Here is a 72,089-nt window from a genome sequence, read left to right on the forward strand (position 1 = left end):
TTTCATGTACATATGTGAAAATGTGCAAAAACGTCATGAATCTAAAAGTGCACCATACCAAAAAGGATCCGTTCCTGTTTTAGTTGTCTTTCTGATCTGCTATGCAATTCTTTCTCCATTATTTCTTCAGAATTGTGTTTTCATTCTGTCGCAAAACCCACAATATAAGCTTTGTTTTATCGCTTGAAAAGGCATCTTTTCCTCTGCAAATATCCCCCAAAAAGATATTTTGAGTCAAAATGCCAAGAGACCGTAAAAAGAAATAATAATAATAAAAAAAAAACTGCTTATGATTTTTTTTTATTTTTTTTTTTAAAGATGATAATAATAGCAACATACACTTTATTATAGATGACTTTAACAACTGGTATAAAGATGGAAAAGATGAGTATTTTATTTTTATTCTTTCGGGGCTTTAAACTAATGTTCTCAGGCCGAGCCTTCTGGGTGTTTGAGCTGCTTCAGACACAAACACTTTTTCTTACATGCAGTTCTTTGTGGAGACGGACACAGAAAGCACTCAGAGGACGAGATAACCATCACGACAGGTATAGATTTATTTTGTTATAAAATATATATATGTTCCCACAACGAGGATATATATCAAAGCAGACCGGATATTGTTATTAAAACGCATACATTGTCCACTTAGTATTTTTCTGTATCAGAAAATCACTGTGTTTACATAAGTGGATCGGCTCATTTCAGATAGTCTTTAATTTCATATTTTCAACGAGGACAACGTGCGCCAGACGAGGAAGATCTAAACCACAAGCTCTCGACTTTCACTTTCTTTCCCCCTAACGTCCTTTTATCTTTTTATTCTCGCTTTGAGCGGTACGGTACGCATCTAATAATTAATCCAACGGTATTTTAAATGAAGCCACGCATCATTAACCCAAACTTAAATCACTCAAATGACAGCGTCTGCCATTAGTAATAATATATATATATTTTGCGATCATAGATCAGTCAAAAAAAACCACATTATTTTAGATTTTAAACTTACTCCCGCCCTAAAAATGTAATCGTGCTCGGCACAGCTGTCGAAGTTAAACTGTTTTGAATATATCTTTGTGTAACAAATTTAGTTGTAAAAAGAAAAAAGGCAAAAAAAAAAAGAAGTCATTTTCAAATTTGACTCTTCGCGGCTAAAAAGGAAACGAGCCGACGGCAAAGCGTGCGACTTCCTGTCGACGCCTCGCTGGACGTGAAGAGATCCGTCAGCATAGAAACATTTGACCATCTTTAGCTTTAGTGCATATTATTCCCCTCAAGCTTAAAACGAGCTACTAAAATGTTTTTATGTAGATGTATTTGACGAGGTTCCTCATCCGGCGTCGGTTCCCTCAAAGCCGCCGTCGCGGATGCTCGATCTGTCACTTATATAACATTTATTTTACTAGAAGACTTTATTTACCGCCCCAACAACTTTTTATTCTTATTGTCAAAACATATTTTCTTTTCTTTCTAGTTCTCGGACGACATGCACCATTATTTACTTTGGCCCAAGTCTGGGTTGTATGGTTATTTTAGGTCTCTCTCTCTTTCTCTCTCTCTCGCTTTCTCTTTCTTTCTTTTTTTATTTGAAGCTCATCTTTTTGTGGGTGTCCCAGACATAATGATTAGATTGAGATTTACCAGTGTTCCCCAAGTTATGCTTCAAATCTGTATTGGGCTTTGTTAAAAAGGAAATAAAACACTTCTTTTTAAGAAACCGGTCTTGTTTATGTCTAATTATTTGAAGTTCCTGCAACTATGAATGCTTTTTTTACTCGACATGCTGTTCTAGGACTCTTTTTTTATGACATACTATACAATGACGTCTACGTCAAAGTATTATACTTTTACCTTTTTTTTACTTTGGAAAGGATATACGTGTATTATACTTTGACTTTACCACTTTTTACTATGTATTTTTACATTTTTTACCACATACTACTTCATGACGAGCTATTACTTTTTCTAACATGCCATACTGTGACTTCTGTCAACATGCTATACTATGACTTTTATTACTTTTTATAACTTTTTTTACTTATACTATGACTTTTATTACTTTTTATTACTTTTATTTTACTTATACTATGACTGTTAATACTTTTTATGACTTTTTGTTTTACTTATACTATGACTTTTATTACTTTTTATTACTTTTATTTTACTTATACTATGACTTTTATTACTTTTTATTACTTTTATTTTACTTATACTATGACTGTTAATACTTTTTATGACTTTTTGTTTTACTTATACTATGACTTTTATTATTTTTTATGACTTTTCTTTAACTTATACGATGACTTTTATTACTTTTTATAACTTCTTTCAACATATACTATGACTTTTATTACTTTTGGACTTTTTTTTTACTTATACTATGACTTGTATTACTTTTTATGACTTTTTTTTTTACTTATACTATGACTTTTATTACTTTTTATGACTTTTTTTTTTTCTTATACCATGACTTTTATTACTTTTTATGACTTTTTTTTTTCTTATACCATGACTTTTATTACTTTTTATGACTTTTTTTTAACTTATACTATGACTTATATTACTTTTTATGACTTTTTTTTTACTTATACTATGACTTATATTACTTAGTATGACTTTTTTTTTCTTATACCATGACTTTTATTACTTTTCATGACTTTTTTTTTACTTCTACTATGACTTTTATTACTTTTTATGACTTATTTTAACCTATACTATGACTTTTATTACTATTTGACTTATTTTAACCTATACTATGACTTTTATTACTATTTATGACTTATTTTAACCTATACTATGACTTTTATTACTATTTATGACTTATTTTAACCTATACTATGACGTTTTACAACATACATTGTAATGACTGACTTCTTTCAACATGCTCTAGTATGACTTATGACTTATGACTTTTTACAGCATCCTACACTATGACCTCCTTCAACATGCTACACTATTCCATTCCAGTATGAAGACAACATACTCGACTGTGACTTCTTTCAACCTAAACTCTGACTTGCATTATTACTTTTTACAACATACCAAACTGTGGTTTCTTTAAACAAGCTGTGACTTTTTCTTTTGCACAAACTAACAAACGCCTGAAAAGTGAAACCAAAACTTTTATTTGCCTCCGTTCTTTCGGGAGGCGACCGGTCCGATTGTGTGCGAGTCGATGAGAAAAAGACCCGACTTTTAAACACATTTAAACATCCTGAACATGAGTTCACGTCTCAATGTCTGGCTCCAAGTCTTCTTCAACGCAGCACGATGTTTATTTAGTGAATCAAGGCCCTCGACCAGATGAGCAACACAACCAGATGAGCAACACAACCAGATGAGCAACACAACCAGATAAGCAACGTTACCAAAGTTCTCTCATGCCAGGCTTTAGACGTTGTCTCGTGGGAAAGTGCTTGTTATTTGACATCTATAAATAGCTTTAAGAGTTCATCTTAAGGAATGTTTTGTATCTCAAACTGGATCCTCATTTTCTTCATAGATTAAGCCATAAATAGTATTAAATCAGTTAGCATTCCCTCCAGCAACTTTAACATGCTGATAACACACTTATGCATCAATAATAAGTCCTGCAAGAAAAAGAAAAGTCTATAAATAAGTGTATTTGTACACTGTGGCTACTTTTACTTAAGGAATCGTATACTTACACAACTGCTCTGAATGTATTATCCTAAATAATATCTGTATTAAATGTGTTTATAAATCAGACAATGTATTTATCAGAACATTTACCAGTGACAGTACTTCACTGTTCTGATACTAAAACGACACCAAACCAAATATATTTCAATATTTGAAGGTAAATATCTAAAATGCTGCAAGCAGAAACTATATTGTAACGATAGGAAGCTCACTACATAAAAGCTTCATTTAATTTGTTGTAACCAGACGAGGAAGAAGTAAAAGTGGAAATGGTGTCGTCCAAAAAACATTATAAGTAAATGTCATCAGTAAAATGTACTTAAAGGACGTAAAGTTAAAGTACTGAAAGTTCCATCGTGTTGTATTAATATAGAACATTACGTGCTATTGTACTTCATCAATCAGGTGGCCGTATTCTTGTGATTTAATGCAAGAGTTATGATGTAAAGAGCATCGCTCGTGTTTAATGCAATCATAAAATACTGTAAAATACACACACAATAGCTCCACTTTGACCCATTACACGAGTGAAAATGCTACTCGCAGAACATCCTCTTTCCTCTGAGTTAATGAAGCAATGCAAGTCGTGCAAGGGCAAAGAAAAAAAGAGAAGAAGAAGAAGAAGAACCCGTCTGGAGCAAACCACATCAGCTCTGGACTCGTTTCTGGTGACTCTCGGCGTGGATCAATAAATAACACGTAGCATTACCAGCGCCATCAATATTTCAAGAAAAAGTAGAGCATCATCATGCAGGCGCGAGTGCCACTTTCATCCATGTGATATCATTACGGCCCACTCCGGCGTTGAGGGTGTGCGGCGGTGATTTTACGGCTCCTGTAACTGTGATTAATGGTCCTAATCTGCAGGGACTATTTAATGACAGGGCGTTGCACTAGCTAAGAGTTTAAAGCAGGACAGAGCCGATGGATCGAGATATTTAATGTGAATCATACGCTTATATAAGCCAGCTTGCTTTAAGCAATTACACTGAAATCTTGCTGTTTTTCTCTGCCAGCTCAAAGTAAGTCATCCTACTAAAGATTCACTTTATGGTAAATGTACTTTTTTTTTTTTTTTTGCCTCTTGTCTTTTTAGGTCAGATCCAAAGAGTTTAATGTAGTCTGACCGGTTCCAGAGCTGTAAAGGATGAGGTATGGAGATAAGGCAACGGGTTCAGACGGCTTATCTTTGAAAAGAAGAAGAAAAAAAAATAAAACCCCTGATAGAGGCAGCGCCGGGTCTGACTGAGTACAGCAGCCTGTTAATGTTTGACAGGAATATCTGAAGCATCGATGAGCAGCTCTCAGAAAGACATCTCTCAGGGATGTAATTGGGGAACAAAGTCCATCAATCGTTGCCCGACAAAGTATCGACATGATCGGTTAGTCGTTTTGGGTCTGACATATTTCAGAAAAGGGGCTGAATTCACAGAAATAAAAAGGCCCTCGAGAACTAGTCCCTCTCTCGCTGACAGCCGTGATGATGTTTCTCAAAAAGCGAGGACGATAATCCTTTCATTCTCGAGCACGACGGGGCCTTGATGTGGACGTTTGATTCGCGTACCAAGACGTTCAGACATGAAACAAAACAATAAATTCCACTGTCGATTCCTTTCAGATCAGATGCAATCAAACCTGTTGTTTTTTTTGGGGTTTTAAACTGACACGTTCCAGGAAGCAGGTTCACCGAGAGATCCAGATAACTTTTGATGAAGTAACAAAACGGGGCCCCGCCTGAAATATGGGACAAAGAGACATGTTCTGCTTCCCAGAAGAGGACCAAGTAACCTTTAAGAGAAGATGTTTGAGGCAAATACTGGGAAAACAAAGTGGGAATGCTCCATAAGTACATAGAGGGAAGCCTCGCGCGGCGCGCTTCCTGTCGATCGTCCCAATGTCCAACATGTGACCCAGATGTGCACAGACCTGACCCCCCCGAGCGGGAGGAAACACACCAACAACCTCCACGCTTTCAGGACGCCTCAAATCAAGACGTCTTCAGCAGCTGCGGTCACATGACGCCGAGTGCGTCGCACCACTGTAAATACGCAGATTGTTAATCAATAATCCAGGTCTTTTTTTCCCCGACTCGGCAACTCTTGCTGGGGAAATATGTGGCGTCTGCAATCTAGATAGACGCCGTGCCTTCATATCTCATCTAAACTGAGGTGACTGCGGGTTCTTGAACTTGCGCAGGCTGTAACCTTTTAGTTGGGAAATAAAGACGAAGTAGCTTCAACAAAATGAGTCTCTCTCGAGAAGTTAAGCGCTCTAGTTGGTGAAGGTTTAAGGCCATTTATGGGTTTTAAACCTTCAACATCTGCCGTCAAACATCTTCTTCGTCTTCTTCTCGGAGTCACAACTGACTGTTATTTTGCTTATTATATTAAGTCCTTTTAAATAGGAACCTTTTATATCAGGTTACAAATCAAGAACCCCCCACAAAAATACAAACCAGGTATCAAATTAAACATAAAAATTAGGGCGACAATAATAAATAATCCCTGTGTGCAACCTCTAAACACAACTCAAACAATAAATAGGATTAGGGTGAGGTCTTAAAGGGCTTCCTCATTTAAATCGTGAAAAAAAACTACCATAAATCCGATTACAAATTACAGAAAAAAAGACACTCCTTGCAATCTCTTGGGACAGTTTCAGGGCTTTATGGGTTTCACAGTAACGTCTATGTTCTGCTTTGTCAACTCTTTTTAATGGTGCCAAAATATGTAACACATGTTGGGCTAAATCAACGAGGGGGGTTGTAGCTCAACATAACATAGGACTGTCCTGCTCACATCCCTGTTTGCCTATACTTGTGAGGACTGTAGTTTGAAAGCACAAAGAAGTACGACTCACATTGACGATGGGAGTGACAAAATCACTCATTAACTTCTCTCATGTGGCTCATAATCCGATGGCAGTTGGTTGGGTTGTTTGGTCAACGTCAATACGCTCCGATCACATGATCAATAAGAGGAGTTGTTGAGGATTAAACGCTCACATTTTCTCTTCGCTGCCTCTTTAATCATCACAGTTGTTATATGCAAATAAAAAAACATGAAAATGCTACGAAAGCTACATTTTTCTGGGGATTTAAACCCAAAGAAACTTGAATAAATATACGACGCTGTCGGCGGACCGTGTTCAAAGATCATGTTTGGGGCGATAATCTAATTGTGTTATACGGGCCTCTCAATAATTGAAGAGGCCCGGTTTCCCCCTCCCCGCCCGGCCCCGCGATGACATCAGCCCTGATTAGCAGAAGTGTGTGTGGATGGGAGTCAAAGTGCTGAGAGAGGCCGCGCCATAAACTGTGCTTCCATTACTGTACGGCTTAATTTATACCTCCGGTCGGGTCTCAACGCAAACAGCAAGAACAACAGAGGCCTAAAAAAAACAAGCTTTGACTTCACAGTAAGATGTTAACCGCTCCGTTGGAGACGATGCTGCTTTTATTCTAGAGTTTTATCGTCCTATAGAGCCGGATCCCTCTTCAAAAGCTGCACCCGAAGCTAAAGAACGACTCACGTTCAAGTCTTACCATCCCTGATAGACGCATGAGTGTATGAGCTTGTCATTTTTTGGGTACAAGATATGATCTCAATTACAAATGAACATGTAGTCAGAGGTGGAAGAAGTCAACACAATGTTGGAGCAATGCAAAGTGTATAAAGATACAATGATATTTGATCATGCATTCAAAATGTTACTATCAGCATCAACATAATATTAAAATACAAAGTTCTCGTTATGCAGACAGGCCCAAACCCCGACTGATATGATATATTATTGATGCATTAATGAGCTCATCGCGTTAATGTTGCCTCGGGCTTCTTCGTTTACTGTTTCCCCAAAGGGATCAATAAAGTCTTCTCTCTTTGTCCATAACAATAAATCATCATTATGTGTTGGTTTTTATTTTCTGTGATTAATACACGAGCCGCCGCGCTCCGTCCACGTGGAGGAAGCGTCTCTCCGTGTTGTAACTTAACCGTCACAGTTAAGGATCTGTGGTCTGTGCAGAGTTTCAAAGAGGAAACCCGCGGACGTGAAGGACGGAGCGACTCCTTCCCTCCAGCTTCATCCTCTTCCTCCTTCTGCTCGCGGTTTCCACTGCACCTTCCTTCTTTTCGTCGTTTGTTCTTTTGGCGCGCCGTGAAATCCTCGTCGCGCGCTTCACACTGTGCATCCACTTGAAATGCGCTTTTCCTCGGCTGACCTTTGACCTCTCGATTCTCAACAATTTCAGATTGGAAGACGAGCAATTTGTGGCTTTGCAGATACGAAGGCTTTTAGATCTAATCACTGGTGATTGAGGGTCACTGCGGGCCCTTGAACGTACAGGCGGGTTAATTAGGTTTATGCAACATGGAAGTCCTTTACTTATTCATTTTGAGTTGAAATAACGTCAATGTTAAGTATTAAATACATAAATGACTCTCAAGGAGTGAGTGACCTATGATTTATTGTTCCAGCTGACCTCCGTCTGACCTTCACAGTCCTCAGTAAACTTGAGCTCGTCCTTCATCCAATATAAAAGCAGTCGGATTGAAATCTCTTTCAGGGTATTTATGTTTCCATCATCTGAGGATGATAACTACGTTTAAAATCCAGGCTTGTGTTCCTCTCGTCTGGATTACTGTCACCCTCTTTACTTCAGCCTAGAAATCAATCCCATAAACTCGGGGATTTTACTTTGTGTGTTTGAAACCGGGATTCTTTCTGGTTTGTGACTAAATACACAATCAAACGGATTAAACACACCAATAAAAGGGATAATAATCAATGTTTTATACTTAAATTATCTTCTTGCAGTCTCATAATGTTTGTAGGATTTAGTGTTTGTACACGTTCAGTCAATATGGTTATCATATGATATGCTAACTTATTATACGAGCATTGGAACTTTGTGTTATTTATTGATATATTGATCTATTTATTTGATATTGATGCGCAGGTGCAGAGACAAATTGCATCTTTTTCTCTCTTCTCGTCCACATCACCTGTTGCTTTGCAAAGAAAAACGACCTTTAAGGAACTTTAAGAACAGCACGAGAATGCGGGGAAAACGCACAGGAAGTAGAAACCCGTCACCAACCGGACCGACGCCCTGAAACCAGCAGCACACTTACCGAGAGCGGACACCTCGCCGAGGGACGACAGCTGATCAAATCTATGTTTAGCTATCACAACACAGATGGGGATTTATGGACATTTCAAATGTCAAAGGCCACAGAGGAGCTGACCTCCGGGTTCGAATGCCGGGGGGGATTCATTGTGATGCTAATCCTGTTTCATCCAGTCGGACCCTAAAATAAACCCAGCGCGCTGAAGAATGAGCCGTAATCCCCACCGCCACCGAGCCCCATGTGTGCTCCCGTCCTGAGCCGCGATGTTATGTCACACTCGGTGCCGCGGAGCTGAAACAATCATGAGATGAGGGAGGGGACGCGAGCAGGTACGACGGATATCATGAAGGGATTTTCCGAAGGGATTTGAAATGTTTTACGCAGCATATAAACAATACAGCTGTGTGCACACAAACCCACGGGATCTGGGATGAACACACACACACACACACACACACACACACACACACACACAGAATGACGGATCATCCTCCCCTTGAATGTGAGCGCAGTTTAACGGTTTTAAATTGAAATGAAGGGTGGAACATTTTGGGATTCGCGGTGATTCAGTTTCTCACAGAGAATTACAACGCTCGTGTTGGTAGCTTAGCATAAAGACCCGAGACAAAGGGGGCAAACAGCTCGTCTGACTCGCGCCAAATGTCACAAAAAAATCCATCTACCCGCACCTTTAAATCCCATTTATTAACGTGTTACGTCTTGTTTGTTTAATGCGTGCAGAAATAGAGTTTACAAGAGGACAATTTGAGAGAAATTACACATTTTCTGACGGCTTTTGAAAGAATGAGGCCAACAGTTGACCTCCATTTCGAGTCTCTATGCTAAGCTAAGCTAACTGGCGGAAGCTCCTTATTCAACATACATTAGATCTTCACATTATCAAACAATAATGAGCATTTTTCTTACCACCATGTCAAATTGTTCGTTTAAGGAAATGAAAATGCAAAAGTAAAGACATTTATAGACTTTGTCCATTTAGAAAAGGCAATACATCAACATGTCTTTTCGTTACAAGCTCTTTATCAGGATTACCCCTCACAAATCTACGCACATATAGACTTTTTACTATACTTTTCCAAATGTATAGGCTGATGGAATTTGTGAGCGTTTATTTTTTTTTTCCCGTAAGGAGCTTTGGACCCAAAATGCCCAGAAAGCCCAGATGGCAACTTGATGAGGTAAAGAAATTGGGGTTGTGATCTCTGCAGTATATAGGACGGCAATAAAGCAGCTTGAGCCGTCATATGTGAGGCTCAACATGCTATAAACACAGCGACAATCCTCTTAGGCTCAGGTCCGACTCGACGTACATCTGCAGCGATGTAATGAAATGTATTTGGCCTCAAAGCTTTCCATGCGGAGCTATAAGGAGGAACGAACATGCGCCGCCATGCCGGGGATTACAAGATCACTTCATTTGGGCTGAAAAGGAAGCAAAGCTACTGTTTAGAGAACAAAAGAGATCAAAACTAGCCCGCGATGCTCAAATAACTCACTATAATAGCTGTCGGCTTTGCTTTCTTGGCTTTTAATCGGAGGTCGGACATCTGGCCTCGGGGCTTTTCATGTAATTGCTCTGCTTTTCTGAAGGGGACAATAGCATCGCATCTATACATCCTGATCAAATCCTCAGTGATTAACTAAATGAGCTCTTTATGAAATAGGGATCCATTAGAGGGGATTACTCTCCAACTTGATAGGTCATAAACCCGCTGCATGCATGTTGTATGCATGTACATGGGAGATCACTGACCTTCTCGCATTTTTCACGCTTTAATTTTTCGACGATGCGCCGCTCGGCTGCACCTGTCGTTGAATCCTGCAGATGTTAACCTCGCGATCACGACGATTGACGGCTGGATGACGGGATATCGTTGTGCGACTCTGCGGGATCATGCGCAAACAAAAAATGCATCATTTCGCGGGGAAAAGACGACGTTGCGTCGCAATCAACTTCTGGATTATTGGAGCGATATTGATTTTACAACCTGTCTGGTGTCCAGAAAGTTGAAAGTTTTTGGTTTTCTACCATTTTTCTGCATGTTAGCAGCATGAGCTCCAGACAGGAACCTCTCAGAAACTATTAGCGTGATTGCATTGGAGTTTTGCTGATGCCTGGAGGATAATTCTATATTTCTATATAATTCCTATAATTCCGACTTCGTGAGGTTGACATTCGTGGTCCAAAGTGAAATTGGAAAATCTTTGATTGACATTTCATTTGATGCAGAAAGTGAAGTTTTTAGGTTGAAGATGAAATGGGAAATAACTGTGTACAGTGGTTCAGGATACATTTTGAGGTATTTGTACCATTTTATTCGACTTCATACTTTTAATCCACTACATGTTGAAAGCCAAGATTGTATTTTTTTGTTATTATTTCATGATCCTTTAACATGAATTATTCCTATGTACACTATATTGTCTTTAGCGACATGTTGCTAATGAAACAAACAGAGCAACAAAGTAACATTTTCACAATATTTACATAAATCAATCACTCAATAAAATAGTTTTGCTGTTTTTTTTAATTTTTGGGAAGGATTATAAATCAATAAAAACACATCTTAGTTTAATACCTGCTTTTTATTTAGAATGAATTAATCATCTGATTCTGCAAAGTCACGGGAACCATTTGACCTAAATTTTACTTTTTTGTGGGATTTCCATTACACAACAATACTGTAGCAGTTATTACACAGTTATTACACTGCATTAGTTATTACAACGTTATTACACAGTTATCACACTGTATTAATTTGCATTGCATTGCTGCTCATTGTAGTACATGAATCAATGCCCCATAATGTTTAAATTGTATACCGGTTGTGTTGCATTGAGCATGTGCGTCGTCGTGCTTTTCTTTAGCGTATCAAATCTTAACACTTGACTTCCTCCATGTTGTTTTAGGGGTGACAATGAAAAGTACCACAACCCAGATTTCAAAGCAGTCAAAGAGATCCTTTAAATTATTCACGTCACATCCGCGGGCTTCAATCCAATATTCAAAGTGTGTTCCTCATGCCGCGGTCATCTTCAACGTGCAGCACACACGCATGAGGAACTCGCTCGGCACAGAGAACAACCGCGCCGAGCGTAACATTACCCCAGTTTTCAGTCGCACATGTGCATCGGCCGGAGTGGAAAGTAGTGTTGGGAGTGCACCGACGAGGCCGCGAGCAGATGATTTAGATCTGTGTTCGCACAGTGCCAAGGACTCTGCACCTGAGAGCAGCGCCAATTCAAATATAGCACAGGCTCTTGGGAAGAAGTTTCCTTGAAAAGCATGATTAATGGCCGTCCAGCGTGTTTCTGCGAGGCGGCATGGCGTGACTAATGCAAACAGGTTTTTTTTTCTTTTTTTTTTTACTAACAGACTAACCTTTGCTCAACTAGCACATACGGAAATCTATTTTTTTTTATTTTGGCTCCTATTTGACCTTTATGAAACTCAAGCGCGGAGTGAAACGTTTCACAACCACAGTCCCCTTTTCTTCTGCATGTCGACCAACACTAATAATACACGTTATTACCCAATTAAAATGGGATTAAACGGTACAGAAAGCAGCCCGCGTGGAAGTCAGACTTGTTGTCGGGTCGTTGCATCAGCAGAAGAGAGTTGGCTGTGCAAATTTGAGGCAGCTCTTTGAGCAAACAATGATATAACACTGTGCAAACACTCAGCGTATCACAATGTGTAGCAACACCGTGACAGTTCTGAGAACTGTTGGCTAATTTTGGTTCACATGTATTGAGGCGCAGCTGCACAGCAGGTTTCTACAGACAGATAGACGCTCTGGTGGAGATGTTTTCACTTGTTTTAGTCTTTGAGCTGAATGCAAACACAAGCATGGACGTCATAAATGAATGCAGTACACACTGTACATTCACTCTGTGTATGTATATTGTTTTATTTTATTATTTTCTAATAGAAGTATGTGTGTGTGGGTGAAGGGGCTACAGGTTACATGGATTTCGTACAAAACGGCCACTTAAAAAACTGCATTAGTGTTTTTCTCGGCATCTCCTTAAGTGGCGCTTGAAGCGGTCGAATCCCTTTAATTGTAAATATTATTGCACTCCGTTACCTGTTAGATGTTCATTGTCTAAATGTTAAATGTATGCACCTCCCGCCAGGACAAATTCCTTGTATGTAAAAGCTTAAACAGCAACAAACGGCTCTGATTCTCAGCAGCGCGTTAGCACGCTTTCATTTGCAGGTATTTCGTCAAACTATAATAAATATTATTCCAGCTGACCACCAGAAGTTCACCAGTGGCGGTGGCCGTGGATTTTCTACCTGTGCCTGCAGTGGATAATGTTTAACAGCCGCCCGCCACTGCGATTCACCCTCTGGGGACAACGAATGTCGAACCAAGTATCACAATAAGCTCTCCCACAGGCGCCATCGAGGTTCGCCACCAGAAGCAATAGCGATCTAAAAGCTAACTAATAGCGATCAAAAAGCTAACCAAGTTTTCTTGGTTACCAAGTTTCCTTGGTTAGCTTTTGATAAAATCAGCTGGATTTTGGGGGTATTTCACCAAGAAAACCTTCCCGAAACGCACATCGTCTGACCGGGTGGGTGCCGTTATCTGCTCTTATCTGGAGACAGGAAGTAATCGGGGTCACGGGAAATATGCTGCTGCTGATTTTGACAAACACAAGCGCCAGACAATTGTATAATCTAATCTCCAACCTAAACATTGAGGGGTGAGATTATACAGTTACTCGCTGGAGCTTTTGTTACAAGGGCGCTTGAGTCACGACCTCTAAGTCCCCATTTAGAAACAACTCCGGATGAAATTTGAACTCAGCAATTTGCATACGTAGAAATCCAGGTCAACGGTTATTTCTAAAAGCTCAACTTCATGTGGAAAAGTCCCAGCTCTGTGCCAGCCGACGTCTAGTCTCTCCTCATTCCTCTGAGTCAAATTCTAACGAAACGACCCAACAACAAGAGACCCTCGGCGGCTGATTGTCGGGCGGCGTCTCTCTTGAGCGGCACGGACATACTTGGAAACCAGATATCGGCCCGGACCAAACGTTCTGTCTGGCTCCGATTTACCTCGAGGAAGACGGGACGCAGCCGAGAGGCCAACATGTCCCCATTAAAGTGGGCTTCAAAAACACAACACAGCGCAGAGAGGAACAGCAGAGCAACACGGACGATCAATGAGGATCACTCGATGGCCTGCAGGATGTCGAAACAAACGCTGGAAAGAAGAACCAATACTGCGTGCGGTAGAGAATTAGGACATGCAGATCGGTCACATATAATGCAATCACCTCTCATTTAAAGCACTCGTGTTATTTCTAAGAAGTTCGAGAAGGGAGGGAGGGGGGTTTGTCCCTCGTTATCGAAAGATCTGGAAGCTAAACTATGGATTTGATGACTAGTGCAGAGCAAATATATTGATTTTGTAAACCTCGTGCTACTTGCACACAAAAAAAGAGGCTCCAAAGGGCTCCAGGAAGAAAGATAAGACTGATTTTAACTGAAACTTTGGAACCGTGGAACAGATCTCATGAATATGAGGCTGCTCGCACACTGGCCGTCTAATTGGTTCATCAAAGAGCACTTTCAAACCACGGCTGGGTTTTATTGCATGTTCATGAAAGTCCCCAGAGAGCAAAGTCAATATTAAGAGTTTTTGAGAGTAAAAAGCTTCACTCAGGATATAAAATTGGCTGCAATTGATTTTTTTTAATTTGAACTGGAGGTTTTCTCATATCAAACAACTAATGAAAGAGTTTCCGCAGAGTTAAACTAAAATGATGACTTTTTTAACGCCACATTTCCACTGTCACACAAGTCATAGAATGACAAAATAAACCCGGGTCAATGAGGCCAATAACCACATGAATTAATGGACATTTATGCCACATTTCTTGTCTGTATTTCAAGCTTCATATAACGTGACCTGGACCGAGACAAGCAGCAACACATTGATGGATTAACCGATTTAAAAACATGTTTTTTGTTTTGCTAATTAAATTGAGATCTTTTTAAAACTAAGAACTTATTGAAATCCTTCAAGCCCATAAATAATTTTTATTTTTGATGGCTTTGTAAAATGTAAGCTCAATAAGTAGCTCAACAACCACGTGAAGCAGCTCACAGCTTTGCATGGAGAGTGAACACTGCCACCTAGTGGTAGAAATAATTACAACTTCTGCTTGTTATTTCTTTAAAGAGCTCACACACACTTTTATCAAACTAATATTTTTATTTGTACTGAAGGTTACAGAGCATCTTTCTATCAAAATAAGGAAATCAAAATTGTAATTCAACTCTCGGTTGTACAGTGAACATTGAATTCTGTTATTTTAGGGGGTGTGACGCCTTCTGACTATGTGCCCTTTGACATGTTACTGATTCACTGGATCCATTTACACCATTTTACAATGAAGTCCTCACATGATAACAGATGTTTGCTCCCAATGACACATGTATGTGTCCATTGACGCCCATCAAACTTTCACATATAGTCACACACGTACGCAACGGCGCCGAAGTGGGATGGCGACACAAACAAACGGCTCCATTCTCTGGAGTGAACGTCACCGTGTTCGTTCCGTGTTTCTTAATTACATTCAGCGTGATTGTCTTTTTGTCTCGTGTGTATTTTACAGAATGATGTGATGATGAGGGAACACGGCGGTTCATGAGAGAGAGAGAGAGAGAGAGAGAGAGAGAGAGAGAGAGGGGGGGGGGGTGGAGGTGAGGTGGAGACGAGGATGGGAGTGGGGAGCTTGCGAGTCTACGATCGCTTTTTTCTGCTCTCAAAGTTTCTGAAGTTGGCCGGCCTGATCTTCATCTCTGCAAATTCAATTGAGTGTTCGTGGCCCTTCCAGTGGAACCAGTTGATCCCCTGCAAAAAGAGAAAAGAAAGAAAATGCAGAGTATAAACAGGGGGACAGCAAACACGTCAGAGTCGAGTCGTCTTTCCTTAACCCTAGAACACTAACGTTAAAAATATTTCACCCAATATAATGTACTTCTCATTGAAATTCATATTCAAATACAAGGCAAGTTGAAGTACTCTTCTTTTATTTTTACCCTATAGAACTTATCATAAAACTGAGAGAGTCCGTGAAAAAAGCTCAAAAAGCTCAAAAAGACACGCCTACCTTGAATAAGACATGCCCACCTTGAATAAGACACGCCTCCTTCAATAATACACGCCCACCTTCAATAAGACACGCATACCTTCACAAAGACACGCCCACCTTCAATAAGACACGCCTACCTCAATAATACACGCCCACCTTTAATAAGACACACCCACCGTCAATAATACACGCCTACGTACAATAAGACACGCCTACCTCAATAATACACGCCCACCTTTAATAAGACACGCCCACCTTCAATAAGACACGCCTACCTTCATTCAATAAGACACGCCTACGTACAATAGGACATGCCTACCTTCAATAAGACACGCCTACGTTCAATAAGACACGCCTACCTTCAATAAGACACGCCTACCTTCAAGACACACCCACCATCAATAAGACACGCCTACGTACAATAAGACATGCCCACCTTCAATAAGACACGCCTACCTTCAATAAGACACACCCACCTTCAATAAGACACGCCTACCTTCAATAAGACACACCCACCTTCAATAAGACACGCCCACCTTCAATAAGACACGCCTACCTTCAATAAGACATGCCTACCGTCAATAAGACATGCCCACCTTGAATAAGACACGCCTACCTTCAATAAGACATGCCTACCTTCAATAATACACACACCTTCACTAAGACACACCTCCCTTCAATAAGACATGCCTACCTTCATTAACACACGCCTACTGTCGATAAGACACGCCCACTTTCAATAAGACACGCCCACCATCAATAAGACACGCCTACCTTCAATAGGACACGCCCACCTTCAATAAGACACACCTACCTTCAAAAAGACATGCCCGCTTTCAATAAGACACGCCTGCCTTCAATAAGACACGCCCACCTTCAAGACACGTCAACTGTCGAAAAGACACGCCTACTGTCAATAAGACACACCTATGTACAATAAGACACGCCTACCTTCAATAAGACACGCCCCCTTCAATGATACACGCCCACCTTCAATAAGACACGCCCACCTTCAATAAGACACCCCTACCTTCAAAAAGACACGCCTCCCTTCAATAAGACATGCCCACCTTCAATAGGACACTCCTACGTACAATAAGACACGCCTACGTACAATAAGACACGCGTACCTTCAATAAGACACGCGTACCTTCAATAAGACACGCCTACCTTCAATAAGACACGCCCACCTTCAATAAGACACGCCTACTTTCAATAAGACACGCCTACGTACAATAAGACACACCTGCCTTCAATAAGACACGCCCGCCTTCAATAAGACACGCCCACCTTCAATAAGACACGTCTACCTTCAATAAGACACGCCGGCGTTCAATAAGACACACCCACCTTCAATAAGACACGCCTACCGTCAATAAGACACGCCTACCTTCAATAAGACATGCCTACCGTCAATAAGACATGCCCACCTTGAATAAGACACGCCCGCCTTCAATGAGACACGCCCCCTTCAATAATACACACACACCTTCACTAAGACACGCCTCCCTTCAATAAGACATGCCTACCTTCAATAGGACACGCCCGCCTTCAATAAGACATGCCTACCTTCATTAACACACGCCTACTGTCGATAAGACACGCCCACCTTCAATAGGACACGCCCACCTTCAATAAGACACACCTACCTTCAAAAAGACATGCCCGCTTTCAATAAGACACGCCTGCCTTCATTATTGAAGGTGGGCGTGTCTTATTGAAGGTGGGCGTGTATCATTGAAGGGGGCGTGTCTTATTGAAGGTAGGCATGTATTATTGAAGGTGGGCGTGTCTTATTGAAAGCGGCCACCTTCAACAAGACACGTCTACTGTCGAAAAGACACGCCTACTGTCAATAAGACACGCATACCTACAATAAGACACGCCTACCTACAATAAGACACGCCTACGTACAATAAGACACGCCTACGTACAATAAGACACGCCTACCTTCAATAAGACATGCCCACCTTCAATAAGACACGCCCACCTTCAATAAGACACGCCTACCTTCAATATGACATGTCTACCTTCAATAAGACACGCCTACCTACATTAAGACATGCCCCCTTCAATAAGACATGCCCCCTTCAATAAGACACGCCTACCTTCAATAAGACACGCCCACCTTCAATAAGACACGCCTACCTACATTAAGACATGCCCACCTTCAATAAGACACGCCTACCCTCAAAAAGACACGCCCACCTTCAATAAGACACACCCGCCTTCAATAAGACACGCCTACCGTCAATAAGACATGCCTACCTTCAATAAGACACACCCGCCTTCAATAAGACACGCCTACCTTCAATAAGACACCCCTACTTTCAAAAAGACACGCCTCCCTTCAATAAGACATGCCCACCTTCAATAGGACACGCCTACGTACAATAAGACACGCGTACCTTCAATAAGACACGCCCACCTTCAATAAGACACGCCTACCTTCAATAAGACACGCCTACGTACAATAAGACACACCTGCCTTCAATAAGACACGCCCGCCTTCAATAAGACACGCCCACCTTCAATAAGACACGCCTACCTTCAATAAGACACGCCGGCGTTCAATAAGACACACCCACCTTCAATAAGACACGCCTACCGTCAATAAGACACGCCTACCTTCAATAAGACATGCCTACCGTCAATAAGACATGCCCACCTTGAATAAGACACGCCCGCCTTCAATGAGACACGCCCCCTTCAATAATACACACACACCTTCACTAAGACACGCCTCCCTTCAATAAGACATGCCTACCTTCAATAAGACATGCCCACCTTCAATAAGACACGCCCACCTTCAATAAGACACGCCTACCTTCAATATGACATGTCTACCTTCAATAAGACACGCCTACCTACATTAAGACATGCCCCCTTCAATAAGACATGCCCCCTTCAATAAGACACGCCTACCTTCAATAAGACACGCCCACCTTCAATAAGACACGCCTACCTACATTAAGACATGCCCACCTTCAATAAGACACGCCTACCCTCAAAAAGACATGGCGGGAATTCTGCAGTTCAATGACCGTCAGAAATGTTGGATTAAAACTTCAACGAAGAAGAAAGGAGTCGTCTGACATTGACGGCACGTACCTTACTGTGACTGACGTCACCGTATTTTCCCATGAGGTTGACACGATGACAGTTTTTATACCAAAAGGCGCCTTTGTACGACAAGGCGCAGTTGGTGACGGCGATGTCGTTGTCGTTGTCGAAGGTGGAGAAGGGTCGGCCCTGGTGGTACGTCATGGAGTCGCCTGGGCGGGAAGAACACAGCTCACGTCAACGGCTGATCTCATTCAACAGAAGATACATTTTGAGAAGGATAAGACTTTTAGTACAAAGCTAAAGCCAGAAGATAATTAGCTTAGCTTAGCATGAACAGCTATCCTGGCTCAAAGTAACAAAATCCACCTACTAAAGCTAACACACATCCATATTTACATGTTCTAAGATGCAACAAAGGACACCGCTTTGTAAATTGTGTCGTCAAATCAACCAGGACTGTAATGTTTTCAAAAAAAAACAAGATCCAAGACCTCAAAAAGATCAAGCTAGTCCTTCAAAGTGAGACCCAACCTGCTGTTCCACTGTACGCCCCTACGTAGACTTTGTAGCGCGTCTTCGGCTCCGCGATGGTGAGCTTGTCGTACTGAGCGTAGGCCGACTCCCCGTTGTCCCTCAGGTCCACTCGCAGCTCGTAGTGGCCGGAGTTTGTGATTTTATGGAGGTTGGAGAGACCTGTGAGAGTTTGGATATGTGTGAGTTGGCGGAGGAGCCGAGCTAAGGAGGCAAGGAGACAAGGGGGGATAAGAAAAGCTCTCACCCAGCCAGAACTCGTCATTCATGTTGCCGAAGCCGGCGGTGTAGTTCTTCCAGTTCCTGAAGAATTCCAGCTTTCCGTTCTGGCGCCTGAGGAGAACCTGCAGAGGGCCGAGCGTCACCAACGGCGTCGCAATAATCGTGATTCACGGTTTCAATTTGAAAATCCAGCAGGTTGAGTCACTCACCAGCCATCCCCCGCCGTCAGTGGTCATGTCACAGTAAACCTGGATGGACTGCCGCTCCTCGCCGCCCACGTACACCGTGTACAGGCCGGAGGTCGTCTCGCCGTTCAGGAAGATCTGAGCGCAGTCCCGAGGGCGCCGGTACAGCTGGCCGACTGGAAGCACAGATTAAAAACACATCATCAGCACAGATTAAAAACCTTCAAGACAGTGAACAGTGCCGTAGGAGAGAGAGAGAGGGAGAGAGAGGACATTGGGAAGAGAAAAATGTGAAAAAGAGACGAGCAGCTCAGACCGAAGGAACGATAAGCACAAAGTGTATGAAGGTGGATTTGTGTCTTTTTTACCCGAGCAAATTTCTAGTTTGTCTCTTCAAAATCTTTGCTCTTCATCCCAAAAATTGCTCTAAAAAAAAGAACAAAAATCTCTCCAAAAATATACCCTCAAAAAAAAAAAAATTTCCTCTCAAAAAAATATATTTGCTCTAAAAAAAAACGCACAAAAAAAAAATGCTTTCAAAACTAAAATTTGCTCTAAAAAAAAACGCTCTTAAAAAAAACACTAAAAAAAAAAAGCTCTCAAAAATAAAATTTGCTCCAAAAGAAAACAAACTGAAAAAAAAAATTTGCAAAAAAAGAAAATTGCTAAAAAAAAGAAAAGAAAAGCCTCTTAAAAAAAATACTATTAAATAAAATATCTGCTCTCAAAAAAAAATTCTCTAACAAAAAACCCTCTCAAAACTAAAATTTGCTCTAAAAAAAAACCCTCTCAAAAATAGACTACACATATATGGTAAAGTTGTGCGCTCGCAGGTGTGCACCTCCCTACCTGTGGTGAAGACGGCAGTCACGTGACGGCTCCTCTGCGGTCCGGCGATGGCCTGAAGTCTCACGTCGTACTGCGTGGAGCCCGTCAGAGGAGCCATGACGTAAGAGGACGCCGTCGGGCTGAGCACCACTTCCTGCATCCGTGCACACGCACACACACAACAAGACAACACATTTACAAAGAGCAAAAACACAATGGAGAGCCAACGACAATATGTGCACTCATTACGCCTGTAACAACCATTTAAGTTTTACTTTAGGAAGAAAAACTACAAAAAAAAAGACTCAAAACATGTTTGACACAGTAAAAATATCGTCTACTTTTGTTGTGTATGTATGTATTTGTTAATAATACTAATAACAGTGGTGAGTAATTACACTTAGGATACTTTATACATCTTTATACAGGTAAATATTGTACTTTTACTACATTTTTTCGCCCCTTTCCTTTAACTCCAGATGTGCTGATGCTGAATGTTTGAGATAAACTAAAGGATGAATTTTTCCTTCATGTGTTGAGAGACTCCTCCTACTTCTTTACTTCATTTGTATTTGCTTGTGAGTCCTTGATGGTGAACAATGGCTGCCAAGAAGTTAGGAAATGGTCGCCAGTAACGTTGAATTGACTTTGGGGTTTAAACAAGAAGAAAACTAGCGAATCGATCGATTGATGGATTGATTGAACGCACCCTGATGGTGCCGTCAGCAGGTGAGGAGAAGGTGAGCGTGTAACCGGTCACGGCGGCTTGAGGAGGTTTCCATGTCAGCGTCGCGCTGTCAGTTTGAATGTTTACAGCCTTCAGATCACGAGGAGGATCCACACCTGAAAGATACGCCGCGCTTCATTCAAATGCACGAGAGTCATCATCATCATCATCATCACACGTATACGACATGAATACAAGCCTACCGGTGGTGAACTCAGTAACAGTCGAGTCACTCTTCTGCGCGTCCTTCAGCGCGTGGACTCCAACGGTGTAACGGGCTCCTGGGACCAGGGAGTCCATCTCGAACTCCACCGTGTTCCCAGAAACACGCTCCACCACGTGGGACACTGGCAGGCAATGTGGAAGAAAAACAGGGTGACCAATGGAAACGTTTCCATTTGGGAGATTTGAATATGACTATGTATAATACCAGATACTACTGCCATACTTGAGGGACACTCATGTGAACAGAAAGTAAGCATGTTGAGCCAAGAATACTCAAGTTCTCACCTGGAATATCCTTCATTTCTAAGAACAAGAACAAACTGGAGAGTTTCACATGAAAGTTCTCTATTTCTGGCCATTTTGAGAGTTTAATGATCCCACACATGTGATGCTCCAGATACTCAACTAGCTCAAAGGAAGGCCAGTTTTATAGCTTCTCTCAACAGCAGAACTGTTTTCAGCTGTGTAACATCACTGCACAAGGGTTATCAAGGGTTTTCCAGGTGTATCAAGGGTTTTCTACTCATCCATTAGTCTTCTAAGGTGATGATCAAACACAATATACCATCAGAGCACTGACAGCTGCTGGAAATGGGCCTCTATATACCTCTGTAGATATTTCATTAAGAACCAGACGTTTCCACCTAGAATAGTCTTTTACCACATTAACAATGTCCAGAGTGCATTTCTGATTCATTTAATGGTATCTTCATCTTAAATCAGTGCATTTATTTGAAGAATACGGACATTTCTAAGTGACACCAAACTTTTGAACGGTAGTTTGTGAGCAAAGGTAGAAAATAGAAACCTGAATCCGCGCTGTAAGTAATGACGTAGCCATCCACGGTGGCCACTGACGGCTGCCACACCAGCAGGGCTGAGGTGTCGGTGATATTAGCTGCAGTAAGACCCTGAGGTTTGTCCAAAGCTGCAGTACACACACACACACACACACACACACACACACACACACACACACACACTCACACACACACGGGAAATCGACGCCAACGTCAGTGCGAGTCAAGGAAGGCTGACACAGAAGTGTTGTAAAGGAGAAGGAGGAGAAAACCAACCTGTGATTACAGTGTCAGTGCTGGGGTCACTTTCCTCGAGACCCTTCATAGCGCTCACAGTCACTTGGTACACTTTCCCCGGGATCAAGTCCGGCAGCGACGCCTCGAACACGTCGCCGTCCACGGTCACCACCAGGGGGCTTCCTGTGGAAGGGTACAACACAAGTTAAACCATCGTAAAATATGTAAAAGATGGGGTTCTACACAAAAAAAAATAATACATTTGTTGATGCATCGGAAAGTGTACCCCACAACAAAGCTCTAGTGTAGCTCTTTGGTACTTTATATATGTATTGTGCCTCCTGGCGATACATTTAGATTATTATATGTATTATTGTTAATAGGAGGTGCTTCTACTAAATTCCACGGCAATCTGTCCAATAGTTGTCGAGAAAAACACAAACACCATCCTCATCTCGGTGCAAGAGGACCATCGAGAAAAGTCAAGAGGATTCATCCGAAAAAATAAATAACTCAAATCTAGCCGATAGTTATTGCTGAACCATGCAACTCAATCAAAATCTCTGCGGCAACACAGCAACTGATTGACCTCCCACCTCCTTCGAAGGGCACATAGGTGATGCGGTAGTTGTCCACTGGGGAGCGCGGCATGGACCAGTGAACGACAGCCGAGGAGTCCGTCACCTCGGAGAAGATCAGTCCTCTGGGAGTGCTCAGGCCTGGTGGAGTATGAGTGGATGTGCACAGGGGGGAGAATGAGGAGAATTAAAGTGACGACAACCAGGAACATCGCAAGAGCACAAGACGCTTGGAGGATCCGAAAGGTCAGACATGGAGTGAAGCTTAAACCGGAGGGCCAAAGATGATTAGTGGGACTTCAGTTCTGGAGTTCTCCGCAGACGTCACACCCAGAAGTTTAGTTGTTAGTTTAAAAACGGCACACTTTGCACATACACACTGCACCATACGTATACCTGTCTGAGCAACCCCAGTAATAGGTTGCGAGCGTTGGTCCAGCGTGACGCCGTAAAGCTCGATTTCGTACTCGGTGCCGCTCATGAGTCCGGTCAGAACCTTGGTTCTCTCGGTGCCGCGGACGCTGTACTCTCGAGGGTGAGCGAACCTTTTGCCGTCTCGTATTTTGATCACGAATCGGTCGAACAAGTCTTCGTCGGCCGTCCACGACAGACGGAAACCGTCGTGCGTGACGTCCGAGACGAAGAGATGCTCCACCTCCGCCTCCGCCTCTAGGTTAGACACAAGGAAGACACAGCGGTTTGTTTTCTTCCACCCCGACGCACGGGCAATATTCATGAAGTACGGAAGAAGTCGGCGAGAAAAGGTTCCCAGGTGGAAGACGAGGTTACGTTCCAGCCGCCTCGGCATCGGCCATGCTCGGGCGTCCGTTAGTGTGAATCAGTTCAAGGCAGCAAAGGCTTGGATGGATTAAAAAAATCAAGATGCTTTTTTTGTTGTTGGTACATGTTTATTTACGCCAGTTAACCAGGGTCACATTCCTTAATCCAAAAGGCTCTAAGGGACCCGCTTCGACGGATTTCGTCAAACGCCGGTTGAGACGAGGTCCCCATGCGTCTTCAAGGCATTCAGTGCATTCAAAGACAACGAAACAAAGGACGTTAGAAGTTAAATCAACGGACATTTCATGCTGAGAATGTCTTGTCGATTCATTGAAGTGTTTTCCCCGCATCTGATTTTGAGGTAAAGAAATAGAAAAGGCAGCGGCATGGTGAAAGAAGACGTCCTCAGACGCCAATCAGAAAACCGAAGGAAAACACGTTTGAAAATATGAAAAACAGAATGGCTCATATTTCGGGGAGGTACAGAAGAAACGGGAGGGAGCGTCACGTCTCGACTTCCCGCTGACAAAGCAAATGCTTAGAGGAAGAGGAACAAAGTGAGATTGTTCTGGAAAAGAGTCGTGTTAGGGGTTAGAGTTAGGTGTCAAGGTATCAGAGCGAGCTGCAGCCTCACCATCCAAACCTGGCGAGGAGAAAACTGATTATCTAGATCATACTAGCTTGTGTATAATAGACCAGCCAGGTTGTGATGGCGAAGCGTCAGCTGGTCGATCACACACGTACAGTAGTTTTAGTAAGAGGAGGGGCCTCGCGGTGCTCTGTGAGCGGTACCTGTCACAGCCACTGTCGTCAGAGGCCGAGAGAGGAGCCCCGACTCTGACACCCCGGTCAGCCTGACCTCATAGCCTATGCCGGTGATGAGGCCCCAGATGTCCAGGTGACTTTGGTTTCCTGGCACAGTGAACTCCTGAGGCTCCAGCAGCCAGCCAGAGTCAGTCACCACTATGTGAAAATGGCTGAAGCCGCCACTAGAGGGTGCTAATTCCTCCTCCTGCTGCTGCTGCTGCTGCTGCTGCTGCTGCTGCTGCTGCTGTTGCTGCTGCTGCTGCTTCACCTCCCACGACACACGGAAGCCGTAGGGGGTTATGTTGGAAATGGTCAAGTTTTCCACTTTAGGAAGAGGAGCTGGAGAGGAGTGGAGGTTTGTGTGTGTGTGTGTGTTTGAGTGTGTGTTTGTGTGGGAGGGGCAACAAGAGTCCGTCAGGAGGATAATGTGTGCAAAGATTGCAAAAGCATATCATAAAATCTGTTCTTCCCGTCAGTGTTATCAGAAGGCAAAAATAAGTAATATCAACCTAAATTTAACAGCCAGAACACACAAAGGGCATATTTTGCATGCATCATAAAGTTTTGTAAACTTAAGACTGTAGAAAATGGATGCAACCTCTCTTTACTAATGCAAAATTTTGAGCACTATTGAGGTCAACACTGGGATCTAGTGGCCATTAGTGGAACTGCATCTTGGCACAATTCTGGCTTTTAGATCTAATTCTCGCTCTTCTACAACTGCTGGATTAAGTTCATCCAGTGGTGGAAATTAAGTGAGAACAGGTCCTCATGTACTTTACTTAAGTCCTCTATACACTGCTGGATAGCTTCAGTTATAATGCCGAAGTAACTGAAGCTGTCAAATAAATGCAGTGGAATAAAAAGGCTCAAGCTTCGACTTAAAAATACCCCTCCTTCACTAGCTTTTGATGCATTATTAAGTATAATCTAATAATAGTATATACTGTGTTCTATTAATAACAATAAGTGCTCATGATGCATGTAAAATTTGCTCTCACAGCGTTTCTTATCCGGGGCGCTAAAGCTTGAAATGCATTAAAATATTTTGAGCTGATAGCAGGAGACATTCCTCAAAAAGCCACTAAGTTTCGATGCTAAACTCTTCCAAGAATTGTGAGTTTTAGACATGAGTAAAATACGTAGTACCTGTGACGGCGTGGGCCAACACAGAGGGAGTGTGGCGCCCGTGAGAGACGCCGTACAGTTCGATATCATAGCCCGTGGCGTCCATCAGGCTAGAGACGGTAAAGTTACGCACTTCACCCGGCAGTCTGAACTCCAGCGTGTCGGACTGCTGCTCGGGGTCACTGACCCGGACAACAAAGCCATCAAAGTGGCCCGACACGACGCTCCAGGACAAGCTGAGGTTATGTGGGCTCGCAGGCGAAGCGGCTACGGGCCCCAACTGTGGGACATCCTCTGAACAGAAAGAAGAGCACGGCTTTTTTTCAGTTACGTCGCGCTGGTTAAATCACAATGTGGTTGCAATGCCAACAACAACAGAATAATGCATGTAATGCGGGATACCTGTTGTAGCTACAGCAAACAGGGGCTGTGTTTTCTGGCCACCGGCGCTGGCGTACAGCTTTATGTTGTAGCTTGTGCGCGCTTTGAGCCCGGCCATGACCGTGGAGCGCACGTCTCCGGCCAGAGAGCGCCCCATTGCCTGCGAGGGCAAAGCAGACTCTCTGACTTCTACTATAAAGTTATCAAACGCCTTCTTTCCTGTCCGCCATGACAGATACAGTCTGTCTGAGGTAATGTTAGAAACAACTAGCCTGGACAAATCAGGCTCTTCGGCTACAAGGGGGGGAGAGAAAAATATAAAATACGTTCATTTATTGACATGAAAACAACTAATATGTATGGAAGCGCATTTCCGCCACAAAGAAAAAAAATTAGGACCAAAAAATTAAACAAAAACTACAAAAATTAGGACCAAAAAATAAATTAAAAAAATTAACTTTTTTTCGTAGACTTTTTTTCAAAATTAGGAGCAAAAAAAGAAAAAAAATGAACTAACTTTTTTTTTTGGGTAATTTTTTTTTTCAAAATTAGGACCAAACAAAAAAAAAACAATCAACTTTCGTTGACTTGTTTTTCAAAATTAGGACAAAAAAATTAAATAAACTTTTTTTTTTTTTTGGAAGATTTGTTTTTCAAAATTAGGACCCCGAAAAAAAAATCTATCAATTTTTTTTTTTCGTTGACTTTTTTTCAAAATTAGGACCAAAAAAAAAAAAATTTTTTTTTTTCGTAGACTTGTTTTTGTTAAGCTTAATTATTATTTTTTTTGTTTCCTATTTTATTTTATTTTTTGTCCTAATTTTTTTTATTTTTTTTATTTGTTTTGGTCCTAATTTTTTTTTTTTGTGGCGGAAATGGGCTTCCATAAATATGACCCCTATTCTTAGTAATACACAAAAATCTAAATACCTGTTGATGCGACAATACTGACAGCGCTTGTTCGGGATCCCTTGTACGTCCCATAGAAGTAGGCTATATAGTCAGTGCCGGGCCTGAGCCCCGTCACGTCGTGTGATGTTACACTGTGGGATACGTTATATTCCTTTTGCTCCGTCAGCCAATCAGAATCAATTATCTCCAGGATAAAACCGTCAAATTCTCCTTCAGTGTCGTTCCAGGAGATTGAAAAGCTCTCTGACGTTAAGTTTGAGATATAAAGATTGCCCACCACTGGTTCATTCACTAAAGAGAGAAATCGTTATTAGATTTTCAGTAAAGAAAAACATTTTGCAGCACACATACGGGCAGAGGAACTAAGTAACTGGAAGCTCATTGGTTTGATTTATCACATTAAAATGTGTAACTATACACTCACCACTTGCAATTCCTGAGTAGATTAAATGCGTGCATATGTTTTCGCATAAAGTTTTGCTTGACTTTCACACTAATTCTGATCATTGCTATTAAGAAAAACGTGAAAATAGCTAAAGAATACTGGCCTCAGTGTTTATTCTAACGTGACAATGTGGCGTAGGAAGAAATATAATCGGATAAAATATCTCCTTCATGCATGCGGAGGGAGCTCTGATCATGCAGCTGCTCCGAGATGAATCCTTCAAAGCAGAATGGGACAAACAAACTCGTAAAAACATATGTTCTCCATGCGACGACAAAGTCAGGTGCTTGCAAACATGCAGCAGATAAACTCGGCGTCATTCCGATGTGAAACGAGGTGGCGTTACTTCAAACCCCATTTCACATGATCAGCTTTTTACCTTTGACAAACGACAAGAAGATTGAATCATTTGCCACCCGGCAAGTCAAAAAGGAAACGAGGACATTCACTGAATCAGAATCGTCAAACTGATTCCACGCAAACTAGCAGAGCTCAAATGTCACAAAACCGCAAATGATCCCTCAAGGTTAATCAATGACACACTGAGCGAGTGTTGATGGGATGGGATGAGATGGTCACGCTGTCGCGGGGGGGGCGACGGGCGTGAAAGTGGGTGAAAGTTATTGGTTTTGCTTTTGCAATCATTGCAGCACATCAGCGTCAAACCTCAACCACGATGCAAAGGGGGCGGTAGAGAAGGGGGAGGGGCTTCATGCACTTTGGTAACCAGGATGGAGGGAGCGGTTTTGAGGGGGGTAAGGGTGAACATTTGAGGGGCGTTTGCTTTTGTTCAGTGATGCGGCACGAGTCCCCCCCATCACCCCGCCCTCTCTCAGCTGGACAGAAACAGTGGCTGGAGGGTAAAGAATGGATCACGGGCATGTCGGTTAAGCTGGACAGTGATGACAGAACAGAAATGGGGTTATTATGTCGTTCTGGTTTCATGCAGCGAAGTGCGGACGCTCCACTGTGAGTGGGGAGGACAGGAGGGAGGACACACACACACACACACACTGCAGAGGTTCTAGCGTCTGTGTTTGCTTCACAGACACCGACTGAAAAGTTAAAAATCAAAAATAGTTAAAGAGTTAAGAGGTTCAAGGAGAACCAAACAGACGCTGCGACGCTGCAACGCTGCGAGTTGCAGGTACCTGTGGTGGCTTCAGTGTACACGGGTGCAAGGAAGGAGCCCTGATACATCCCATACAGGCCAACCATGTAGCTGGTGTTGGGGTTCAGCCCCGAGATGCCCAGGCTCAGGGCGTCTCCGGACAGACTGAGGTTCTGGCTCTCCTCAAAATTGTCCAAGTTCGTGACCTCGATGACAAAGCTGTCAAACTCCCCGCCGACGGGGGTCCAGGACGCGGTGAAGCCGTCCCATGTAATGTCAGAGGCGGTGAGGTGCACCGCGGGCTTCAGCGCCTCTGGGAGACAGACAGATCAGAAGTGGGAGGAGTCAACTGAATGGACGGCAAGATGGACTGTAAAAAAATTTTTTTTTAAATGACTCTCGCATAATTTTTTACAATATTCATCTCACGACTGAGAAGTTGGGCCACAGTGAGACAAAGAAATTATCTGGGTTTAATTAACTATTCTGAAGAAAAGCGACAGAAATGTCAGAATAATGAAGAAAAAAAGGTTGTAATATTTCAGGAATTCATTTGGGATTTAAAAGAAAAAGTCATATTTATTTTGAGGAGGAAAGAGATGACTTTTAATACTTCTTTTAAAATAAACCATGATTTAAGACAACAAAAAATCTAAAATCTGGAACTTAAATTTTTTTTTTCTAGAACTAACTTTTAATTTTGAAATATTCTGACTTGAACTCAAAAGGTTTTTCTAAAAGGTTATTTGAATCTTGAAATATTTTTACTTTAATCCTAAACCTAAACCTCTAATCCTAACCCCCTAACAAGAACCCTAAACCCCCAACCCTACCCTTACTTTAATCCTAAACCCTAAACCTACCCTAACTTTAATCCTAAACCTAAACTCTAGATCTACCCTTACTTTAATCCTGAACCTAAACCTACCTTTCTTTAGTCCTAAACCTAAACCCCAAACCTACCCTTACTTTAATCCTAACCCTCTAACCCGAACCCTAAACCCCCAAACCTATCCTTACTTTAATCCTGAACCTAAACCCTAAACCTACCTTTACTTTAATCCTAAACCTAAACCCTAAACCTACCTTTACTTTAATCCTAAACCTAAACCCAAACCCTAACCCTCTAATCCTAACCCTAAACCCCCAACCCCACCCTTACTTTAATCCTAAACCCTAAATTTAACCCTAATCCTAAACCCTTATCCTAACCCTAAACCCTAACCCTGAAATGCTACATCCTTAATCTGGATGAAATAAGACTATATCAAATGATTTTTTTACTTAAATTAGGAAATGTTACAACTTTGTTCTCCAAAGAATGAGACTGGCAGCCATGACATATTCATAGCGTTCGAAGTAAAATGGATGTGATGATGAAGATGATGAAGATGAATGCCTACAAAAGAAAAGGAAACATTTGCTCCATGTACCTGTCGTGGCAAAAACTCTGAGCGGTAAAGACCTCTTCCCCTCCGCCAGCCCCCGCAACGTGATCTCATATTGCGTGGCGGGGGACAAACCCTCAATCTCAGTGTTTCTCACGCTTCCTGGCAGCGAGGTCACGTGAGCGCTCGCCGCTCCCGACGCCGCCGGAGCCCTGAGCTCCACGGTAAAGCTATCGAACGCCCCGTCGGGCGCCGACCACGCCAGGCTGGCGCTGGTGGCGGCGACGCGGACCGAGAGGTCCCCCGGTGCGTCCGGGCTCGAGCCCTCGGGCTCGGCGCCGGAGCTCACGGCGGCGGTATCGGGGGCGTTTAGAGGACGGAGGGGATCTGGGCTTTGAGCCGCTCCAGAATCCCCGTCTGGAGAGGTGGGATTAGCTGCTACACACGGGGAATAAAAGCAGGTTAATGAATTCATTCGTCACCAGATTTGTTGATGACTGAAAAAACCCAACCTGTGAAGAAGAAACTGGGTTAAAATAAGAACATATTGCACAGTTAAATTCAAATAATGACGTCCATTGTAGCCTTATTCTCTTTCTGATTATCCCGGCTTTTCCAGGACCCGCAGGCTTTATCATCAAGCGGCAGCGAGGGGCATTAATGGCGCCCACGAGGCGGCGCCATTAACTTTTGAAGCCTTTTGAGTAGTCCACCAGAGTGGAAGTACACAGCTGCCTTCAAATAGACGGTTGAAGCCATGCACAGCCGCTCTGAGTCACTTTCCTTTGTCATGCGAGTGACGTACGTTGGGATTTTTTTCTGCCCCGGAGGATCAGTCGATCGTGTGAATGGAGACGATGAATGATGCGCATGGAATTAGCGTTCGGGGAAGCGAAACATGTCAAAAGCAGGAGGAAATCCATCTGCAGATTTCTTCTTATGTTTGAAGCAACATTGAGAACGACTGGTGGGATGAAGTCTGTTAGGTTTGCCTTCATTCTGTCATGCCGAGAGGTCTCAACGGGTAAAATACCAGCATGCAAATCATACCGCTAAACAACTATTTGTCTGTAAGCAAAAAGAAAGAAAACAAAAACAGGTCAAAGTGTCTCTTATGAACTGAAAGAGGAGCTTATACCTGTGACTGCAACCGCTTCAAGTAGCACAGATCTTTGGCTACCGGTAACTCCATAAAGTTTTATTTGATACTCTGTCGATGCGTTCAGGCCCTGGATTCGAGAGCTAGTGGCATCTCCGGGGAGTCGGGCCTCTCTCGCATCCCATAACCGCAGAGCGTCTTTACATTCTACTGTCAGACTATCATAGACGCCGTGGGCCTTTAGTTTCCACGTGAGGTCAAATCCATCAGGCGCGACGCCCGACACCGTCAGCTCCCCGAGCGCCTCCTCGCCCCCGACTGGGGACGGCGAGTCGGAGGGCTCTAAGTACGCAAAACTAATGACATTGTCCTCCGAGCCTGTGGGAGTCGTGAGCTCGCGGTCGTCTGAGTCAGCTAAATAAAACGTGAAAGAGGCTACAAGAAAAAACAAAAAGGCACAAATCAAGAAAGCATCGTTTAGGTGTAAGTGCATCTCATTTTCTTGGTGTTTGTTGGCAGAAAATTCTTCAAATCTCTGGTGTTCATCTATTCATAAAATACCAGCTGACTACTGGTGGACTTGCAATTTCTCTGAAGAAATACAGAGCACATTTCAAAATGGTGAAATGCTTCCCCACCCACCTGTGGATGAAGATAAGGTGACGGGCGCGCTCCTCTTGAGGCCGCGCTCCGCAGCCAGCGTGAAGGTGTAGCTCATCCCGGGGCTCAGGTTGGACACGACGTAGCTCGTCGCCGCGGGCGGGATCTCCGCCTCCCCGACCTCGCCGTCCCTGGAGACGTACTCCAGCCGGTAGGCGCCGACCTTGGCCCGGGGTTTCCGCCACTTCAAGGTGAGCGAGTTCTCCGTGGACCCGGTTTCCTCCAGATCTCTGGGAGGATCGATATCTGCGGGGCGATGGGGGTGGGGGAAGGGAAATGTGAACGCGTGCGTGTCGCATTTTGTCACGCCGATTCGCACCCGACAAACACGTCCGCCGGCGTGTTTGTGCAGCGGAGGGACGGGCGGCGCTCACCAGTCGCGGCGTTCGTGGTGGCGGGGAGGCTCTCCCTCTCTTTCTTCACGGCGGTCACACCGATGCCGTACTCCGTCCCCGGGTTCAGCCCTGCAACACGAAGGGGAAGGAAGGAAAATGACCACGCGGCACGGCGAACGCATAGCCACGTGCGCTCGCACTCGCTATACGTTTGAGGCCTCACCGGTGAGCGTCGCTACCGTGGTGTCGCCAGGGCCTCGCGGGAACAGTTCCTCGCCGTGAGTCGACCCGGAGATGGGACTGTACTTCACCAGATAGTCGCCGACGTCTGCTTCACTGTTGGTCCACTCCAGAGTGATGCTGCCGTCCGTCTGGGAGACCGACTGCAGGTCCACGGGGGCGTCCAGCGCTAACGATAGCATGCACGGTCACAACAGGAGAATCATTCATCGCAGACTTTAGATTCGCAGGTGTTTCATCTATTAGTTGATCTAATATTGAAAATTGGGGTTTGCGCCGTGCAAACAGATCAAACTTTAGGTGTGTTGCACCTTTCATACAGGTGAGTGCAGTTCAAATGGCTTCACAGAGGTCAGGACATAAGACAGAACAAGCGTGGACCAAGGAAGCAACTGATGAAGCCAAAATAATCCAATAAAAACTATATTATTAATAACAATTTCAAATGTACCAAAGTATCCAAAAATAAATATGAATACTGTGAAATATATACACAACAGTATGTTCTGCAATACATCATGATATATTAGAAATATATGCTATTCAATATTGTCAGAAAAAGAAGATAAAAAAATCAAAAATCCATTGGTTCCCGCCGAAGTAGTAAATCTCTGTGATAATAATGTTATTTAAAAAGATCAGTAGTTTACTTAAACAGCTGGTCACCGTAGTTTTTGTCACTCAAAAAGGAGGAAACAGTGCATTTGTAAAACATAAGTGAGCCAGCAGAAGCCTACCTGTCGTGAACGTGGCGATGGAAGGGTCGCTGTCGAGCTTCCCTCTCCTGGAGACGAGCGACACCTTGTACTCGGTGTCGGGCTTCAGGCCGTCGATGCTGTGCTGCTTGTCCTGCGGGGAAATCTCCACTCTGGTTTCCTCCGAGGGGTCCGAGCTGGGCCCGAAAAACATGCTGAGTCTGTCCATGGGAGCCGCCGGCTTAGCCCAGCCCACCAGGGCGGAGGAGTCCGTCACGTCCTTCACCTCCACCTGCCGGGGGCCTTCAATCTCTGGGGCAGGAGGGGGGGGGGGGGGGTAAGTTTTCAATTTTATCCAGATGAAAGACAGTACCAACAACACAAGTGAGGTTTCCCACCAGCCTCAGTTGTACATGTCTGTCTTGTAAATGTCTGCATGCTAACATGCTAAACCACGACGGATAGCACGATAAACATTAGCTCAGGTAGAAAACAAACAGCATGTTAGCATAGCTGCAGACTTCCAGTTTAGTTCTGTGATAAATGACTTTATTCGATTAAAGGAATAGCTCTCGGTGCTTTATTCCGTTAATGAGGATTCAGTATGCCCTCCATTAAAAAGTTTGGGAAAAACATTTGCTATAAAAACACAACATACTGCTTTTACACTTCAATTTTTGTGTGGTGTAAACAAACAAGATATTTAGATAGTTAACATGTTAAATTGTAGTCTTTAAAGATGCTGGTAGACTTAAAAAGTATATGTTTCCTCCTGTTTCCAATCCTAATGCTAAACTAAGCTAAGCTAATACAAGCTCCATGTTTCGCATACAGACTCTGGAGCGGCATCGAGCTAATTATCAGAAAGCAAAACTAACCAAAACTTTACGATTCTTCAGCAGAGAAAAGTCTGCAAAGTTGTTCTCAACTCTCTTTATTACATTCTGCCAGCGAGGGAATGATTTCACTTCTAAAAGTGACTTTCACAAATCAAATCAAGACTGCGGCTGGTGTGAGACCGAACATTAACGCTCCCGTCGTGTTTCCTCCTGACGCCCGTCAGCTCTTATGAGACTCCACTCGGCTCTCACATAATACACAACAATAACTTGGATCAACCAGGAAAAAGGCTCGAATGAAATATAACGTGATTCCCTTTCACTCTGCTTTTCCTCATATTAAAAAGAAGGACCCCCTGGGGTTTAAAAAGGGTCCGAAAGGTTTAACTTCACTTCTATCATTCATTTCATTTCAACCTGCGCAAATACATGACATCAGAAACGAAAACGGCTTTCCCATGCGCGATGGCGGCGTGCCATATCGACTGGGGGGCATTTCCACAGAGTAACGTATGGAGTAGCGCTGCAGTAAAAGCTTCAGCGGGCGAAAAAGGACAAGAGCTGAGAGCAAGATTTAGTGAAAAGTGAAAAAATGTGGTCATGCGAGGCTGAGCTTCAATGTGTCTGAGTCATTGCTCTTCAGCTAAAAGCTGTGAGTGGAACTATGGAGAGCCAGCTGAGATTTCCTGTTATCACTCTTCTTTTTATTATGGAATTTCACTCTTTTGACATTAATGTTGTTTTTAACTCGCTGCTCAACTGAAGCGAACTCCCAAAAGCTTGCCAGGTGGAGCAGAAAGGAAAATTACATAATGGTTGTATCTTCTGCGAGGCAGAAACTGGATCATTTTAACCATCTATGATCCCACCGGTTCAGTCTGAAATGATCCAAAGTGTTTGTTAACAACCGTGAGACTCACTGGTGGTGATTTTTTTGGACGTTTGGGGACCTCTGGTGTTGTTCTTGACGATGTTAACAGAGACCTCGTACTCCTGTCCCGGGCCAAGGCCCGACTGGAGGAAATGGGTTTGAGTCGGTGGAAGGGTGCTCACCACTTTGCCGTTTTCTTCTTTCTGCGAGGACACACAAACAAATGTAAAACATCCCGTTCAGGACGCGACCACAAGATCAGAAGGTTTCATCTTTGGTATTTTTCCTTGAAATGTGCAAACAATCCGGTTTCTCCATCATCTACCTTTATTCTCCTGCTAGTTTTTGCTTCCGGTGTGCTAAAGGTGTTTACTTTAATAACTCAGACTACCAAAAATAGAAAGACACCGCGTGCCATGAATTAAACTCCGCTGACATGTTTATGTCTGCATGACGCAGCAGCTGTCAGCTCACAGGAAATGTCTGAGGGGACAGAGAGCTCCAGTGACGTAAACTACATCACAGCGCCCGTCATCACAATTAACACGGAGGTCATGCGTATTTAAAACATGGATGAAAACTCTGCCGCATAATTTAAAAAAAGGCCTCCGACTTATCAGCCGGCACAGTAATATATTTTCCAAAGCATTACTGCCTCGGATTTACCCGCAGTGACATCCAGACCTCGCCCTAACTGAGTTTTTTTTTGCTTCCCCACATGTCAAAGCAATTTCAAATGGTTAGCACTGAAATAAAGCCATGTTTCTTTGAGACTTCCAATAAGCTGGCATGGCTTTATAACCTCTCACTTCTCCCCCCCCCCCCGTCGCTAAATAAAATCCCGGGCGAGAGCCTTCAAAAAGAGATGTGCAGACTGACCGTGTTGCGGAAATAGATCTCCCAGCCATCAAAGGAGATGTCCAGCTTGTCCCACATCACCTCCACCGAGGTCTCTCTCACTGATTTGAATATTAAGCCCTCTGGCTTTGGGAGCTCTGGAGGGAAACACAAAAATAGTCATCGTGAGCTCGGCCTCATCGTTTGTTACTCCTGTGAAACCAGCAGGAGGACGCCCGTGACGTACCCGTGGCCACCCTGGCGCTGACGGGGACGCTCTTCTTGTTGCTCAGGACGGCGTAGACGCTGATCAGGTACTCTATGCCGGGTTCGAGCTCCTTGACGGTGGCCGCCATTTTGTCTCCCGTCACGGTGAACTCCATGCGGACGCCGCCAGGAGCGGTGGGCTCGTACGTCACGAGGTAGTCCGTCACCAGCGCCTCGTTGGCCCAGGACAGGTGCACCGTGTCAGAGGTGACCTCGCCAACACTCAGGTCTATTGGAGGAGACACTGGGGGGGAGGAACACAAAAGCATTGGGGGTGTTGACTTGGACTGGTTCCCTCACGCCCTCAATCACCACACACAACTAATGCAAACTCCAGAGCCACATCTGGTTGTGGTGTGAAGAACTGCCAAGAAAACAGCAATATACGAACCGAAACACCTCTTTTATATTCACAGAAATAGTTCCTCTCAAGATGAGTGAATTTTGAGAAGAGGGAGGGAAATTACATCACCCTGGGTTTGACTTGACGGTACATCTCGTCAACACATGGAAAGTTTCACAATTTCTGAACTGCCAGGCTATTTTTGTTTGTGTGTTTCTGGGGTGAATTAAAACCGCTTTTTACCTTCTGAGCAGTCATCGCCGACGTTTCCCTCGTTGCACGTGCACTGACCGCCAATGCAGCGGCCGTTGTCGTTGCAGTTGTTGAGGCAGCTCAGCTCTCCGCAATCATATCCATCGTATCCGCTCTCACAAACGCAAAATCCGCTGACGCAGCGCCCCCTGTTGTTGCAGTTACCCGGACAGGCCTGCACCGAGCAGTCCTCGCCCGAGTAGCCTTCCCGACAGACGCACTCGCCGTCCACGCACTTGCCACGCGCCAGGCAGTCGTTGGGACACGCCTTCTGCCCGCAGTCCTCTCCGGAGAAGCCCTCGTCGCAGACGCACTGCCCGTCGACGCATCGGCCGCGGTTTCGGCAGTTTCCGGGGCAGCTCAGCTCGCCGCAGTCCTCGCCGGTGAAGCCCGCGCGACACGCGCAACGACCCTCGACGCACTCGCCGCGCCCGTAGCAGCTCGCGGGGCAAGACCTGGCGCTGCAGTCCTCTCCGGCGAAGCCCTCCTCGCAGACGCACTGGCCGTTGACGCAGCGCCCCCTGCGGCGGCAGTCGTTTGGGCAGGAGAGCTCGGCGCAGTCTTCCCCCTGGAAGCCGACGTCGCAGGCGCACTGTCCGTTCACGCACTGGCCTCGGTCGTTGCAGTTGTTCAGACACGCCAACTGGCTGCAGTCGCCGCCCTGGTACCCGACGTCGCAGATGCACATGCCGTTGAAGCAGGTGCCCCTGTCGTTGCAGTCGTTGAGGCAGGTGAGCCGCGAGCAGTCGTCTCCGCTGAAGCCGGCGGCGCAGACGCACCGGCCGTTCACGCAGAAACCGTTACTGTGGCAGTTGTCGGCGCAGGCGCGCTCGCCGCAGTCCTCCCCGGCGTACCCCTCGTCGCAGTGGCAGGTGCCGTTCTGGCAGCGCCCGCGGTCGTAGCAGTCCTTGGGGCAGATGAGCTCGGAGCAGTCGCTGCCGGCCCAGGGTTCGTCGCACACGCAGTCGCCGTCCGCGCAGCGGCCGCGGCCTCGGCAGCCGTTGGGGCACTTGACGGTTCGCGAGCAGTCATCTCCCAGGAAACCCTCCGAGCAGATGCAAACGCCTCCGACGCACAGGCCGTGTGCTCCGCAGTCCGCGGGGCAGACCTCGGGCGCGCAGTCGGCTCCGGCGAAGCCCTTGAAGCACTCGCACGCCCCGTCGACGCAGCGGCCTCGGTTCTGGCAGTTCCCGGGACACTCGGGTTCGGTGCAGTTGGGTCCCTTCCAGCCCGGCTCGCAGACGCAGCCACAGATTTCAACGCTGTACTTCCCGTGGCCGTGGCAGTAAGGTTTAGTTCCCACCGCACCTTCGATTAGAAAGTAAAGAATGATTTTATTAACACCAATTCAATACGAAAGTTGTGTTGAATATCATCTTCTGCGGTATTAAGTTGTCAATGTCAACTTGCAATATATTATTTGATTACTTTGAGAGTTTGATGAGATTGATACCACACTGTTGCCATCTAGTGGTGAGGATGCAGATTGCATTCAACTGAAATCCCAAAGTGTTTCGGGGAACTACACTTCAGGAGTACAACTATGAAGGTACATTTGTGTCTTTTTTTTACTCAAGCAAATTTCTAGTTTGTAAGCAAATTATCTCAATCTTTGCTCTCAATTAAAAAAATTGCCAAAAAAAAATGAAATACGCTCTCAAATGAAAAAAATGCTCTCAAAACTAAAATTTGCTCTCAAAAAAAAAGAAATTTGCTCAAATAAAATAATAAAAAATGCAAAAAAAATGCTCTCAAAACAAAAATTCTCTTTAAAAAAAATTTTTTTTTTGAGATAACTTTTCTTTTTTTACATTTTATTTTTATTTATTTTTTACATTTTTGGAATTGAGAGCAAAGATTTGGAGATAATTTACTGACAGACAAGACATTTGCTCGGGTAAAAAAGACACACCTACCTTCATTTACACCCGCTCCGACTCACTACTCATCATGTGACATCTTTGTTTAACTTAAGTGTATTTCTTGGGGGGTTACTTGAAGAAATATTTCTTGGTTGTTTTGTTCCCCGGGCGTTATGCTAAGCTAAGCAGCAGCTGGTTTATATATCAAATGGTATCGATCTCCTCTTCTAACTCTCAGCAAGAAAGCCAATATCTCCCGAATGTGAATCTCTTCCTTCTCGAGTGCATCACTCAGAAACGGTCCGAAGCTCCGAGAAGAGCAGACCTTTTACGTTCATTGTTATGCAGAAACTGTATCTCATGGCATTTGAGCCAAATAAAGGCCCTTTTCAAACTGGAGTATTACACCCCCTCACTGGATTCCTGAACTCCTCAACAGATGAATGGAACAGATGTGCCGTGCGGTATTCTCAGCGTTGCACTTTTCCAATGCCGTTTTCAGAGAAACAAAGGATTATCTTACCGCTCTTGCTGTGAGCTACATACCAGACAAAAGCGAGGCTTGCAAACGACACCTACCCGTGGCCTGAGCGCCGCAGCAGGCCCCGTCGCCGTTGCACTGATGCCTCAGCGTCGAAACTTCTCCCTCCAGCATCTCCAGTCGGCTCATCAGGGCTTTCAGGCCCGTCAGGTCTTCGGCGCAACCGCAGGCCTGCCGAGGTACGTTGATGCGGTGGGTGAAGACGATTTGGTTCTCCCCGTCGAGCGTGTGCTCGGTGAAGTGCTGGCCCGAAGGGTCCGCCGCCTCTTTAGGCCGGAGCGGCGTGCCGTCCGGAGCGTCCAGGTCCACCGAGCACAGGGAACTGGCGGGAACGTTGATGTTGTAGACGTGGCTGAAGACCACGGGACTCGCGCCCGGCAGCGTGGCGTTATGTTCTCCGGCCGGTTCCAGAGTCTGCCGGCGATGCCGTAGGATTTTCTTCACGAGCCCGCCGCTCGACAAGCTGAGCAAAGCGGTCAGGAGGAGGCCGCAAAGAACGCCTCGCGTACCCATGCTGGATGCCGGGCGGGGATTCAGTGGAATAAATATTCGTTTGACCCTCTGACCGATGGACAATCCTTCTTCAAGGTGAGGGTCCTGGAAAACAGAATAAAGGTATTTTATCAGCCAAAGGTGAAGCTGCAACAATGAGTGAAGTAGAAATAAGTAAATGCAGCCAACTCCTTGAAGGATGGAGTGGGATTGAAAGAAAAGATGTTCCAATACCATTGTTTCCTAAACAATACACAGGGACAACACTTCCTTTGCTACCTGAGAAATAATCTTTTCAGGTGCTGATTGAAGAAGAAGCCAATAATCAAATGGTTTGTAATAGATACTGATTTGTTGTTATGGGTCACAAGCTAAAAAAACAGAAATATTGCCTTATTCCCACTGCAATGCGGCAACAAATTACATTCAAATGTTCATTACACCAACCGCAGAGGTCATTCACAGGAACCAGGAGCCCTTCACACTTTAAACTAACTCCAGACTTCTCCGCGGGCCCACCCACGGTCAGCCAGTCTGATTATTATTTACAGTTTGTGCTACATTTCTTTCTGACAACAGAATACCACAAGCCACCGCGGGTGCAGGAGCTCGCCGCATGAAGAAAAGCTGTTAAAAGCAAAAGAATCCACAGCTGCGCTGGCACGTCAAGCCCTTTCACAGTGCACATATATGATAAGCCTCAGCTGTTATTGCATGAAACACTATATAGAAAGCATAAAACAGAATATGCCCCATTCACACGACTGCATCTCGCCCACGATGACATCATCAAATGCTATAATTTGTGGGAGCTAATGACGAGCTTCTTTCTCAGCGTGGGAAAGACTGCCAGGATTACTCAGTGTTTAATCTCTAAAAAGTCTGAGTAAGCAGGTTGAAAATCAAACGAAAAAGGCCCACATGACGGCACAGACTAGCGGCGTACTGCATCTGTGCCCTCGTGTTCACCTGAGAGGAAGCAAACTCCACACGGATATAAAAACGGGGTCGCTCAGGATCGGTATCATCGGACAGAAGCTCGCACGCGCAAACAAATGAAAGACGACTTAAAGAAAAGAGTTGTTCATGCGGTGATGGCTATGAAAAACATCTGGTGCCTTTGGACTTAGCTTCTCGTGACGACTTCTGGAAACAATTTGTCGAGACAATGCTGGTACTCAGGTATCAGGTGACAAAAAAAAAAGTAGATATTCAACAATGATTCAGCGGAGTGATTACGTCTCAGAGGACTGATTGCGTTCACGTTTTACTTTCCACATGTTTATTTATGACCGGGACGTATTTTGTACTACAGAAATATGGAATCACAACAAATCGGGGCAGCCGGCGAACTCATCAAAACCCCCAGTCACTGACAGACACACAAAGAAGCCTAAACATACGAGTTCCTGAGCAGGACGAGCAAATGGTATACATTAAAAAATAATAACATGCAAAAACATGGAGGAAAAACATACAAGTTGTCACATGAAGAGGAAACTATTATTTATCCTGGAACTAAACCTGCTGACTCATTCAGACCCATCAGCCATCATTTACACACAAAACAGGCAGAAAAATCCTCAAAACTAGACAAACATGTTGCCTCTCTCTATGTTTAATCCACTGCAGTCGCTTGTTAAGTGTATTAACAGTTCAGGATTAATGGTCGGATTGAGTCTATGTGTGTCTTCAAGCTCTTCAGGTGCCAATTTAATTTAATATTTTGTGGAAAAAGCACAAAAAAACAGAAGCAGGAATCAACAGACGACAATGTGAGTTGCGGGCTATTGGCCAACTGTCCTTGAATGCAGCATTTTGTGGTTTCCTGCAGATGAGAGGCGTTCACGGTCGTCCTTAACGTTCTATTCTCTTTAAATTCGGCTCCATGATTCATTCCCTGAATGAAATACTTTCCATTTCTGTCACCACAGTGCCTCTAAACGCCTTTCATCGATCCTCTTTCCCTTCCTCTCCCGCCCTGACCTTTGAGCTGACCTTTCTTTCTCCTCGCCCCCCCCCCCCCTCTTCCCTTCCACCGAAGACACAGACGTAAACCTGAGCTTGAGTTTCACAAGTCCTCGCACATCTGGCGGGCGGAAGGATAAAAGGTAGGCCGTGTCTGGTGTGAATCAGAAAACCAAGTGAGTCCATCAATCTGTTTCTGATCTCCTTCTAGAGAACTTTACAAGGCACAAAGAGTGATAATTTGCAGGTCTCGGAGGTAAAGAATGAATCCTATAAAGACGTTTCAGAGCTTCAAAAGTGTCTCCATGTAGCGATTCTATATATTTAAAATACCTCAAAGAGAATTTATACACAGTTTCACATTGTAGACATAATGCTTGAAGTAAAAAAAGCCAAGTTAACGTCTTTTAAAGTAGACAAGGGGTTGAGTGAGGACATCCTATGTGACTACGGGACAATTTTTGGAGAGAAAGATTGAAATAAATATAACCTGTTCACTAAGCTATAATCCAGAATGGCTGCAGTGCTCTTCCCCCCATGCTGGCAGCGGGAAGGGAACTTTCCCGCGTGGAAAAGAGAAACTGGGAATGTTGGCCCTGGACTGAGGACATCTGCTTTGCACAGTCAAAGAAACAAAGAAAGAAAAGAAGAAGACGAAGAGAAAAGGCACCCGGAGTTTCTTGTTTGGTGTTCGGACAAAAACTAAAAAGTGTGACGACGCGTGCGTCGTCGTCTCCTGCGTGACGTCACCGGCAGCGTCTCCTCGGCCGGAGATGTCGTCAAGTGCATCACGTCTGGAGTCTGGACGCACTCGCGGAAAAACACTGGTGGCCGGCGGCGGCGGCGTGTCAGGACTAAGGTTGCAAAGGGGCGGAAAGTTTCCGGTAATTTTCCACGGGAATTTTGTAAAAATGTACCGAGGTTTTTTTGCAAAAGCCTATAAAAGGGAACTTAAATGTAGTTGAGAACAAGACTCTGCACGCCGAGCTCAGCTGGACCCTGAATGCAGCTGGTTGGGAACATCGTCTGCAGAAACATAAACGTAAACATCTGCGTCTGAATGTTTTAGCCCGATGCCTGGCAGGTGAGAGAGCGCTGAGTTGCGTAGAGGCCAAGAGCGGTACTGCAGCCAGAGAGAGATTTCAATTATAGTTGCAACATATTTTTAAAAAAAAACTGAACTAGTTCATTTTTTGGAGCTGTGAACTTAGTTCATTTTTTTAAAATAATGAACTATGATCTGAACTAGTTCATGTAGGTCCAGAAAGAAGCATTTAGACCTGAAAGGATTCAGGGAAAAACACTAAAGAAATACATTTGTGTTGGGGGGTGGTGATTATACGGAATACACCTTTTTTTTATTCAACGTACATATTTTCGTTGTTTGATGATAGAATAAAGTTCGACTCACAAAATGTCAAAAAGGTGAAAAATGTAATTTTTAAAAGTTGTATTATCAATGTTTGCATGCATGTCTGCTTATGACAATGTAAATACAGTTAAACTACCCCAAAATTTCCAGTTTATTCCTGTTAATTCCCGTTAATTCCCGTATATTCCCGTATATTTCCGTTTATTCCCGTTAATTCCCGTGGAAAGTTTCCAACTTTGAATATTTCCGGAATTTTGCAACCCTAGTCAGGACGTTAATCTGCTTGTTTGCTCATCTGTTGTGTTTCATTTGTCTGATTCCCATGGCGCCAGCTGGAAGTCATGCCAAGAAACGTTGGAGTGGACGAGCTACCGTCGCAGCTACGACAGAATCACGCCTCGTTATAGCAAGATGGCAGATTTTCCTCCGCTGCTGAACAGACGCACTGCAGGGCTCCTCTAAGGATAATACAGCTGAGCTTCATGCGTTCCCCTGTGGGCATGAGCAGGATGCAGGCTTCACTTTCAATTTGCAATCCGGGGGTCTCTCCTCAATCAAGGAGATGGAGCTTAAAGATTTGTGAAACGATTAATGGATCAGTGGAAAATCAAACCGGTTTGCTCGTCTGCCGTTTGTTTCAGTCATAAATCTGATGGTTTCTGCTTCACAAACGTGATGAATCGCTTCTTTTCTTGGCGATACTCATCAGTAAACTGAATATCTTTGGATTTGGACAAATCAAACTATTTAAAAATGTCTCTCCGTGAGAGTTTTCTCACATTTTATTGACGAAACAATTGATTAAAAAGGGTTGCGCATTGTGTGTATCTTTGAGGTCGTATTTTTCCTCGTTACATATTGATCGGTGGAATAATGTGACAGCATTGGATGGACTGTGCAGACAGCACGAGATGAACAAAACGATTACCCTCAGGAGAAAAAAAAATCCTGCACAACTGGAGGTCTTTAACTCCACGGGGAACTTTTAATCCGTTGGGAAATAATCAGGAAATTAAACGATTCGGATCCTCGCAGATCGAGTCTACAGCTGCGAAGCTCACTGTTAAGAAAAGCAACAAGTTGGAACGGTAAACTGAAACTGCAGGGTGCACAACATCGGTGAAATATTGGTATTTTATGTTATACTCATGCTGCAGAGATGTACAGGGCTACACAGCATATTCTACAAAACATAAACGTAATGTTTTTAATGAAAAGAAGACGAAATGTCATGTGTGACATCACGTGTGCAGCATCCGAGTCCAAGACCAACATCAAGACAATAAAACATAGTGTGTCGTAAAAGTGATGATCATTACCTGGAATAATTATTAAATGTATCGCAGTTGCATTATGCAGTCAAAATATTCGCAATCTCATATTTAGCTGTGTTTAAATCATTCAGCAGAAGATCAGAAGATGCTTCTGCACTTGTTAATGACCAAGAAAATAAGAGCAGATTTGAACAAACCAGACATTTAAACAACTTATGCAACAGCCGTCGGCCTCGTCATCATCACACCTGATTCTGCACTCAGAGCCTGCGCCGCCACATCGTCCTCTAGACGTACAGATTCAACTTTTCTGCCCCGTAAAATGACTCATAATCTCAGATTGAGGACAGAGAGCCACACATGGATCATGAGGCTCGTCACAAAACCACCGCCGGCTCTCAAGTGTCGCTCGCCTGACCCCCAAGTCGCATTCTGACATAACATGAGGAAGGAGTGCGATGCCGAGTTACAATCCCCCCCCCCACACACACACACACACTCCCACCCATTGGCTCTGTGAGTGCAGAGGTCATGCGGGGAGGTGTGTGTTTCACAGAGACACCGCTCAGACACATCACAGCACGGCCAGACGGCTGTAAAACACCCTCACGCTGACGTGCACGAAACAAAGCAGGAAGTGAAATGTTACGAATCTTCCTCGGCTGAAACATTCTGCAGCTGAAAAACCACCGTGAGCCAGACTTGGATTTCAATTAAGCGGAGCTAATGGACTGCATGGGTGAGGGACTATTTCTTTTTCTTTTTTTTTCGTCCCCTTGCCCACACTGGCAGACGCCGCCGTCCACTTTTCCCTTTAATTTAATCTCCGTGATGGAAAAATGACACACAATGAAAACAGAATTGCATTGCAGAAGGTAATGCGACCAATCAACAAGGCTGCAAGAAGCAGCAGAGAGAGCAGATACTTGCACACAATATTTTGCCTCTATACAACACACACACACACACACACACACACACGGATGGTTTATTTTCATTTTTCGAATATTGATCTACAACCTGACAAAAATCGGAGAGGATCTTTTTGGCAGGAAGCCTTGTCTCTGAGGATCAAAGCCTCCACATGTTCTACTCCCTCAGCAGGCAGTCATCTCTGGTCCTGCATTGGCTGGTGTGAGTGTGTAAGAAGTTGCACGATACACCAAAAATGTACTTCCAATAAGCTATAATCAACACCTTCTGGTTTCGTAGCAACCTGCGCCTAGAGGAAGGCATGCAACCCGCTATCTTCTGCACCTCTAATGTAAAAAAACAACAATTTGAAGAATAAAATGCACAGGAAAAGTCAAGAAAATTGACTTTCTGTCACATGAAATCCGAGTAAAAGCCTCCACATATACACATTAACGCATCTTCCTACCCGTCACAAGCTCTTGCCGGCTGGATGAGGCGCTCCTCCGACCGGTCTTCACACGTTCATCAAAGCCAAGAAAAAAAAATTGATGCTTTCGTTCTGTTGTGACGACTGCAGCCTCTCCAGCAAGGTGGCAGCTCTGTCAGTCAGTCCTCCCTCTGCCAGCCGTCCTTATCTTTCCTCACACTGGAGTTCAGCTCTTTTACTGACAGAGAGAGCAAGAGAGAGAGAGAGTGTGTGAGTAAATGTCTTTTTAAAGTGTGAGGAGTAGTTTAGGTCAGACCCCCATTGCTTAAACTCCAACCCTTAAATAGCCATCCTTTTCCCTCCCTCCGCGGCTCCTCTCCCCTCCCTCTGCTGGAACTAATCGAGGCTGCTGCCTTTTTAAATGAGATGCCAGTGTTGCTGGGAGTCATGGCAGAGCCGGCCAGCGAGCAGTGCTTGTGGTTGTGCAGGAAAATTAGAGGGAGGGAAAGCCGGAGAACGGGAGGAAAGTTAAGAGCGAATGCAGACAGTTTCCCTCCAGTGACTCTGCAATAACGATTTACGATCGTCTGCCTGCACAAATGAAGCCAATGCATTCAAATATATTTTATTTGACGGACTGACAAACAGCCACTCCTCTTTTTTTTTTCCATACTCTGCACAAATCCTTCACAATGTCTCTGTCACAGTGATGGATCCCCACAGCAGCTGACAAACCACATTTGTATCATTGTCATGCATGAAATCGCTCATCATTTCATAAATCTGCAGCACATTCCCCCTGATTGAAGAGTTCCAGTGATTATCCCATTGGTGACGCAATCATAAAAAAGTGGTAGAAGTGGACGTTTAGGAGGCGATGCCAGATGTGATGACACCAGGAGGATGTTTTTTCGCTTCGGACACAGTTGTTTCTTGCACAGACGCTCTTACGGTCTCATACATTTAGCAGATGGGAGACACGTTCTCATTCAGACCTTCTTGGATGGAAATGAAAGGGAAGCTTTAAGGAAGTATGCAACATCAGTTATTTTCAAATCCTGCGAGCAAACCTGCAAGAAAGCTTGGAGCTCAGTTGGGGAAACGGGCACCAGACGGACCGTTTACAGTTAATATGATTACATGAGGATTACATCGATGTTCACTCATCCTTTGTGGAACGATGCAGATTAGGCAACTAACTCCATTTTAATTATTGTATCAAAATGTGAACAACACCACCACCAATTTAAGTCCCAGCATGCCCCATTCAGACAATCTTTTGGCATAAAATACATATATTTTTTCCATTTTTGAACCAAACGACACAGTTTTTTGACTGAAAGTCCTTCCTGACAGGTCAAGACTTTGTTTTATTGTGATTTTTGTTGCAGATTCTGATTCTTTAGGTCCTAATCTTTCCAAAAAGGTGTCTTATTGACCGCTCCAGGGGGCTTTTTTTTAGGGAATCTGGCTTATCTTCTTCTAAACAAAGAATCTTTCTTTGAACAAAATCTTAAATTTCCAATTTATAATCTTAGATTTTACGCTCACTTCTGGCCGTAAAAGAAGGATGAGCATCAAACCAGAACAAAACATCCTGACTAATCTAACGGCACAACAGCGCTAAGGAGATTTGTCACTTTGCATCGCAGGACGGTCGGTTCAGGTGAACGAATCCACAAGACAACAAGTGGCTCCGCTTCCTTTACTGCAACACAGGAAACGTCTGCGATGAAGAGGCTCAGGGCGCAGAGGCAGGAGGATAAAGTCACCGTTCGTTAACTCAAATATTATTGCTACGATTGCTGCTGCAACTGGAAACACACTAACAGTCATGATAACAACACAATCTGAAGAATGTGTTACACCGCCGCCAGAGGGAGAAACACTCAGCCGACGCGACGGCCATGCTAACACACGCAGATGTTTGGCAGGCAGAATGTTCACCGCGTTAGCTTAGCGCGTTAGCATGCTAAATAGCTCGAAACACAGAGTTTAGCTGCGGTTGTCTTTAGTTTTTCAGGCGTCTGGAGGAAAAGTCTTTACATGCACAACATATTAGATAGATGGATGGATGGATGGATGGATGGATGGATGGATGGATGGATGGATGGATGGATGGATGGATGGATGGATGGATGGATGGATGGATGGATGGATGGATGGATGGATGGATGGATGGATGGATGGATGGATGGATGGATGGATGGATGGATGGATGGATGGATGGATAGATAGATAGATAGATAGATAGATAGATAGATAGATAGATAGATAGATAGATAGATAGACTTTATGCATCCCAAGGGGAAGTAAAAACTCTAAGATTCAGTTTTTAGAGTTTGTATATTAAGACAATATTCCAACTAAGCCGCTTAATATGCGTTAGTCACATATTCTACTTATTCACAGTGCATACTTTGATTAACTCAGCCTCCCTCTGTCATTCCTCTAAACACCTTCTTGTGAAGGTCGGGTGATGCAATATTTGCACATATCCCGATTATTTGTGTCATACACCAGATGTCTCAATGGAAAAACGCTGTAAATAGAAATGAGGCCTAATTCTGAACATGCGGTTTACTCCAGGACCCACATAACATGTCATGTTCAGAGGACTAGCGGGGTATTAGTGTGCATGTAAACATCATCATTGTCAGCAGGATTCTCCCTCTGGAGAACATTTTGCCTTCACGATGTCTTTCAGGCTGAATTTGTAAAGAGGAAATATGATTGTTTGGAGCCGCACCGCGAGACAAGCTAAACATTTATACGTGTAGCATCGAGCGGAGACTATTAGCACCTCTGAATTAAACACAGGGTCAGATAACAATGGTGAAAACTATCTGCCAACCAGATGTCTTTGTGGGGGAAGACAGACCCAAACCGCCCTGAAGCCGCGAGCACCTGTGTTGCTTCAACAAAAGGAGGCGTCACAGATACAATTTGTCTTCAACTTAAAAAAGCCACAGCCCATTTCATTGAGCTATGATTCATAGCGGGAATACGAGTCCTTATTAAGAACACGGTTTCAGCTTCGACGTGCAAACTTAAGATTCAACAACTGCTTTACAAGTCTTATATGACAGTAAACTAGATATATTTAAGGGTTTTGACAGTGTGTGATCTATTTTTGTTATCATAACTAATGATTTAAGTAATTTCTCAAGCAAATATTCAAATTATTATCTGTTTAAAACATCTTGATTGGGAGGTACGCCCACTTTTTTGTTCATATTATTTAACAATAAACTGATTGTCTTTGTGTTTTGGACAAAACAAGAGACATGAAGATGGTATTTTTTTTGCCATTTTTCTATATTTTCTAATGTTTTGAAACACATTGGCATTCATTCAATTCACTTTATTGAAGACAGCAGTTTTTGTGACACTTCATTTCCTTTTTCAAGAAAGTCAAAGACTTTTTTTTCCTCTTTAACTGCACAAAAATACATATTTTGTCTCCAAAGACTAAACATGTATTGGTGGTTTATACTTTGGCCTTCTTTCCTAGAAATTATGGCCAATCCATAGAGCTGCTGCTCGGTTCAGTCCTCTATAATCTCAACAGGATGAAACATGAAGAACAGCTATATTATAATTAGTTATAATCACAAAGTGCAAAGGATCATGGGTAGTTTGGGCTCAACTATTCACCTGAAATGAACCATGAGGTCAGCGCATGTTTTATTCCCTTTCAAACATGAATATAAATTACAAGAAAATTGAAATTTTCTTCATTTAACGGGCACAATATGTGCCCAAAAAACAACTTTATCTATTGTTTGTATGTACAAAATGATGTTTATATGTAAGAGCGTGAAACAAGCCAATGAAAGAGTCATTTTGTCATGTAGACATGGATTACAGTGACATATTTACGTTGTCACTAACACAATTATGAAGCTCTATAATTACACGTTCAAGAGGCTTTAACGTGGGAGGTAAAATAAAGGTTTTATCTTATTTTAGTTAAAGAGTACAGAACTAAGGGGAAGAAAGAAAAGTGAAGTAAAGTTTTTAATGTTCTGTGTTTGATTCATTCATTTCTGTTGGGCGGTGAAGATGTTTGTTGAGTTTTCCTCTTAAAATGAACTTATAGAGAAGAGTGCATTGAGTTCAGGAAAGGAGGCCACCGTCATTGTTTAGATTCACTCTTTCATGTCCTTATAATTTAAGTAATTGTACTTTGAAGGGATGTCTTGTTCCTCCCTGGTACGTGTGCTTTTCAATCCGCTTCTTTCAAAGTAGTTTGAAGCGTTCCTTTCATCCTCACGGTGGAGGATTTGTCACAATAAGTCACTAAAATGTGGATCTCCCAGATATTACTATTAATTAAAAACTGCACTCCGTTGTCTGTTCCCACTTTAGACACTTGGGTTTGTTAAATAATCAAAAATCCACCCTTTAAACTTCATACATTCTTGTCAAACAAGAAAAAACGTCGTACTTGAAGGCCGCTAAGCCCTAAATCCTGGAGGAACGGCATCGAGTCCTCGCACATCCGTTTCTCTGGACTTTTAACATCGGGAGGGTTTTTTCCAGCGCGCGTCACCAGATTTATTATCAACAAACTGTCAGTAACTCATAAACACAGCAACAAAGCAAGAAGCTCCTTCTGCGATGACCTCATTACTTGTTAACGGCGCTTGTAAAGCCGTGACACTCGCGAGAAACTGTATCTGCCTACAAACACTTCGTCAAGACGGGGGTCACGCGAGGTGACGCGACGACTTTCAAACGACGGAACAGCGTCCGGCGAGCGAGTCGGCCGCACTCGAGGCGAAGATGGAGAGCCGCGCATCCTCGTCATCCGCGTGCAGACACTGAGCAGGGCCCCGAGATGTCACGGCTCGCACAAACATGAACTAATATGGCTCTGAGAAGCATCACAAATCCCTCCCGGGGTCGCTCCGGGAGGATCTGCTGAGAGCGTCTGATTGCAGCGACCACGAAACCCCACGGACGGACGGGCAAAAGGTCCCTTTGTTGTCTCTGATGAGCTCGTGCACTTTGCAGATTAGGAGGATCCGCACAACCGGGCATTAGCTGAAGGATTATGCACTGACGCTGGTGAACGATCCGCACTGAATGTGACCCTTTAACAGCTGTGTTTGGCTCGGAGCGCCGGGTCCTTAATCAGTCGTCACTGCGCTTGATGTCGCAGTGATGAGAAGGACCGCTTTCATAAAGCACGGCGCGTACAATTCATGTCATACATGTATTATAGGAAGCCAGTTTGCTCCGTTTAGTGGGGCTTGAACTCTACTAGCATACTAAACACACTTTAGCAGAGCAGATGCATTTGTACGTTGACGTTTAACGAGTCTGCAGACGCTTCATCACCAAATGTACAAACTTCACGATCGTCGCAAATGCAAATATTGTGGTGTTTGGAACAATTTACACTGGGACTTGGACAGTGTGCGATCAATCTGGTAATCAATCAATGTCCAATGATTAACTGAGGGTATCACCCACGTTTTCACATTGTTCATCTTTAGGTTTAGGACTGAATTTGGACAAAAGAAGCGACGTGAAAATGTTTTCTTTGGCATTTGTTCACCACTTCCTCATGTTTTATTCACTGTTAGATCCTGTGTTGTTCAGTAGTGTGTGTTTGTGTGAGTGAGTCCATGTATATGTCCGGCTGTCTGCCTGTTTTGTGCCGCTCCTCTATGACTTAAGGACCTCTTGTGAGTTGCATATACATCATTTTAATCATAGTTTTATACCACTGTTGACTTCCGGCTCATCACTCCTCTTAATTGAACTGTAAGAAATGCATTTCCTGCAATCCGCTAAGCTAAAAACAAGCCTTTAAGAGTCTGCTGCAGGCCACGTTTGGGCCTTTGTCACATCTCAAAAACAAAAAATCCATAGTTGAACACACGTGAGATGAACAAATCCCCTTTTTTTTTATGTCATCTCCACCGAGAGCTCGTCTGCGAGGAAGCCGGGAGGCCGATCGAGTGAGATGAGTCACAAACCAAAGTATTGGACCGCGTGGAAATCGGCATGTAGGAGGATGTTAAGGCATTTAAAACGGACCCAAAGCAGGAACGCGAGTCCCAGTTGTTCATCAATTCATCCAATAATAGACTTAATCTTAAAAACAGAAGCCAACGTCGCGTTGGTAAAAGAGAAAAAGTCAGTTTTCTTCACCCTCGTTAAGAGTCACAGAGCAAAAGATCCCAAACCGGTTGAAATATTGAAGTCTAGAACAAAGTGGCCCAATAAATGAGTCTTTATCAAACTTCATATTCCTCATTTATCATGAAATTGTTCAGATAAACCTGAACGCTGGAACAGATTCAAAACAAAAGCCCCGGCCTCGAGGCGACAAAAGGAACGCGTCGTAGTCGCCGCGATCCAATTTGTTGAGTTAATGGTTTCATTGAGAAATTATCACGTCAATTAAAAACAGACAAAGAAAAATAAAGACACGCGGCGACCGCATTAGGACTCCTTTGTCGGCGCCCAGCGAGCGCGGCGCCGTAATGTCAAAGATGTCCGAGGGTTATTAAACACAAAGAGAGAGTCCCGAAATGAAAGTAGATCCAATCTGCTCCCGTCAGAAGTTTAAAGTCTCAAAGAAACTTCATGATCTTTACTTCAAAACCTCGATAAAGCTCAATCCTGAGAGCACAACGCTAACGTCACATCAACACCGACGCCCGCCAACGCCGGAAGACTACAAACATGCACATTCCACTCAACAAATCCTCTGAGGCCTTCACAACGGGCCATGCACATTTACCCAGAATGCATCAGCAGCAAAGCAGAGCACCAAGCCGTGCTTGCGAGTCGTCTCCGTTGGCGTTTACATCTCGGCATTAGACGCTAATCCTCTCCTGGGTGTCGATGACATTCATGCTAACTGAAATCCTGCCGGCTCGCTTTGTGTGTTCGGGACGTTTCTGTGTGAACGAGTCGGCTTCTGACTTTTGAAGAACGCTCCGTTTGAGCTATTTAATATCCCCCAGAATGCATTTCAACAAGAGCAAAAGGAACGGACACCAATATAGACATCAGCTGTTCATGTACTGAAGAAATACCGCTATGAATATAGGAGGGAAAGAGCTGCGTAGCAAAGCTGTTTTAAATATTTTCCATAAAAAAAAATCTTTCAATCGCTTTAATTTATCTGGATGGATGTCAACAAATAAGATAAAATAAAATAATCCTTTATTAGTCCCTCAGTGGGGAAATTACAGGATTACAGCAGCACTGCTCACAAGTAAATAAAGATGAAGATGAAGTAATATAAATAAACAATAGAACGGTAATAAACAATTAAAAATTAAACCGTAAGAAGAATATTAAATATACAGATGGAATAAAAATGTGTATAAACATACTTAAACGTACTTAAACATAATGGATATTGCAAATGGAATCTAATTCTACAAATGCTACAAAACTAATAATATTAAGTGTTGCCTTCATGAATCAGTTTGTATTAGATTATTGCAGAAATATCAACATTTGGTGTATTTGTCCAACAGATAACCAGAAATAGCAGGACAGAAATGCCAAAGTCTGGATTTTAGGTGATGTGTGTCTATTAAAAACAATTAAAAGCTATTTTAAACTAAATATCGATAGCATTATGAGCCCAAACACAGTATTTGACGGCCTTTAAAACAAATTGCACGCTGTCTTTTGTGTCTTATAAACAAGAATAAAGCAAATTACAGAGTGGACGTCTCTCTGCTGGCCAACAGAAATCCTTCTCTTTACTTTCTTCTTCACGCTCTGCGGATTCTGCTTAATATTGTGGCTCCAAAACGTTTCACTTTGTGCCTTCAGAAGCTGAAATCAGCCACCAGAGCGGTTCCGGTATCACCGGCACCGTCTGCTGAGCTGCAGGGTTTCTTTTTTTTCTTCAAACCCGGTTGCCAGGTCTGCCTCATTCCACCCAGCTGACATTTCACTGTGGGAGATGGCTGGTCTTCACACGGGCGACTCCGTCTGGCCTCAGTTAGCGGCGACTCAGCGCTTTTCCTGCACGAAGCCGCGGGAACTCTGCGGCCTCGACTTGGACGAGGAGGAGTGGAAACTGTGTGGGAGCTGGAAGCCATCGCGCTCGCTCCCCGTGACGTAGCGCTTCATGGAGAAAACAGTCTAATAAAAAACCTCGGGTCAGTCTGAGAGGAAATGTTAGACGGTTACAAGTGAAACACTCCTGACTGTCCTCGCTAATTTCCACAGTAGATGTAGCTCGGTGGAGGGAAACATGGCCGAACGTCCAGCGCGCCGCATGAGATGAAAGGTGAACGACTTCCTGTGCAGATGAGCGGGACGCTGGTGAGGAAGGACACGAGGTGTCTGCAGCTCGTCCTCATCTTTTGATCCTTTCATGTCCGATAAAAGAAGGTTGAGATGTTCTGTTGGTTGAAATTAATTAAATGTTGTGTGTGTGTGTGTGTGTGTGTGTGTGTGTGTGTGTGTGTGTGTGTGACGAGTGATGGAAACAGAGTGTGTGTGTGCAATGTGGCAAACATTACATTACTCATTGAGAGAGTATTCTGCAGTCTGTGGGAGACACACACACACACACACACACACACACAGACAGACACACACACACACACACAGACAGACACACTCACACAGACACACACACACTCAGACAGACAGACAGACAACCCCACAGACACACACACATAAACACAGAGACAGACAGACAGACACACACACACACGCACTCACACAGACACGCACACACACACACTCACACAGACACACACACACACACACAGACAGACAGACAACCCCACAGACACACACACACATAAACACAGAGACACACGCACACACACACGCACAGACGCACACACAAACACATAGACACACAAACACACGCACGCACACACACACACACACTCAGACAAAGACACACAGACACACACGCATACACACACAGACACACACACAAAGACACACACACATGCACACACAAACACACACAACTTCTTGGGCAACCAGCACCAGGAACTTGAAGTTTGTTGTGTACATATTTTACTTTTTTTCAACATGATGCAATATTACTTTTCTTGTGCAATATAGTTGTTTCTTCTTTTCAATATAAGTCAACGTGAAGCTCCATATTGCTTTTCTATTTCAGTGAGTGAGGCGCTGGTGTTCAGCTTCTTATGCGCTGCTTATGTTTACTTTAGTTTGAACCTTTATTGTTGTTATTCCCTTTTTATGAAAACCCATCGACGCTAAAAAAATAAATAATCAGAACTTTTTTTCTTTTTTTTTGTTGCGGAAATGGGCTTTTATACTTTTTCCTATTTTCTGAATTTCTACTTTATTACTTGTACTTCATGCCATCCTAATTTGCCCTCGTGTCCATATACGTCATATTACTTATTTTACATTTAATTGTTATTATGTTGTTTACATACGTTTATATTTTCATTCTATTGTTTTTTGGTTTTCTTGAGCAAACTCTGGCACACGAGCCAAAGTTCAGCTGCGTATGTCTTGATTTTAGTTTCCTGTTTCCTGTTTTATTTTGTAGTCTTGTGTCCTCTCTGCACTTCCTGCCCTGGTGATTGTGCGTCTACCTGGTTCCTGGTTGTGTGTCCCTTCACCTGCGCGGCCCTCGTTGTGTCCACCTGTTGCTCGTTAAAACAAACGACTTTCAGCCGTTGCGTAGACGTTTGCGTCCTCACTCTCAGAGCTTCCTGTGACACCGAAGATGCGTGAAAAAAACCTGAACATTTTTTGTTCGTGATCCAATTTGTATAAAACGTGGCAGGAAACATTAGCAAACGCACAACCAAATATTTACCGCATGAGGTCATGAGACGGACGATGAGTGTTTGCGGACGAATTTAGAAAAGAAAACGAGGCGCCGATCACATGACAATCACGTCAGTACTGCTCAGTGACCCGTCTCCCAGAATCTGACAACTCTACAAGATATTTAAATGTTCAGTTTGTTGATTTTTTTGCAGGAGCCTCCTCTCTCAAAATCCCAAAACAGAGCCCTCTAATCACTTCCAGGAGGCCGTCGTCAGCCACAATACGGAGAAATCAGAGTGAAGAAGAAGACGGTTGACTTGCCAGCTCGAACGGAGAGAAATCTATGAAGTCCCACAGCTGCTTTGTGGTCCAAACAACAGAAGAGGAGCGGTGATGTCATGCTTATCGGGCTACTGGGAACGTCAGTTCGAGTCAAACTACTGGATAAACATGTCCACGTTAAGTTAAACACCACTGAGCCAAGTGTCCGTTCGATCGGATTCATTACTGGAAAGCCGAAGGAATGTAATCACAACTTTTAAAGAAAACAGCTGATATCAAACTGTTGTCCTTTAGAACGATAATAAAGTAAACGTTTTTTTTAAAAAAATATTTCACATTTGAGTTATTTGTGGCCGTGATCATTCCTTTTTCCAAAGCTATTCCAGAGTAAAGGCTGAATTGTACTTCTGCAACTCCATCTACGGCTGGCCACGCAGTCGGATTGACGGACTGGAACCGGAAATGAGACTCAGAAAAGACGTGGTTAGCGGACCAATCACAGCCTCCCGGGCTGCGTACGGCTCGCATAGCTTTGACGGATAATCAGAGATTTGGGGTGACGCACACAAGCACGCAAAATGGCCGATTTGACCACGCAAGGCCGGCCATGCGTGTCTTGCGTGCTTGCGTCTCTGCGTAAAACCCGAGTATGAATCCGCCTTAAGCGATGAGGTTGAGAACGGGGAAGTTTGCCTGTAAAGTTGACAGCAAATCGACCCTTCGCTAAGCCCCGCCCCCTCCAACGCATTCTCACCAATCATATCGCGGCATCGGCCATCTCTGACCGAGGCCCGGCGACTCTTACGCGGTCACCACCAGGCCGGTGTCGTGGATTTGAACGTTTGAACATTGTGCATCAGTAGTGATGCAGCTTTAGCTTCTAGCTTTAGCTTTTCAACCTGTTTTCACTGCTGAGTGAGTTTGACATCTTCTATCATCATCATTTATTCAGGGGAGAGCGGTTAGTGGCAGTGTGGGCTCTCTGGTAACGCCGCTCTGACATCTTAACGCAGTCACAGCAGGGGGCGGGGCTTAGCAAAGGATCAGTTTTGGTAGCTGCCTCCAGGATTTGTCTTTACGAGACTGCAACAAACCTTTATCTCGAGATAATGTTCACTGTGAATGAGGGATTTTGTACAAAGGTTAGACTTGAAAAGATTTAAGGTTTCCTGTCGTATGCACACCAAAAGGCTAAATGAACCTCTTGTGTTGTGTGTGTGGAGCTTTTGAGCAATTCCTCTCTCGTAGCTTATAACCACAGAAGCAGCAGAAGCTGAAGGGAACGCATCATTTGTGCAGGTATCTGGCCATAAATACAAAAAGTATTGAAATCACATCTGACCCTGTTGGTGGTGATAGAGGAGGAAGTTTTTTAGTAAGTATGCTTCATCCTCGAGTGAACATGAATGTCTATATGTGAATATTTTGATATTTGAGCCTCACAAATATGACGATTTCCTACAGTTTTGCGTTTTGTTTCTTCTATCTTTGCACATTGAGCATCACGAGTTGGTCAGACCAGTAAAGACTTTGGACTCTGGTAAACATGGTTGACACTATATATTAATAATAATTAGCAGATTAATCCTAAATTTGAATGTATTGTTAGTTACAGCCTCTAATTACATCAATAATAAAAAAAAGCGACTAGTTACAAGTTATTTTGGCCTCTTGCCACCACTTGTCCCAATAGAAAGGTTTACTGGCAGAAGATAGTTTCCATATCTGCATTGAACACAACAAAGTATCTCCACCTTCGTTCTGCACAAGTGTCCCCGTGGAAAACTAGTTCGTCCCGTGAGAATATTGAGATTTGACCCCGACAGTTTGCTGTCTGACAAACTTCCTGCGTTGCATTCAGCCGCCGTGTCTGTTTGTCTCAGACTGTCGTCCATCTCCAGGAGAGCGTCGCTGCTGTGTGCAGCTCCATGGTGAGGGAGACACAAACACGAGGGGGGGGGGATGGACGGTGGACGCCGTTGGGTCTAAACCAGATGTGCCGACACATCAGCCAGCTGCTGTTTTCAACAACTCCAAAACAAAGTTACGTTACAGCCGTGTGCTGTTCTTTTATAACGCCCAGAACTAGAAAAGTGTTTCAAATCATTACTGGAAATTGGATAAAAGCGTTTTTCTTGTTCACGACATGGTAACTAAGTGTATACTGTGCTATGTGTGGAAGGGTAAACGTGAGTCAAATATATTTAAAAACTGCGTTGAATGGAGCGTTCTAAAATAAATACATTTCTAACCATCCTGAGACAAATTGTGGAGCGCAATTAAAACTTAATTACACTAAAATACTGACAACAAATACAGTAGATGGGCTAAAAAAAAGATGGAGGTATTACTGAAACAGTGTAAAAAAATAACGTAAAAAAACGTCCTGCCTTCAAAACCTCACTTGAGTAAAAGTACACAAGTATGAGCATCAAAATATATATAAAGTGCTAAAAGTAAAAGTGTTTTAGAATAATAATATATCACTGGGTTATAATTATTGATGCATTAACGTGCAAGCATCGCTTATGTTGCAGCTAGTCGAGTAGAAGTATAAAGTAGTCAAGTAAAGTACCTCAACATTACACCTAACTACAGTATGTGAGCAATATATATATATATATATATATATATATATATATATATATATATATATATATATATATATATATATATATATATATATATATATATATATATATATATATATATATTTGCACACAATTCTTTTGACTCAGCTGTGACCAAATCTCGTCGCTCACAACAATTATTTTAATGTCTACTGAATAAAACCAAAGCTTGTGGTTAATTAATGTACTTTTTTCTCCAATATTACAGTAAAAGCAGTAATTTCTCAACACTTACAGTCGAAGGCGTTTCCAACCGGAGCACATGAACTCACGTCCTCCAGGAGAATCCTCCCAAACGCTCGTGATCCAGTCCCACAACGCTGTTATCCACCGCTTCACTTATTAAAAAACTGAAATATAGAAGTAAACGATGGATTTTTCTTAAGCGGGGACAAACCGTGTTTGTTGGTGTCGCCAACATGAGCTGATATGTGCGCGGGGGTCATCTGCCCCCCTGCAGGAAGTCTGTGAAAATAAAAAAGGAGCCAAAATCAATACCGGTAATAAGCCATCAAGTGAACAAACGAGGTCAGCGCTTCCAGACAGCGAGGGATGAGAGCTGCTCGTCTGCACGGCGGGCCGAGCGCTGCCGTCCTGCAGGTTTTACTACCAAACATGTCTGTTATTGGAGGTCCTGTATCGTCTACTGTCTCAGGGACTTTACCGGGCATTTAAAAGGTTGCCAATATATTTATATATATGGAAAACCTTTCTTTCCCCCTCCCCCCAATCGTCAGGGAAAGGTTGGGACCCTCTTTTCAGAGCTAGCAAATGATTATGTTTTATTAAATCTGAAATGTCTCAGGAAAGAAGTACTTGCCACGTTACTTTTGAAAGACATTTACAAAATCAACGTTGTGATCCCATTTTGGGCTCCATGAAGGTTGCGATCAGGCCCTGAACCTCTGGTTCTGCCGAGTGAAGCCGAAGCAGAAGTGTTTTAAGATGTGCAATCTGTCCGATGACCTTCAGGGGGCGACAGATTGCATAGAAGTCTATGAGAAAAATGATGCTCCATCTCTCTTGTTTTATTAAGTCCTTAAACATTGTAAACATGAGCGTATGGTCCCAATTGCTCGTTTTCAAATGTTCTTTATTACAGCAAGATTTTAATTTTGTAAATTAAGGTGCTTTGAGAGGGAAATAGACCATAAAACGGGGAGTGGTTTAGGGCGGGGCTACTGTGATTGACAGGATGCTGTTTACCTCCTTTCTCCTGTGTTTGAGTCGTCGTAGGAACCCAAATTAATTCCAATACTTGTGTTTATTGTATGTATTTGTTCAGCAAAGTCTTAGGAAAAAAATGTATATCTGCAAAAAATAAATCACTTTTAAAAGATATTTTGATCGTAACTATGAACATCCAGCATGATATGACCCAGAATCCCCAAAATACCTCCTGGAGTGTCAATAAGACACCTTTTTGGAAAGATTAGGACCTAAAGAATCAGAATCTGCAACAAAAATCACAATAAAACAAAGTCTTGGCCTCTTAGGAAGGAGTTTCAGTCAAAAAGAAAGTTGTTGTGTTAAAAAATGTAAAGAATTACGTATTTTATGCCAAAAGATAGTCTGAATGGGGCATGCTGGGACTTAGAATTGGAGCGGGAGGATTTCCGCGCAGTTAATACAGTTTTAATCCTAATTTAACATTCTGCAGGATAAAGAAACCCAACGAAGACGAGAGTATAAAAGAGGGTTTACATTGTTTTTTTAAATTAAGGTTTATGGCAAAAAAAACAAACGATATCCTGAGAAAAGAGAGCAGCGGCTTAACTTACGGCCTCATAACGATGGACTCCGGGGTTCCTGAAGAGACGGCATCGAGTGTCAGCTGTCCTGTGTTGAGTTAAAGATGTTGTGTTTCTGCTGTCAGCGGGCGGGAGGTGAAGCCGACACAGCGGCCCTCTGGGAGCCTTTGATGCGTCTCTTTAGGCCCCCAAAGACATTCTTGACAAAACAACATTTGGCCCTCTGATTTACGCTTCTGGTCCCGAGAAACAAAGCGACGCTATATAGGAAACCCTCTGCCTGTCTGCCGGAGCGCAACAGTTATGCAACGACCAGGAGTCAGACACGAATTCCCCTCTTCTGTCTCCTGCGTTGGATGTTATTCCACCTCGGGGGGTTATCTGGAGACAGGGAGCTGATTGAGTGCATCTATGTTTCACCAGTGTTCCTCTAAAGGACGTTAATCATTACCTCGTGCATCTGCGACTTCATGCTCCTAGAAAGGAAAGACTTGAAGCTGTTCGTCGTGACCCTGAAGTGTTCACCGCCCGCCGCGCTGCAGTGATTTATCCACGGCTGCAGCCAATCGAGGCCGAGAACGGCACCAACAGACCAGTCATTGTCCACAGTTGTATTAATCAATTAAACGGCACAAATTGCGGTTGTTTATCGAGGCAAACTTGTGCTGCCGTCCACCTTCTGTGCTGCTATTCTCTGTTTCGAATCGTTGTAAATGAAGTCATTTGTTGACTGTAAGTTGGACGAAACAAGTGAAATGTGAAATCGTGACCTAGTTTTTCGAACTATCGTGATATTTTATAGGCTCACCTTCACCGTTCAGTGGACTCGCAGGTCGTTCATTCTGCTTTCATCTGGCTGGATGACTTTTTTTCAAGGAATGTGTGAGCGTGCATCTGGTAAACAGGAGATTTAAAGTCGCGCTTCTGCAAGTGTCTTTGTAGAGAAACTATGTTTCACAGATCTGATCATTAAATTCACTTATAAATCGACAAATCTCACAATAGTTTAGTGACTTTAGTCCTATTTTGTTGAGAACTTTAATTTAATTTAACGCTTTTCTGGTACAGGAATCATTCACACAGTGAGGAGAGGAGCATCACATTCATACACCGTCGTCGCAGCTACAGGAGCAATTTTAGGGTTGTGTGTCTTGCTCAAGGACACATCGACGCCGGCCAATGGAGCCGGGGATTATGGAGGTAGATTTGTGTCTTTTGTACCTGAGCAAATTTCTTGTTTGTGAGTAAATTGTCTCCAAATCTTTGCTTTCCAAAAAAAATTGTTCTTAAAAAAAACATTATTTTAGTTTTAAGAACGTTTTTTTTTTTTAGAGCAATTTTTTTTTGTGTTTTTTTTTTTTTTTTGAAATTTAGCAAATTTTAGTTTTAAGAATTTTTTTTTTTTTTGAAAGAGCAATTTTGTTTTGTGTTTTTTTTTTTACAGCAAATTTTTTGATTTTTGGAGCAATTTCTTTTTTTTTGTGACCAAATTTTCTTTTCTGAGACTAAATTTTTTTTCTGATACCAAATTTTTTAAATAAGAGCAATAATTTTGAGATGATTTACTTACAAACAAAAAATTTGCTCGGGTAAAAAAGACACAAATCACCTTTTAAAGGGGATCGAACCCCAATTTCATGATTAAAGGACGACGCCCTCTATCAGCACATTTCCTACTGCGTGAATACACATATTTACAGATCTTTCCCATTTTTCGACAGCATTTGTAACCTAATTCATCAGTTTCTATCAACCTTCATCAGTTTCGAATCTATTTACTCACTAATGTACCTCTGCTGGTTAACAGTTGACATGAACAACAATAATCAGGTCACAATGTTCCCAATCCAGAAAAAGAAAGCCGTGGGATCAGATCAGTATCTGCTGTTTAGAAAGAGAAGATGCATCGGCTCATTCAAGTAAACAGAAATAACTGATTGGTGTCGTTACTGCAGCAATGAACATGTTTTGGGGGAAAGAGGGAGGAGTTGCAGATTCATTTGACGTAAAAACCTGTTTTTGTAACTAAACTGCGACGCTGCAACAAGCTTTTAAACATTGTGGACGTTACATAACACCAATAGATCATGAGGCTTGTTGTCATGCGAGGGATCTACTGGAGACCGAACGCTCAATTTATGCAACGTCGTCTGTTTCAGTCCACGGCATTCTGGTCTGCAGACGTGTTTGTCATTTCCTTTAAATATTTGGTTTCCAGAGAAACTTTTGACTGAACAAATGTTCAACATGTTTTCTAAAACCTGCTGACAGGCGTTGTGTTACTTTTTTGGGCTAATCAGCAACTTTTAGTCTAACAATAACACTTCTGCATGTTTTGCATGCGATGAACAAGAGTTCCAGATAATGCGGAGGCGTTTGTCAGTAGCAGAAGCTTTTAATCCCACGTGCACGACCCTTTGGCCTTGTGTTGCAGATGTGTGCACTGATATGCACCACCGTGATTCATAACTTCAGCTGCAACACCAGACTCTGACTTTCAGAGGCAATAAACTAAAGCAGACGTTATTATACAGGAAGCCGGGATTAAAATCAATCTGATGAGATTACATCATCGCTACAGGACGACAGCAGGACTGATATTTATGTTTCGACTAACTTGTCATCCTAAATGGTGTAAACCAACAATATTTAGTCATCAAGTCTGCAGTTTTAAAAGCTCAAATGTAGTGAATTCATTGATTTTACATATTATTATATGTAAAAAAAATTGAAAAAAAGCTTTTCCATGAAGTAAATCTTCTCTTAATTAAAGAATTGAATTGACAGAATAATGCAGAAAAGGATTTTTCACAACCTGGCAACCCAAAAATTGTGCAAATAAAAGATCTTCACAGCGTAAATCATGTTTTGATGTTAAGGCCAACGTGCCTTTTTTTTTTTTTAAAGTGTATTTACAATAACTTGATTTAGTGACTTTTGTTCAGGCATCTTCAGAAATGCCCTGCAGTCAAAACAGTGTGCGAGTTATTCAAAATGTCCCAGCAGGTTTTCAAAAGGTTGTTTTACAATCTTAAAAACATGAAAATGACATAAGAATTTGTACCGTTCAGACCCGGCCCGCACGGTTCTCTTAACCACTGTAGATATTTATCAGGCTCTAAATACATCTTTCCCTTTCTGCTTGTCCCGTGCCAATCTCATTAATTGTGTAATAAAAATAAAAGCACAAACTATAAACATTCTCCTCTTTTTCTCCAGGAGGCTTTTCAAAAAGAACGAGGAGGATCCCGAAGGCCTGGAAGAGTCTTTAAGACTTTGTTAAACATGAACACTCGATCCAGGAACACCAATAAAACACTCTCCGTTCCAAGGAAGCGTCTTCATCTCGGGGGGGCGTCCGGATATTTAACAACATGACAGACTGAGAAACATGTGAATTCCACACAAAATAAACTTGCGATGAGCTTTAAATCTGCAGCGATGTGAAGCTGACGGTTTCTTCGCAGGTCATCACTTTAAAAATGTCAGAAATCATCAGTTGAGTGAGTTTGTTTTACGGCACGATAAAATGACTGTTTCTCTCAATGGAGTTGGTGCATCTGCGCGATGGAGCCGCTTGTTTCTGCTCAAACAAAAAGGAGGTCCATTACTCTTTATTCAGACGGTCTCACCTCTCCCACGCCGCCCGCCTCCTCGCTCGGCTCGCAGCGGTTCATGCTGTGCACGGAGAGCCAGAGGAGCGTGACTCCATCCTGTCTGTTTTAATTACGTATCGACGAGACCCCGGGGAGCGACCCCACGTCCATGCTCACCAGCGTTTAGTCAGCCGATGTGGGACACGATAATGAGCCAGGACGCGCTACGATAAACATAAATATACATGCATAAACCTTTACGACTGGCTCATCGAAGTCAAGTGCTCGTGATGTGATGACATCACGAGGAGCTCAGTCCTCAAAAAACATCTTTCATGATTAACAGAGAGAGGAGGAAGAAATACTTAGATGTTTTACATTTTGTGGAAGCGTCACGTTAATCTTGCAGCCGATTTCCCTTGATTTACATGCAACTGGGTAGTTTATAGTCATATTTGATCAAACGTGTTGATTTTATCTAGTATTAATCTAAATCTGCAAAGTAATAATGGTCATGGAGGAGTAAAATAATAAAAGCAACATCCATCGATTATCTTTGCGCTCATGGGGTCGAATATTGATACAAACGACAGATGAGCATCCTGAAATGTGCCGGATCTTGACAATAAAAAAGGATTTAAAAATATATCTATACTATATATATAGTATACACACAATACATATTCACGCCTAGATGACGTCAAGTTGAAGATAGAGCGGCTACAAAGTTAGCAGTTAGCAAAGTTCAGAAAACAAACATTTTAAATGTTGTTAAAATAACAAAACATGAATTCAAACTTTTCACAAATCATCATCATTATGTAGTTATTTTAGCATCTCTTTTATTGCAATTAAATCACAGCACAAATGTTTATTTTTTATACAACACACAAATTTATGAAAAAAAGGGACATTTTCACATTTTAATGCAGCTGAAAGCTGAAAAAGTTTCAACATTCTCACTTTAAAAATGAGTTAGTTTCATTTAAATAGTAGATATTAGACTTTTAGCACAAATGTCCAAAGCATATATTGTTTATTTGGCAGTATATGGGACACTGGTGTCCACGTCTTGATTCTCACATCACTAAATCATGAATATCGTTTGATTCTCACACATTCACACGTTGCGCAACAGCCGGGGTGTTTTTCATTGTCTTGAATCACGCTACAAGACTCCACCCGCAGCTCCTTCGGCAGTAAAACAGCATCCAGAACGTGGAAATGGAAACTGTTGCTCCTGTAAAGTCCACATGGACCAGTTTGCAGCTCGGTCTCCCAACATGTTTTACCATTCGACTCGGTTTTGGTCTGCAATAACCGGACCGCTCAGGCTGTTGTCAAGCAACTACGGTCTTGTGATTCAACGGACGAGGTCTTGGAATATGACATTCAAGAGTAAGAAGACTAAATAAACAGAGGAACTGCAGGTGTTCCTTCTAATCCCCTTTGACGAGCTGCCACCACACATTGGAGAACAGGCATGCCATCGCGATTGCCGCCATCATGAAAATACATCTTCATCTCGAGGGGGAGGAGGGCGGCGTGCGTCAGCCGTGACAGCGCACGTAAATGTTTGGATGGCAGAGGATAATTAATACAACAGGAATGGAGACGTTTTCAAAAGTGCATCCATGTTGGTCGACTCGTAGGCAGAGAAAACGAGACCGGTGTGCGTATCGGCATGCTAACGTGCTAACGACGGCAATGCTAACGCGTTCGGTGCTTAGCGGGTTTGATGTTGACCGCGTTCGCCATCTTAGTTTGGCGCGTTAGCATTCAGACGTTTGCTAATTCAAGCAGAACGTACAGCTCAAGCTGATGGGAATGTCATTCGTCTCTGGTGGTGGAAACAAACTGTCAATCACAAGGTAAGTCCCGCCCTAAAGCGTACCCTGCTTTAGGGTCAGTTTGACTCATGCTGTATTGAAAAGAAGACTTGAAACTAGAGATTGAGACCGTGAACTTGTGATTAAAATGTTTACTGAGGGAATAAATCAAGCTAATTTAATCCATCATGAGGGCAACATGAATACCGGACCCACGGCAATCCATCAAATAGTTGCTCCACTACACACAACCCACTTGCAAGTGTCAACCTGCTGCTGGCTGTGGAGAAATGTGAGGTGACAACACTTTGTTTTTTTAGGATTAAACCTCTGGGGACCATGAATTTATTGCCATATACAAAAGGTATTTCAGTTGGTAGGTGGACGAACGCTCCACACTTCATCCACATTCCTCTCCTTGTTGCTTCCTGGAGAGCTCACTTCAAATGAATGCACCTCATTAACTTTAACGGCGCTCTGCGGCCACAATCTTTCAAACAGCCACATATCTGGGGAATGAGCAGAGTCTTTAAAGCGGTGACACGGCAGAGTAACTCCTGCCCGACCTGAATCTCTAGGAAGACAATAAATACAGGCAAAAAAAACTAATTATACAGGAAAACATACGGAGAAACCAAAAAAAAACGAACGGTTGTTCATCAAGGGAACGCTTTCACACACAAACAATAAATTCAGGTCACCAAAAAAGCAAATATCATTAAAATCCCACAGTGACATCCTTTACACAGTTATTAGTAAAGTTATTAATAATGACAATTCATGAATAAATGCATTTCAGTTCAACTCTAAAATAATTAAGATGTCTGTGTTTCATGTATTAATATTAAATTATGTGATATTAGATTAAGTGCCAGTTGGATATGATACAAAGTTCAATGGCATGTCAGAGGAAAATGAGATTTAACGATTAGTGATCAACCAAAAACTATATTGGAGGCTCAATAAAACCATTTCAGTTATATTTATATTCAGAAAAAGATGGCAGCTTCAGTAAAGTCTGAAACCTTTTGGGTTTTGGACTGTTGGAAGACGTCCCACTGGACTCTGAAAACCTGTGCAGGACATTTCTTTTGTGAAAAATGGAAATAAATAGCCCTAAACCAAATGTTCAGTTCATTTGCAAGTATCAAGTATTACACACAGAAATTTAGCACTTAAGTTAATAAGTTAAGTAAAGTTATTAGTTCAGATGTCATAAATCCAACAATGCCACTTCACATCTACGAACAGGCCGAATTCACGAGCAACAAGCTGACCTTTGCCCTCTCCAGAGATAATGGATGCACAATAAACACACACTAAATGAAGGTTAATGCAGTAAAAGCCTCTGTGCAGCCTCTGGATCAGCTCGTGCATCACCCCACATGGGGTCAGAGCCGCAGTCCGTCTCCATGGAACCAAACAACACATTCAGTCATGTTGTTTAGTCTGAGGGACGCCGCTGGCATCCGAGCCCGATGTCGGATCTAAAGAGAGAGATCCAAAAGTGCCGATGTGTTGACGCCTCCGTCGTTCTCAAACGTCTGGCTTGTGTACGCGACTGCGCTTTGTCGGTCCTGTTTGCTGCACTCGGTCCAAAACTGAGCACGGTGACGTCTCGAATTTAAAACATGAGCCGGGGACGTTCTTGTTCAAGTAGTATAGTGATGTTCAAACTTAAAAAGGATTGCACTTTTTCCTTTTCATGACACTTACTTCGACATTATCACATTTTAGATGAGAAAAGTTAGTTTTCCTTATGTATATGCTCATAATTACATCACAAATTAAGATTCTTTGTTAAAAAACCTCATGAAAAATGTACAAAACATGATGCCACCAGTATCAACGTCAGCTTTAAACGACCAAGCCAAATCAATACAGACTTTACTGGAAGCTATTTTGAATTCTTGTATTTAAAATGTCCCTCATTATTCCAACACTCAATAGTTAGCACACAGGTAAGGACAACGGTTCCTCCCAATGGTTTCACACCAGTACCTCCCACTGACCTACTGGTAAACACAGCAGGAGAGGCCGGAAGAAGGAGATGGTTATGAAGGTAGATTTGTGTCTTTTTTACCCGAGCAAATTTATTGTTTGTAAGTAAATTGTCTCCAAATCTTTGCTCTCAATTAAAAAAATTGCTTTCTCTCTCTCTCTCTCTCTCTCTCTCTCTCTCTCTCTCTCTCTCTCTCTCTCTCTCTCTCTCTCTCTCTCTCAAAAAAAACACTCTCAAAAAGAAAATTGCTCTGCAAAAAAAAACGCTGTGCTTTTAAAAAAAAATATTTTTTTTTGGACCGTTTTTTTTTTTAGAGCAAATTTTAGTTTTGAGAGCTTTTTTTTTTTTTTTTTAAGAGAGAGCAACTTTTGGAAATGATAGCAAAGATTTTGAGATAATTTACTTATAAACAAGAAATTTGCTCGGGTAAAAAAGACACAAATGTACCTTTACAAATGGTTAGCTGGTAAAGATGGACGTTTAGAGACAGTTAGCTGACAGTTAGCTGGTAAAGATGGACGTTTAGAGACAGTTAGCTGACAGTTAGCTGGTAAAGATAGACGTTTAGAGACAGTTAGCTGGTAAAGATGGACGTTTAGAGACAGTTAGCTGGTAAAGATAGACGTTTAGAGACAGTTAGCTGGTAAAGATAGACGTTTAGAGACAGTTAGCTGGTAAAGATAGACGTTTAGAGACAGTTAGCTGGTAAAGATGGACGTTTAGAGACAGTTAGCTGACAGTTAGCTGGTAAAGATGGACGTTTAGAGACAGTTAGCTGGTAAAGATGAACGTTTGGAGACAGTTAGCTGGTAAAGATGAACGTTTGGAGACAGTTAGCTGGTAAAGATGGACGTTAAGATACAGTTAGCTGATAAAGATGGACGTTTAAAGACAGTTAGCTGGTAAAGATGGACGTTTAAAGACAGTTAGCTGGTAAAGATGGACGTTTAGAGACAGTTAGCTCGTAAAGATGGACGTTTAGAGACAGTTAGCTGGTAAAGATGGACGTTTAGAGACAGTTAGCTGGTAAAGATGGACGTTTAAAGACAGTTAGCTGGTAAAGATGGACGTTTAAAGACAGTTAGCTGGTAAAGATGGACGTTTAGAGACAGTTAGCTCGTAAAGATGGACGTTTAAAGACAGTTAGCTGGTAAAGATGGACGTTTAGAGACAGTTAGCTGACAGTTAGCTGGTAAAGATGGACGTTTAGAGACAGTTAGCTCGTAAAGATGGACGTTTAGAGACAGTTAGCTGGTAAAGATGGACGTTTAGAGACAGTTAGCTCGTAAAGATGGACGTTTAGAGACAGTTAGCTGACAGTTAGCTGGTAAAGATGGACGTTGAACATTGACGGATTTATAACACTAATTTTGTAAATGTTTTACGGGGGATGGAAATGATTTTTATGCATTGTGAGAAACTTGCTGGTTGACAAAATAAAACTATGAACCCAATTTAGTCTGTTACATGTTTTTTCGGGGTATTACTGGAGGTCCTGTTAGCAGCTCCGTAGTTTCACTGACAGAAAACAGAAGCACAGAAGTGGAATCTTTCAGTCACAAGTTCATTAATTTTCCATCTGCTTTCCTGTCTGCAGTCACAGAGACGACTTAAACCTCAGGTTCACCTCGGTACCGAAGAGGAATATAAAAGTACATCTTTTCTTCTACATCTTTCCACCCTGTGCATCAACGTAGGTGTAAATTATAGCCACATACTAAAGCGTTGGATGCAAGTAATGTATCAATGATGAACTGGAGTTGGAAAATAGCACACACACACACACACACACACACACACACACACAAAAAGCCCAACAACCGTCAACATCCTCCCAACAGAGAGGACAACACCGGAACATCTCTGTGGAGCTTCAACAGAGGAGCTGAAAACAGAGCGACGTCTTTTCCACTCGGCCGAGGTTTGCTATTGGAAAAAAAAGAAGATGCAAATGTTTATCCCATCCTGCAGGATGTTCATCCACATCCTGCAGGATGTTCATCCACGTCCTGCACGCATCATCACGCCAACACAACGAGTCGTCTCAAGTTAATAGCGACCGAACGCTCTGCTTGTCCGTGTCCTGCAGAATGATACTGTCTTCTGATTGGACAGCGAAAAAAGGAAAAAAAGATCACGTTTTTAAAAAAGTGGCGCCGATTCAGTTTTGTGGTCATTTTGTTTCTGATCTTTAATTTAATGTATTTTGTGTTGCCCAAAAAACACAAATTTGATTTACAATCGTCACAGCGTGAGACATCGTCTGTCTGGGAAAAACTAGTAGCATGTTTATCTCATTTTGTGTATTTCCTGTATTGGTCAGTTTAATCTACAATATATTGTTGTATTTCATGAGATCATCATATGTTTTATATATAAAGTCTGAATGCACAACGCTACAAGGAATTAAAGCTGTGAAATAAATAAAAGGTGGAGTAAAAAAGAATATTTACTTTCCAAACTGGTGATTTTGTTTTTTTATTCTACAAGCCAAGTTGTATACGCATATATGGAAGCCAATTTCCGCCACAAAAAAAAAATAATTAGCCCCCCCCCCAAAAAAAAATTGGGCCCAAAAAAAAAATTAGGACCAAAAAAATTAATCGACTTTTTTTTTCGTTGCCTTTTTTTTCACAAGATTGATACATATTTACCTTTAAATGAAGGTATTGTAAAACTAAAGTCATGAATATAACGTATTGCTTCGATGTTTTTTTAATTTTCGTCAAGGAAAAAAAAAAAGTTCATTTTTTTCATTTTTTTATTGTCCTCTTTTTTTTTTGTCCTAGTTATTATTATTATTTTCCTTTTTTTAATCCTCGTTTTTTGTGTGGCGGAAATGGGCTTCCATTCACACGTGTTGAAATTAGGTTTTTGTAATATTTTCTCATTCTTGTCGTATTTTATTATGAAGCAAATTGTATTACAAAGTTATAAATGATGATTCATTATTCGCGGGGGTGTTTCTCATTCTTTCATTGTCAAAAGAAGAAAGAGGTCACGATGAATCAGAGTCCCCGCCTCCACTTCCTCTGAAGGCAACCGCGATGTCGTCGGCTCACTTCCTCCAGACTCTTTACAAGTGTGAGTTCTGTTCGTGTTTGACACAACTTGTCCTGTTTTTGTGCATTGAAGTAGCTGAAGGACACAAATTAATCTTTATTTTTAAATGCACTCGACTGTGAACAAAGCACGGCGTTGTTTCCGAGGGCGCTCTGTTCTTTGTCTGAAGAAGTTCGCTTCCAGTAATCGAAGGGATTTAATTATCTCAAAATGCAAATTAATATAAATTGCTCTGCACGTAAAAGTACAATGTCCTGGTTTATTTTTTCTTTACAGCGTAACTGCATTCAGAGCAACATGGTCGTTGCTTTGGCGCCCTCCAGTGGGCAAAGATGGGAAGTACAACTTTGAGGTACTTGTCTTTATTAAGAGGTAAAAGTATCCAATATTTCACCAAAATAGCGAAGGAAAAACGTAAATGAATCCACATTTGAATGACAGAACTTTTTTTCCTTCTTACCAAGCCCTCGATCATCATCTCAAATGTCCCAGGACCCCACAAATATACTTAAATATACACGAACGAGCAGCTACGACAGTAAATGACTGCGTTCACATCGATGCTTCAGTTTTAACAATCTCATGTCACATTTAATAAATTCTTAGGAACAGGATGAACGAGTATTTTCAGATTGTAGTATTATACTGGTACTTTTACTTCTAAATCAAGCTTTCTACAGGTAAATTCACTTAAAATACTCCAAACAAGCTGCAACCAGCAAACCGTATTACACACTGCTAACCTGTATAATTGCAACACATCAATATTATCAACATCATGTATATATATTTATATATATTATCTGATTTCAAGGTACATAAATCACTCAATGAAATACCCTGTTTGCACAAACAATCCGATACAAAGTGCACAAATAAAGTCGTTTCGAGTCGACTGCGTCACATTTACACAACTGCTGTTTTTGCATTTAGAAAAAAATAAATCTATTAAAGCTTACATTCAACAACAAAACCTTGGGAGGGTTTGTAATCATGGGGCAGTATTAACTATCTTACAGAGGTGGTGACCCATGCGTCATATTAAAATGGCACACACACACACGCAGCACAAGTTGAAATATAAACATATTTGGCACCATATTTTTAGCATAGAACATAAAATATAACTTGCAAATACAACATTGTTAGTACACGGAGGTAATATTTTGATTTTGGCACGATACAAGACCACTTCAAAAATAAATTATAAAAGCATATTCATCCGACTTATTTCCCGCTCAGTCTGCACTGAAAAGGTTTGTTTCTTCGTTTAAAGGTGAGAATAGAAACCGAATTCCTCAACGTTAAAAACGTCTGAAAACTACGCGACGGCGGCGAGGAGGAGAGCGGCGCTTCCTTCCTCGAAAAGTTTTAAATTGTTTGCATTTCTTCGGCGCCACAACGAGTGATGGGAACCAATAAGTCGAGTATGACTTCTGTAAACCCTTAAAGCCAAATCTAACAGACACAATCATATATATACATACATAAATATGTAAATATATGTATGTGTATATTGCTCTCTAGAAGGAATCCTACGTCCTTCCTGCTCAAAGCGGGGGTCGTCCTGGCCTGTTCAAACCATCTTGACAAACAAAAAGCTGG

At 42.8% G+C, this 72,089-nt stretch overlaps 4 protein-coding genes across 9 annotated transcripts in view; 1 reads left to right on the forward strand and 3 right to left on the reverse strand.

Annotated features, from left to right (window-relative positions):
• pik3r1 (phosphoinositide-3-kinase, regulatory subunit 1 (alpha)) overlaps nucleotides 1-1,712 on the forward strand; it is a 22,643-nt gene extending 20,931 nt beyond the window's left edge. For all 3 annotated transcript variants that reach the window (XM_068574858.1, XM_068574859.1, XM_068574860.1), the window contains one exon: nucleotides 1-1,712. This exon is cut by the window's left edge and continues 1,106 nt beyond it. The gene's annotated coding sequence lies outside the window, so the exon portion shown is untranslated.
• A 13,216-nt stretch (nucleotides 1,713-14,928) lies between these two features.
• Nucleotides 14,929-45,876, reverse strand: LOC137783613 (tenascin-like). Of its 2 annotated transcripts, XM_068573740.1 has the most exons (23): nucleotides 45,612-45,876; nucleotides 39,163-39,721; nucleotides 36,713-38,029; nucleotides 36,107-36,370; nucleotides 35,902-36,017; nucleotides 35,072-35,225; nucleotides 33,355-33,624; nucleotides 32,601-32,786; nucleotides 32,417-32,506; nucleotides 32,025-32,288; nucleotides 28,936-29,208; nucleotides 23,728-24,000; nucleotides 23,350-23,472; nucleotides 22,793-22,936; nucleotides 22,525-22,644; nucleotides 21,695-21,838; nucleotides 21,474-21,607; nucleotides 20,786-20,918; nucleotides 19,961-20,112; nucleotides 19,777-19,873; nucleotides 19,530-19,691; nucleotides 19,044-19,207; nucleotides 14,929-15,691 (listed from the first exon to the last, which is right to left on the reverse strand). In XM_068573740.1, exons 2-23 carry the CDS (start codon nucleotides 39,635-39,637, stop codon nucleotides 15,581-15,583), a joined length of 5,166 nt encoding a protein of 1,721 aa, XP_068429841.1. In that variant the 5' UTR covers nucleotides 39,638-39,721; nucleotides 45,612-45,876; the 3' UTR covers nucleotides 14,929-15,580. The 2 variants fall into 2 exon arrangements, with proteins under 2 accessions (XP_068429841.1, XP_068429840.1); XM_068573739.1 differs by lacking the exons at nucleotides 23,728-24,000; nucleotides 28,936-29,208 and having other exon boundaries at nucleotides 14,930-15,691.
• Nucleotides 24,863-27,643, reverse strand: LOC137783814 (tenascin-like; the record flags this gene model as incomplete). The annotated part of the gene is made up of 4 exons (XM_068574148.1): nucleotides 24,863-25,257; nucleotides 26,068-26,340; nucleotides 26,449-26,721; nucleotides 27,358-27,643. Coding segments are annotated over 4 exons (1,227 nt in total), but the record flags the coding sequence as incomplete, so codon positions are not given.
• Nucleotides 45,877-70,867: 24,991 nt separating the features above from the next.
• LOC137783726 (TNF receptor-associated factor 2-like) overlaps nucleotides 70,868-72,089 on the reverse strand; it is a 12,202-nt gene continuing 10,980 nt past the window's right edge. For all 3 annotated transcript variants that reach the window (XM_068573996.1, XM_068573995.1, XM_068573997.1), the window contains exon 11: nucleotides 70,868-72,089. This exon is cut by the window's right edge and continues 1,983 nt beyond it. The gene's annotated coding sequence lies outside the window, so the exon portion shown is untranslated.

Source organism: Clinocottus analis, unplaced genomic scaffold (genome assembly GCF_023055335.1).
Source record: "Clinocottus analis isolate CAN_PGR_092001 unplaced genomic scaffold, fCliAna1.0.p SCAF_13, whole genome shotgun sequence".
NCBI classification, from domain to species: domain Eukaryota; kingdom Metazoa; phylum Chordata; class Actinopteri; order Perciformes; family Cottidae; genus Clinocottus; species Clinocottus analis.

Bases quoted from the DNA above. Each gene is read 5' to 3' on its own strand.
- LOC137783613 (XM_068573740.1), bottom strand. From the start codon at position 39,637: ATGGGTACGCGAGGCGTTCTTTGCGGCCTCCTCCTGACCGCTTTGCTC. The intron at 24,001-28,935 runs GTACCTGCAACT...TGTCTAACCTAG, and splicing joins GTACACTGAAGCCACCACAG to AGGCGGAGGCGGAGGTGGAG. The intron at 23,473-23,727 runs GTATACGTATGG...ATACTCCACCAG, and splicing joins TACTGGGGTTGCTCAGACAG to GCCTGAGCACTCCCAGAGGA.